The sequence below is a fragment of the Delphinapterus leucas genome, chromosome 5 (genome assembly GCF_059928025.1).
Source record: "Delphinapterus leucas isolate spDelLeu-1000000601 "Yukka" chromosome 5, BTC_Dleu_Yukka2, whole genome shotgun sequence".
Taxonomy (NCBI): Eukaryota; Metazoa; Chordata; class Mammalia; order Artiodactyla; family Monodontidae; genus Delphinapterus; species Delphinapterus leucas.
Window position 1 is genome coordinate 82,057,357 of NC_143133.1, and position 72,089 is coordinate 82,129,445.

Consider the following 72,089-nt stretch of genomic DNA (forward strand, 5'->3'; position numbering starts at 1 on the left):
TTGGCAGCCACTGGAGTTATAAGAAGCTAGAATATGTGCCACCAAGTCACCCCTAAACTAATATTGGTCTCTGTTTTCCAAGCGTTCTTTACCTTAACTATTTCCTTCCATCCACACACAAAAAAATGCTCTGTATACAGTAAGACACTGTTGATAAGTCAGGAATGGAGAAGGTGATTTGACACAATGGGTATCTTGAGTGTTAAGATAATTTTTTGTCCCTCTATAACAGAAGCAGTTGCAACTAAATCCCAATAACAAACTAGCAATTGCCTTTTAAATACTGTATAACTTGAAACTGCACAGTAAGTTTGTCCAAAATCAGGATGATCTCTGCTGGGTGGCAGTAACAGGTTTTCATGTCTGATCATTATGGACGTAAGTTTCAGACACTTCCAAAATCATTTGAGCATGGGGTCTATACATGCTGGATTGTACCATGTGTTTTTTTAAGCTGAAAGAAAGCTTGCTCTTGCGAGAAAAGAATCTAATTTCATTGTTTTTCTGGTAACTTTGTGAACAGGTGCTAATAATATTCCCAAATTTGTCATGAGATATCTTTAGAAACTGAACAACCCAATAAATCTCTATACCTCTTGACTGACTATGGAGACAGCAGAGTTAATAACTTAGTTTTGATTGTCTGAGCAATGCCTCTATTGCCCCCCCTATTTAAGTAATACCAAGGAATTTTATCATTTGCTTTGAGCTCTGTACTTTATGGATGTTAATTAGCCATCCTCCAATGGTCATATGATTAATAAGTATTTTAAATTATTTCTTGGATTAGTCTTCAGATTGCGATATCAACATTTTATGATTAATATAATGAATAACAGTACTTTCTGACTAAATCCTATCTATATCTCTTATCACCAAGCTGTGGCAATCAGCAAGAGAAATTAGATATTCTTGTGATTACACAGTAAATGCACATTTCAGCCAACACAGGTGAATGCAAATAAGCTTTAACTTTCTTCTAAACACAGAGTTGGAAAAGAAGGTAAGAGCCAACCAAGCTATGTCCTTCAGTTCGTGGCATATTTTGAATTTTTGAACTGCTGATACCATATTAGTACAGCTGATGCTTTTGAAGGCACCACTTTATGCTATCCTCTATGATCTACAGTTATCTTTCCAAACTCATTAGCTTCTTATGGGCCAGGCTGGACTATTAAAGAGTTTTGTGATGCTAATATATTTGCATCTAATAGCTCCTTTATTAAACCAGAATATTTATACCTCCCAGGTATCCTACATTGTTTTAAATGAAGCACTTGCATATATTTAGATTATTCTAAATGTTCCCATTCAGACTTTCCAATCAAAGCAGCTTGAAAAGCAGATATGCATATCATCCCTCTTTCCTGGATTTTGGATAAGGGAGAACTCCTCCATTTAGACATCACATATATTCCAATAATACATTCTGGCAATGGTGAGCCAACACCCATAAATAACTTTTGTTTATAAATTCCTGCTTTGGGCCATATTTTCCCCTGAAAACTTTCTATATTTGTATCACCATATCCCATACCATTTATTATCTTCTTAATTTTCATTAGCAAGTTTATAAAGGATAGTATACTAACACCAGTGTCTATCAATTCTAAGAAATTTCCTCACCAGGAAATTGTTCCCATCTCAGTGCAAATGACCTTGGTCCCCTACTAGGGACTGTGCCAAGACCCTGGCCCTCTTGTCAGTCAGAATCCTGATTCTCTGCTGTTTTAATTGGCACTGACTCTGAAAGGACGGAAGACTTCAGTTTTCTATAATCATCAGATTTTAAAAAGTGTATCAAGGCCAAGATAAAGTAAGTGAATTTGTCATAGTCCTTTTACAACCTGAGTAGCTGGTAGGGCTGGATGACCTGGTCTCCTATAGGCATCCATTAAAATTTTAGTAGCTACTCCATCTGTTTCTTCCTTTTTTTCATGTCATTTTTAATTGAGCCTCTGAAGAATTCCACATAGTTTAATTCCACATGTAAGGTTTTCTCATACTTTTTCTTTCTTATTGTTCCATTTCTTTTGCGTAATCCTGAATAATTTCCTGCCATTTAGCTCCATTTTGGGGCTTAAAATCCCTAACAGCTTTCTGCCATTTTTTTTTCTCCTCAACAATAAAGTAAATAGTGGTCACAAAAAATTAGAGACCCTTTTATCAGAGCATCAGTCATCACTTGGTGAGGGGTATGGAGACAGTAGAAACCTTAATATCATACTGGAAGTAAAGGTCATAGTTTTGTAGCTCTAGCAGCCTCCAGCTGCTTCTTTGTTAACTTCAGTTTTACTAGAACATAATAAAAAAACTACAGCACATTCTTGGCTGATTTATCTTTTCAAAAAATTTATTTTGTAATACATTTAGCTGTCCACCTAGCCCTGGATCCATGAACTTCAAGTCTAATTTACAATTTTCCTCCTGTCAGTGGACATAGTGCTTGTGAAGCCTCAACCCAGCAATGCCCAGGAAGTCAACCTTTAAACAACAATTATTCCCCAATCCCCTTGGCTTTATATCTCCCAAACATTGTCTTAGTCATTGTTATTTAAATTGCATTGTCAGAGATGGTTTCAAATATACCATTCTCATTGCCAACTGCAAAGATTCCATACCTATTGATCTTTAAAAGGTGTCAAAACTTGTACAGAGCATCCTCATGTTAAAGCTTATTTTAAAGCAACCAAAAAAGTACAGGAAAGCAATGGGATTCAAGAGACATCCAGGTGCAAGCTCTGAGGATCCTTATTCACACACATGTTCTTTGTCCCTAAATTGAACCACCAATAATTGTACAATGAATCCTGACTTCAGAAAAATTCAGCGCGGAATGAATTTCCCTGTGGGGTTTTTATGTCCCTCTGATCGCATATTCAAGCCAAGCTGCCTAACCAGTTACACCAGCTGAAAACCATCAGTGAAAAAACTAGTTCTACAGTTCCTCGTGTCCCAGGGCAATGGCTAGGGAGGTGTGCAACTGTGATCTCTGAGCAACTGGAGTACAGCCCAGTCTTGAAGAGGGGCCCTGGGGAGACACTACAGTATTCACTACAAGTAATCAATATTTCTAGGGTATGTCCTGTGATCAATATGTATTCCACCTCATTATAAAGTGAGAAAAAGAAGATATTTGTTCAGTGCTTCCTATGTAGCAGATGATATTATACTAAGGGCTTTACACTCATCATCCCTAATCTTAGCAAAGTAATTATTATTAGTTCCATTTTACAGATGAGGATACTAAGCCTCATAAACTCGACTGGTAACTACATGTCTGAGTCCACCCAGCTGGTTAAGTGGTGGAGCCAATTTTGATATCAAAACTAGCCCATTTAACCCCCAGTTCACCACACAGCATGTGCAGCACACTCTCAGAATGCTTACAAAAGAACTAATGTTCACAAACGTCAATTTAATATTGTAAGATTCTTAGTCCTCAAAGAAAGATAAGATTATATTCAGTAAACTGAGCTTCTTAAATAGGTAAAAAATTCCCAAGACCAATTGACAAAATATTAAACAAGGACTGAAATGAATAAAAACCTCTGGTAGCCCAGAAGTGGCTGAGCAGATCAAGGTTTTCACTGTGCATTACAAATCAAAGATAATTACATTTTTACTCTATATTTTTTAAACAAACAAGCAAAACAAAAACTAGGCTTGGGAAGTTGTGAAGTCATCAGGGATGTTTGAGGTTCAAATGCCACATCATAAATGACCCTGCCCTTATCATGGCCAAGAGTTAAAAGCTAGACATTCCGTCTTCTCCAGAGAGAAAGATAGTTTTCCCAGTCCCCCTGTGAATTCACTTTCTCTTAAATAGGAAGATTAAAAATTGTCTATATTAAAACCAAAGATATTCTGTTTATCCAAATAGAGCATAAAGGAAGTGAATATCCACCTTGAAATAGAAATAATATTGGACATAAAACTGAGAAATAGTTTCCAATATATAATTTAGATGCCTACAAATAAGTAAGAATAAGGTAAACAAATCAATTTATATAAAATAAAGAAATCTTAGAGTATTCATTCAAGAGGAAACTTGAATAGCTAATAGGCATATAAAAAGATGCTTATCATCACTTGAAGTAAACAGAATGAAAATCAAAATAACTAATAACATTTTCCCTGTCTCCATTTGATAAAATTGTTAAGTCTGAGAGTATCAATCATTGCCAAGAATTTGAAGCAATCAGAACTTTATATCCCTGGTATAAATGTAAACTTATACTGAATGGTGTAAACAATTTATGCCAATATTTTAGATGACAATGTGGCCTTTTACAGTAAATTTAGAAATGCTTATATTCTGTTACTCAGCAATTCCACTTCTGGGCATATGCACTAGAGCAGTTTTTTTTTCAAAATTTAATAGGGACTTATAGTAAGTAATGTATTTAATATTGTAACATTGTAAACACATGCATGCTTACAAGAATTTGTGTCCATGTATATGAAAACAAAAGGAAAATATATCCCACACTATTTGTATGTGTATAAAAAAAGCTCAATGAGCAATATTTGCCACAAAAATATGAGATGAACAATGAAACTAATGTATTCTGTTTACTTCTTTCTGTTCCTTTCTAATCCACCCCATTACATTCACGAATATAGGACACAATCCTCTATATCACCTTTATGACCCTGTGAAGTGCTGTGACTCAGACTGAAAAACACTACTCTGTACATGTGTATAGGATATAATACCCTTGCACATGTGTACTAGATGACATATATAATAATTTTTAATTAGCAATGTTATAGTAAAAATGGGAAAGAATCTTTCAAAAGAGATGAATTCTTATGCATCCTGTAGTATACTATGCAGTAATGAAAATAAAAGACCTGGATCTAAACTACATATAACAATAGATATGAATTTCACATATATACTGTAGAGCAAAAAATAAAGTTGCCAAAGTATGTAAAAATATAATTCCATTTATGATTTTTTAAATAAATAAAACCAATCAGTATTTGTGTGTGTGCATGTGTGTGTGTGCGTGAGAGAGAGAGAGAGAGAGAGAGAGAGAGAGAGAGAGAGAGAGAGAGAGAGAGAGATCTGGAAAAAACAAAGGAGTGGTAAATAGCATAGTTAATACATTGGTTGCTTTCTGGCAAGAGCACACAGGTGGTTTCAAAGGCATGTATTCCAATCTTAAATTTTGATGTGTTTATCTGTGTAACTGGTACATTGGTGTTAATTTTAACCTTAATTTTAACATATGATTTACATTTATCACCTTTTGAATTCCGTTATTAATAATTTTATGAAGGTATGATTTTAAACATATATATATGATTTTAAACATATATATATGATTTTAAAGTAAATTGAAACATATAAGAAATAAGAGATCTAAAAGGGGATGTGTCTACTACAAAGAATATCATTGGCCAAGGACAAAAGTTTTCTCATTCTGACTATTAAAAGCATTCTGGCCTCAACATTAGTCTTTTAGCTTCTTTCTATTTTTTCATCAAAAGACACTATGCTCCTTTATATATTCCTGAAAGAATGGAAATCGGTTTTAAATATATATTCTAGTACTATGGTAAAATGGAGATAAATAAGGCTAATAGAAAATATTTTTTTCTTTTTCTTATATGTATGCAACAATAACAACAACAAACATCCCTATTCAACACTTGCCATATGTCTGAAGTACGTTCACTCATTTGATCCTCAAGAACTCTGAGACAGAGTTTATCTCCACTACACAAAGAAGAAAATTGAGGCACAGAACAGTTAAGTAACCTATGCAAGTACACACAGCAAGTAAATTGAGGAACGATGGCTTAAATGACTCCAAATTTCAGTTTATGGAAAGAAAAATCATAGTACACAAGTCTCACCAGGACTTTAACTATATGTTGCTAATAAAAAGTTAGAAACAACTGTAATTAAATTGATTGGTTTTTGTGACCAATTTATATATTTGTAGTGGTTAAATATGCTCTATTATTAAATATTCCAATATAATATCCTTAAACTATCCTTATGCAAATTCTTCTTATTTGACACTAACCATGTACATGAGCATCTCTATTTCTTTAGATATAATATTTAAATATATATATTTTTTTCTATCAATATATATGTATATGTATATATGTTGGTTTTCCTAATAAATGAAATGATAAATTGTTTCATATTATATCAATTTATAGTGTGTCTTCCTGATGTATTTCACATAGTTAATATTTGGTTTTAAAAATATCTTTATTTTTTTAATGTCAAATGTCCAAACTAAATAAATTTGTTCCACAACAAAGATTTATCAATGGCTCAGCCTGTAGCATGGGAAGTCACAAATACCATTTAAGCACATATTTTATAATACAAAGTTACCACAAAACTATAAACTTGCAGTCAGACTGTGGAAATATAAGGTTAAAATTAAGGATTTTAAGAGGAAAAAATGCCCTGTGAAAACACAAGTGAAAAAAGAAATACCAGTGTTTCTTCCTGAATATTTGGATGCGAAAATGAAACCACAGATTTCGCCCCAAGAATTTCCTGTCATCTCAAGCTTAAATGAAGGTGAAATATACTTGGGGCATGTGTATATGAGTTTGTGATTCAAATTAGCATCAATATTATTTTTTGTCAGTTGTGTTTTGTGTTTGCTTGAATGGCTATTGGTGGCATCTGTTGAGGGACCAATGAGAATAGGGACCTGGTGAGTCAAGGTTTTGACTTTTGTTGTTCTGAAAGTGTGTGCTTATGATCTGTCATTCCACAGAAAAAGTTTCTTTTAAACAGAACAGACCCTACTGCTTTGGGAGTTTTGCTGTCTTAACATATTATTTTTAAAGTCATTTCAAGAAAAGATCCCTTTACCTTAAAAAACTAAAAATAGAACTATCATATGACCCAGAAATCCCACAACTGGGCATATACCCTGAGAAAACCATAACTCAAAAAGAGTCATGTACCACAATGTTCATTGCAGCTCTATTTACAATAGCCAGGACATAGAAGCAACCTAAGTGTCCATTGACAGTTGAATGGATAAAGAAGATGTGGCACATATATATAAAATGGAATACTACTCAGCCATAAAAAGTAATGAAATTGAGTTATTTGTAGTGAGGTGGATGGACCTAGAGTCTGTCATACAGAGTGAAGTAAGTCAGAAAGAGAAAAACAAATACCATATGCTAACACATGTACATGGAATCTAAAAAAAAAAAAAAAAGGTTATGAAGAACCTAGAGGCAGGACAGGAATAAAGACCCAGATGTAGAGAATGGACTTGAGGACATGGGGAGGGGGAAGGGTAAGCTGGGACGAAGTGAGAGAGTGGCATGGACTTATATATACTACCAACTGTAAAATAGATAGCTAAAGGGAAGCAGTAGCATAGCACAGGGAGATCAGCTCAGTGTTTTGTGACCACCTAGAGGGGTGGGATAGGGAGGGTGGGAGGGAGACACAAAGAGGGAGGAGATATAGGGATATATGTACACGTTTAGCTGATTCACTTTGTTATACAGCAGAAAGTAACACACCATTGTAAAGCAATTATACTCCAATAAAGATGTTAAAAAAAAAATCAAGGAAGAAAAACAAAAAGAAAAGATCCCTTTGAAGAGAAAAAATTTAATAGATACCATGTTGAGTAAAAGAAGCGGTTCTTTTTATTTTATTTTATTTTATTTTTAACATCTTTATTGGAGTATAATTGCTTTACAATGGTGTGTTAGTTTCTGCTTTATAACAAAGTGAATCAGTTATACATATACATATATCCCCATATCTCTTGCGTCTCCCTCCCTCCCACCCTCCCTATCCCACCTCTCTAGGTGGTCACAAAGCACCAAGCTGATCCACTTGTGCTATGCATCTGCTTCCCACTAGCTAAAAGAAGTGGTGCTTAATGTAACTTAGTTTTTGAATAATTGTGAACAAACCAAATTTCCACCACCTAAAATACTTTAAATATGAAATAAAAGATCTCTCTCACTCTCACTCACTACAACATGAATATACTGTAAAAATTAAGTTAATTTCCATCACTACTACCTACTGTCCTTTCGTTAAGCTTTCTTTCTTCTTAAGTGTTAAAGCACAAGAAACAGTAAATTATCTAGAAGAAAACTCTGGAATGCAAAATAATTCTATAAATTAATACATTACTTGTACATTTAATAAAAGAGTTTAAGGAATCCATAAACTGAATATTCTACCCTTTATTTTGGTCTTTAGTTTGTCAGATTCTGGCAGTCTTTCTTTACGCTCAGTGTCTCCAGATCCAGAGGCATTCCAGTTTCCTGAGTTGATAGATTGTGCTAGGTACAGCCCTATTAAGTAACCTTTCACTTCTAATTTATTCTTGTGTGGATTTACCTATGTCAGTTTGACACCTCACCCTGCTTCCTGAGATACCTAAACCCTCTAGTTCCTGATCCTGACTGGATTTCTGTAGGATAAATTGTCTTGAGTCATAAGACATTTATTTTGGCCAGCATTTAGGTTTCATCTATTTCTACTCTTCTAGGTGAGTTACTGATTCTTCTTTCTAATTTCACTCTATCTCTCATCACCTACTGTCTCTTTCATTCTCTTTGTCCTTTAAAGTGAAATTCAGAAGAAAGCATGTATTAATTTTTCATGTTTAATTAGAAGTCTGTGCATGTTACTCCATGTTACTAGCACCCACTAGCCCTAAATTAAAAACCTTCAAAAGGGTTGTTAAAATTTCTATTACTATATAGAATAATAAAACATAACAAATTTTAACCTTTCTATGTTGGTACAAGAGTTATAAGAGAATGAAGAATGAAGATCTACTGAATAGCAATGTGTAATCCTCACTGGCAGAAATTCGGATACACTCATATTCCTGGAACTAAAGCCTCTAACTAAAATAGATGTCTTACTTGCAATGGAAAAAACATCTTTACCTTTTTCCATATTTATTTTAAAAGGCTCTAAGGCATCCACTGATATGTCATTGCTTAGGAAAAGAACACTATACTTTGGACTTAAGTTGAATCACATTGACATATTCAAACTGCACTTACAACCAATAATATTCACATAGTTTATTCTCTAAGTATACAAAACCTTCCTGGCTGCCCTATACTCAAGCAGAAAATTAGTTATTTCAATGTCTTAAAAGAAATACACTTATGATTATTTATATTCAATACACTTATGGTTATTTATATTCATTACTCTTGAATATCCCATTACTGACTATACACATTTAAATTATGAATTCAAACTGATTCATTTAAAATCACAATATCTACTAAAGTAAACTCCGGAGACTAATCCCATGGGGAAGAAATACTTTATTTTGCATCTTTCTAAGGATAATCTGATATATAAAATTACTTTCCAGGTGAAGTTTGTCAAAAACCCTTTACTCATTAATTACTGTGATATTCTGGTTTTCACTTATATGCATTTACTACAATTGCCCTACTTTGGTACTAAATATCACAAAATAAGTAAAATTGCTTATCTGTCATTTGATCATTGATTTGTCACACGAATTCTGTGGAAACCATAATAACCTGAAAACTGCACTAAAGTAATATATTCTCTATACTTCTAAACACTCTTCCTCCTGTAAACAGAGCATACACTAGAGATGAATAATTAGATAAAGGCAGTGAGACAATATTAAGAGGAAATAATAGTGAATATAAAATACTGAATTTAAATTCAAAAGGTTTGATTCTTATTGAGAGTGTGAATTATAGTGGGGGATACTGGAAAGATAAAGTAAAAATGCAGATAAAATTATTTGTAAACTGTACAAGACAGTAAGTTACAGTGATTTTTTTAAAGTTTTTAAGATATCTCAGCTTAGAATAAGAAGAGCTCACAAGTATGTAGAATTCGTGTGTTTGAAATTATTTAGAACATGTCTTTTTGGATTTAATACATGTTTAAATCATTAAATAATATACATAAAGTTTTAAACAAAGTCAGTATATTAAGAGTACATATCATAAATGTTTAAAAAATTATATTCTGCCAAATGACTTTTTTTTTATTAAAGAGGTTTATTTGAAGGGTGAGTCATGCAATGAAATTGGTAGGTAGTTTGTCTTGGGCTCTGCTTTCCTGGAATTAGTATAATGTGTCATAAGCAAAACCCTTATTTCACACACACACATACACACACACACACAGAGTCACACTAGCACTTCCCTGGGGCAAGTAAAATGAATAACTCTTAACCTCTAGGGTACTGAATGCTTTAAGTACTCCCCATGCTGATGTTAAATATTTATTCTCACACTTACTGCAACTGAAGTCAGAAATAGTGCCTCAAACTGACAAATATTGTGTGAACCACATGTGAAACAATGAGCAAGCCTTAATAAGTACACTATAAGCTTCCTGCTGTTTCATAACCCATATTACTGGCAGAACAGTATTTTTCTAATATGAATCTTATGTCAGTGCCCTGCATAAAATCTTTCCTTCGCTTCCCTTCAAAAAGATAAGTGAAATTCAAACTCCTTAAGATGGTGGGAAGAAGGCTGCACAACTGGCTGTTTGCTGTCACCAACTATTTCAATCTCATTTGGTATACTACTACCCCTCCTTTATGTGCTCAAGGTGCACAGCTATAACTACCTAGTCCATGAAATATCCCAAGCACTTTCCTGACTGAAAATCTTAATTCTTACTATTTTCTCAGTCTAGAACACTCCTCCAATCCTCCTGCTATTTTTTAGTCACTAACTCCTATTTATACTTTAGGATTCTGTAATGATACTTCTTCAGAGAAGGGTTAACTGGTGCTTCCCCACTAAATCAGTCTGCATTGCCATTATGTCTATATTATACTTTTTTTCTTTTCCTTTATAGCACTTCTCAGAGTCTGTAATGAAATAATTTTTAGTGTGATCACTTATTTATGGTTATTTCTCCCACTGAACTATAAGTATTCAGGGGGAAGTGATCTTTGCTTATCATTGTATTACCAGTGATCTGGTCAGTGTCTGGCACTTCATAGGCACTTGACTGTATGTGAAATAATAATAGTAAAGAAACATACAAATACAACATCACTTGGATGATATAAATATCTCTGAGTAGTTACTGTGTGCCAGGCTCACATGCTAGATTCTGATGGTACAGGTAAATAAAGCAGAATTGCTCTTCTGCTAGAAAGTATAGGCTGACTATTAGAACAAACATATAATCAAACAAATGTACAAATTCATTATGTAGAGAATGAAAAATTGGGTGGCTATGCTGTCTGGTGGCATTATGGTATTTATAGGCACATGAGCTCCCTCTGGAAGAATGGATCAGTGTTTGTTAATTAAAAAGGAAGGAAGCAGCAAAGAGCTTATAACTGGCATTGTGAGAAGCGCCATGGAAAAAGAGTGAAGAAGACGTGTGCAGTTGAATTATGTTTCCCTGTAATTAACAGGAACACAATTTAAAAAAATTAAAGAAGAGACTTAACGAGCTCACTTGTGTGTGTGTTTGTGTGTACCAGAAAGACACTTCTGAAAACAGGATAAAGTCTTATTAATGAAAGCTTGGTCCACATACAGCAACATAAGCATCTTCTGGAAGTTGGATAGACAGAAGAATCTCAGGCCTACCTAGAATTACTGAATTGGAATCCACATTTTAAGAAGATGCCAGGTGACTTTTATACAGTTCTAAAGTTTGAGAGTCACTGCTATAGAGGATGGGCTACAGGGAAGAGAAGATTGGAATTGAGAAAATGGAAGAGGAGTTATTTCAAAAGCACAGAAGCTTGATAATGATATCCAAAGGAAAACAGGAGCATTCCTTTTCCAAAGGGAGGTCTAAATTTAAGTAAAATGAAACACAGTCTTTCCAAATTGAAGTCCATGTCAAGGATTCCATATTGCTCCACTCTGGTGGATTAAAATATTTATCATTCAGCATATTTTACCTTTTCTTCTCTTCCACTACCTACATGGATGAAAGGGTAGATACCATTAAAAGACTTACCTTACATCTCAAAGCTTCTGTTTTATTGTTGGTTATCATCCTCACATCTGTCCCTTCACTTTTGTCTTGATCATGCTATATTTTCAGCAATGGGATATTAGTAGACATTGAACAAGTAGAGAACTTCAATATGTTTGCATGTTGAGCATTGCTTCTTTTCCTTCTGCCATTTCCAAGAGAAGAACAGCACTGGGTGACCAGCTAGGGTGAAAGAAATGAGAGACACATAATGGTGACCTGAACTAATTCTTTTCAAACACCGCAGCTACTCTTAGATATTTCTCATTTCTTACATACTTTCAGATCATTTGCCTCAATAACAATAGCAACAACAAAAACCTGTTGAACTTCTTAATGAATAGCACTAACTGCATTAATTTGAGAATATTGGAACTTTATATTGTTTTCCCATCCAAAAACATCTAATTTTATGTCTTTTGAAGATTTTACATTTTTTAATATATGCCATATAACATTCTTATAAAGCTTATTATGGGGCTTCCCTGGTGGCGCAGTGGTTGAGAGTCCACCTGCCGATGCAGGGGACTCGGGTTCGTGCCCCGGTCCGGGAAGATCCCACATGCTGTGGAGTGGCTGGCCCCGTGAGCCATGGCCACTGAGCCTGCCTGTCCAGAGCCTGTGCTCCGCAATGGGAGAGGCCACAACAGTGAGACGCCCGTGTACCGCAAAACAACAACAACAACAAACAGCTTATTATGAATATTTTACAACTTTACTGATATCATATATGGGATATTTTGCTTTCCTAAGTGTTTTGTTTTAATACAAATAGAGAAAAAGCAATTGGTATTTAAAAACTTCCTGTATTCACCTTGCTGAATTGGTTTTGTTTCTCTAGAGAACCATGATTAATATGAGGAAGGAATTCCCTTCCTAAATTTTCTATTCCTCTAAATATAAAGTATTTTTAAAATTCTCTCTCATGATTTGTTTGGCTCAGGAATTTGGAATGGGCTTAGCTAAGCCATTCCAGCTCAGGTTGTCTCACGTGGCTGGATCTGGAATAGCGGGTACCTACTGTACACTGCGCTGTCTCTGGCTGATTGTCTCTCTCCCTTTGTGTAGTTCCAATGATTTTCCATGTGGTTGTTTCATGTGTGGTGCTTACAGAGAAGTCAGACTGTTCATACGAAAACTCAGGGCTCCAATACAAGTAATTCACAGAGACAGGCATAAGTGCATAGCCACTTAGGATCTAGATCTGGAATGCAATTGTATCACTTCCACTATACACTACTATCAATAGCCACTAAGTATAGCACAGTTGCAGATGGACTAGAAAAGTGATCAATATAATCTACAGATATATAGAGAGTAAGCACTGGGGCTCTGAATATGTTGTTGGAAGAAAGAGTGACCATGGGTTCATTTGTACACAAAAGTTACTTAAAACCTATTAGGCACATACATTGTTTTATCACTGTGGTTTGGAGTTTATAGATACCAAAAAAGAGGTATACCGTTTAATATTATCTTTTCTCAACTGTTGAATTCTCTTTTTTATACTCTCTCTATAGAGCAAGATAGAAAATTACAGTCTCTAAGATGTTTTGCAAGCAGAGTTAAAATTCTGGTTCTTCTGCCAATGAGGGATATTTGCAGAAGATTTGGAAGACAGAATAGAAATTGAAAGTATTCTTAGATGAGAGCTGAAGACAGTTGCGTGGGAACTATGTAGAATACAAGTTTGCAGTGGCTTCTGGAAAACATTCCCAAATCACTTGTGTGTTATAATGCGGGAAGAGCCAGCACTTCTGGATTTCCCAAGCTAATTCAGGACCCTTACTCTTCAGCCTACCAGTTATTGCAAAAGCATCTGATGCCCTGTATTAAACTCCTTGTTGCTAGGAATATTAAAAATTTGTAGTTTTTCTGATAGAACTTTGGTCAAAGATGGAAACAACATAGTTCAGAAAATGGTAGCATTTATCACTTATGAGGCTGTCAGTGGTATTTTCCAGTAAGACTTCTCAGAGCAACCTGAAAAGCTTATTAGGGAGTACCCATTTAACCCATAATAAAACAACAATACCAAAAACATATAAAAAATAAATTTATCTAAATCTCTCAACATTTTTGTCTATATTTTATCTATCTATCTAATAATACAACTTCCCTTACTTATATTCCTCTTACTTTTCCCCAAATGCCTCTCTTTGTCTAAATGAATATAGGTGTGAATTCTTAGTTAAGTAAATTTTAATCTAGTTTTATATAATTAAGGCATATTTATTTCTCATTATATTAGTCTTGAAATATTTACATTTAATTTCCTGAATATGAAAGACATACACACAAAATATTTTTCTGTGAGGACAAACTATGCACCGTCTATAGATTCAAAATATATAATGGAGTATTAAAGGTTCTGAGAATCTTTCATCAAATATCACATGATAACTTTGAGTGGATGTCCCTAATAGTTTTTGATAAATAAATCCTGCTAAACTCTTCATCTTAGAAAAGGCTGACATAGAATGTTTGATCAGAGCTGTCAAGCATTCTAAATAATTAGCAGAACAGATTTATTTTCAGATTTTTAACTACTTACACTGATGTCAACACTATCCAGTCATCACATAATCATTGTGCTGTGAAAATAAAGTCAAATGCATAATTAAATGTGTTGATTGGCAACCCTTAGAGTGAAAGGGGAGAAGTATTATAAGGATAAAGACCAGCTGCTTTCTCAGAAAGACAGATGAACAGAGAGAAAGAGCAAGAGGAGAGGAGGAGAGGGGGAGGGAGAGGGAGAGAGAGAGAGTGCGAGTGCGAGTGCACGTGCTCGCCAGAGAGAGAGAGAGAGAGAAGCAGGTCTGTTTATTGAACATGTGGCATTCTCAGGAGGAAACTAAAAACATATTCCAATATGCAAGTATTCTAATATGTGTAAGCATCCTAATAAAATTAACATTTATATTGTGTGTATAAAATATTAATTTTATATCAAAGATGATTCCTGAGAACTCAATGAAGTCATTAAAGTATTCAATTTCATAATCCTCTTCATAGTCTCACATTCTTAAAGACTTGCTTTTTAACTGCTCAAGATTCATTAGCTTGAAATTCTGCTACTCATTTTCATCAACGTTTGAATTCTCAATTGAGACGTGATATTTCACTCCTGCCACAATGTCAATCTGGAATCTTTTCAGAAATAAATTAAATGAAAATTTCAAAGCCTTACTGAATAAAATAATTTATGGTATATTAATTAGTCTCAAATTGATATTAAACTGTCTTTGTCTTTTGCAGATAATAATTATAACTAAGACTTCTTTGTCCAGGCTTTTAAAAATCAATATTATTTCTGTACTTCAAAACCAGAGCAAGAAGGAGGGATGTTAACAAAGTGTTACTGTATGGAATAAAATCTTATCTATGGAAGAAAAATTGTCAGTGTCCTTTGCTAATGTGATGTATCTAATAATAAATTAGTTTACTGTATTTAAATTCAGTGTTTTATCCCAAGAAATAATATTCTATGTTGGTGTTCAAAACTTTTCTCAAATGCCAATCTTACTTGGATACTTAGTCTGACGGATGTTTTGTTGTTCTTTCTCCAAACTATTTTCTTTTCCCCCTAACTATACAGAAAAACTGTAGTTTTTCTACAATGTAGCACTGTCTACACTTCAGAACTGTCAGGTAGGGCCATGTGACTGAGTTCTTGCCATTTGAAAGTGGATGCAAATTACATATACCAATTCTATGCCCTAAAATCTCTATGGAATACTCCATGCTTACCCTCTTGTTTCAGATAGATGATACCAGGCTAACCTTGAAGCCATGTACTAATAATGGCAGACTGAAGTATAAAAGACACCTTGTTCCCTGAATGACTATGTGGGGTAGAGTCTCCTTTTCCTCCTCCCCACCAACCACAATGGGCAGTGAGGCGAGTAACAAATGTTCATCATGCAGAGAACCTTGAAATTTCTTGTCTTATCGGGCAGAGTGGCTCTCATTAAATACCCTAGTACAGGTTCCTAATTAGAACACATGTAGACAGCAATTTTATATTACTATAAGTGGCAATAGCATACAGTTGATTGGCAATACTTTAAAAATAAAACATTAATAATAGTAATAGTAATAAATTTATGTGGGGCATTTACCCTTGCTTGAATTTATCAGAAGTTTATAAACAAGCAGGACACATCTTGATTTAATCAGCAGGAAAAATGAATTTTGGAGAAAATCAAAACTATTCCAAGATCACATTTTGCAATACAGAAAAAAATGTTATTAGAACTTAGTGATATATATATGCTCCTCAAAAGAGGAAGGTGAATGTTGACTATTCACCTTCAAAACAAGCACAAAACTACCTTTAACAGATAGAGATGTGAAAAATAGTTTCACAGTTCAGTTTATAAGTATATGAGGACAAAGTTTATCTATGTAGTGTGTAGCTGCAGATTCAAGACTTTAGATGAGGAAGCTCAGAAATGTCTCTTGCTGCTTTCTTGATCTGTATGCAATTAGTCCTCCCTTATTGCCCCACTGATTTACTGCAGTGGCACCTTCATTTTCCATGTGGTACCAACTCCAGTTTCTGGATTCCGTTCCAAGAATTCTTTTAAGTTTACCATTCCCTCACCCATGGCCCTGAGTTTGACATTAACAGTACAAGACACTCACTTGAATGTGAAAAGATATATCTTTTCTGAAAATATATAAATGTCAGCAAGACCTTGGACAACTCAGGGCTCTTGTAAGCAGCCTTAGTTGCCTGGAATAGGCTATCTCCACATACAAGTGTTAGGTAGTTAGTCAGACATTAGCAGCAAGGAGGTGACGGTGGTGAAAAGAGGGGAATAATCAAGTCACACCCCAACCATCTGGGAAACCTCCCCTGACTCCACCCAGAACAGGCAAAACAATGGTCAGGTGGTGGGCAACTTTTCCTAATAAAGAGGGAGCACAGTAACATGAAGGAACTTCCCCAGGCTGCTCATGCCCAAACTAGACAGGCGTATAAAACCTAGAGTAAACCCAAACTCATTATACCGTCATTATAATAAAATCTGCATGTGGTTTTGCTCCCCCCACCCCGCCCCATGGACTTTTCTTAGTGAAGCTAGGGTAAGGGCATGCACAATAATGAACTTGTTACATGACTCAGGACTGTGAATCAAATAATGATCCCCTGTCACTCACCCGTGATCACACCCCACCTCCTAGCAGAATTCTCCTTATAAACACCCTTAAACCTGTACAGAAGGGCTGGTTTCACTTTGCAGAAACAGCCCGCTCTCCCTCTGAGATTACAACTATGCTTTAATAAACTCTGCTTTGTGCTTAAGCCCAAAGTGGTAGTCTGCAATTCTTTACTTGCTATCGTAAGGACCGAGATTGCTGGCCCAGGTCTTCTGTTGACCTCCTCAGTTGAAGCTATTTGACACAATGCACACCAACCCAGTAACAGAGGTGGCAGTGAGATTTTGATAGTCTCCTTTTCACTTGTACTGATAGCTGAAAACCAGTGGGAGAATTCCACCTGAAAGCTGTGTTTTTGGTCAGTTGGCTCTGCATTTCATTACCTTTTCTTTTAGAAATGGGGGCTGAAATGCATGGATATTGGTCCCCATGTAAGAAGAGTCCCAGTAGTACTGTCCTTTCCAACTGAGAGTGTTTAGGTCTTGTGATACAAAGGCTGGTTGATGACAAACATCAGGGACACCCCTATTTGTATATCCAATTAAGACACCAATTAAGATGGTGACACACTGAAGTCCACAGGAGAAGATTCCTTGATTGGATTTAACGTCAGCAGAACCTTTTATACACTGGTAAGTTGAATCTATGGGATCCACCCAAATTTCCAAAGTGTCCTGTGGAATGTTGACTTCGACTGAATCCAGAGTTGGGTACATAAAGGTGACATCCTGATGAACAAGTTTGGCGAATGCTTCAGATACCAACTTGTTACCATTAAGGACTTTGCTAAGAAGCTCTACTGTTGTACAAAAGGTAGCAACATATGTCATTTCAAACATTTTCAAAAGCATCTAGTATTCCTAATTACAGATGAGTACTAATGAAACAAAGGCCAATTAAATAAATCAATCAAAACACAACAAATTTGACTTGAGGGAATTTAAGTTTAAATTTCAAAGTGAATAATATTCCTGTGGCATGATAAAATAAAATTTTAGACATTTAAATTGTCACTAAATAAAATTAGTGCAACTATAATTTACTTTCTCTCTAGCTAAGTATCCTAATCAAAAAACGGTTGCGCTGTACCAGCTTCCAATGTTCTTAGAAAGTTTACAAACCATGTAGGCATACATGACCAGTAGAAATTTGATGAGGAAATATGGATTATTACATTATTTAGTTATTATCCAGGTTAACAAAATTAATACATTATATATAAAACTAAGAAAAATATAGAAGTTATTTAAATATAGAAGTTATTTAAATATAGAAGTTATATAAAATGAAGTTAAAGACTTAACTTGCATTGAATTAAAAAAAAACAGCAGTAGTAGGAAACTAAAATATGACAAGGGGCGGGATCAAGATAGCAAAGTAGAAAGATCATGAGCTCACCTCCTCCCACAGACAAACAAAAACTACAACTATATATAGATCAACTTTCTCTGAGAACAATCTGAAGACTAGTAGAACAGCTCTTCTATAATTAAGATATAAAGGAAAAACCACATTGAAGGTAGGAGGGACAGAGATTCAATGTAATCAGCATCCATATCCCAGGTGTGATGACCACATGCAGCAGGGGATACAACAAACACGGCAGTCCTCCCTAAGGAACAAGGGGTTTGAGCTTCACACTGGGCAACTTAGCCCTGGGGACCCACACCAGGAAGTTGAGCCCTCATAACAGCTGGCTTCGAAAACCAGTGGGGCTTATGCCCAGGAGAGCCAGAGGGCTATAGGAAACCAAGGCTCTACTCTTAAAGGGTACACATAAAATCTTACTCACTCTGAGTCCTGGCACAGAGGCATCTGGCACTCCAGCCAGCCTGCCAAATAACTCCAGCCAGCCCCTGGCCATGCCCACTCCAGTTCCAGCCACGCCAAGGCAACTTGCCCAGTGCACCCCAGGAAAAATCTGGCCTGCACCAACTCCAGATCCAGCCATCTAGCCAAGGCAGCCCTAGTTCAGTGTACTCCAGGACCCTCCAGCCTGTGTCTGCTGCAGCCCCAGTCCACCTGCCAAGCTACCCAGCACAGGCAATCTATATACGAAAGGCTCCTACATAAGGTCATGCTTTCAAGACCAAGAGAGGTAACCGTTTTGCCTGATTTATAGAAAAAGAACACAGAAAGTCAAATAAAATAAGGAGCCAAATATATTCCAAATGAAATAAGATAAAACACCAGAAAAGAACAATAATGAAACAGAAGTAATTTATCTGATAAAGGGTTCAATGTGATGGTCATAAAAATGCTCACTGAACTCTGAAGAAGAATGAAGGAACACAGTGAGAATTTCAACAAGGAGTTAGAAAATATAAAAAAGAACCAATCAGGTCTGAATAATATAATAACTAAAATAAAAGTACATGCAGGGAATAAAAAAAGATTAGATGATACAGAAAAATGCATAAGTGATCTGGAAGACAGAACTGTGGAAATCAACCAATTGTAATAGCAAAATGAAAAAGAACTAAAAATTTATATAGTTTAAGGGACCTCTGAAAAAACATCAAGCATACTAACATTTTAATTTTAGGGGTCCTGGAAGGTGAAGAGAGAGAAAGAAATGGTCAGAAATTTATTTGAAGAAATAATGGCTGAAAACTTCACTAACCTGGGGAAGAAAACAGATATCCAGGAAGCACAGAGGCCCAAACAAGATGAATCCAAAGAGATTCACACCAAGATATATAATTAAAATGACAAAAGTTAAAATTAGGAGAGAATCTTAAAGGCAGCAAGGAAACAAGGAAACAAACACACAAAAAAGCTAGTCACATACAAGGGAACTCCCATAAGACTATCAGCTGATTTTTCAGCAGAAACTTTTCAGGCCAGAAGGGAGTGGCATAATATATTTAAAGTGCTGAAAGGACAAAACAAAACCTAACAACGAAGAATACTCTACCCAGCAAAGTTATCACTCATCACTGAAGGAGAGGTAGAGTTTCCCAGGAAAGCAAAAGCTAAAGAATTCATCATCACTAAACCACTCTTACAAGAAATGTTAAAGAAACTTATTTAAGCAGAATAGAAAAGGTCATAACTAGAAACAATACATAAAAGGAAAAAATCTCACTGGTAAAGGCAAATATATAGTAAAGGAAGTGAATCAGCCACTTAAAAAGCTAGTATGAACATTAAAAGAATAAATTTGTAAAATTAACTGTAACTACAATAAGTAGTTAAGGTACACGCAAAGTTAAAAGCTGTAAAATATGACTTCAGAAACATAAAACAAAACATGGACGGAAGGAGTAAAAGTGTAGTACTTTTACAATGCATTTGAACTTAAGTGATTATCAGCTTAAAATAAACTTCTATATATACAGGTCATATATATGAACTTCATGGTAACCAAAGCAAAAACCTATAATAGATACACAAAAAATAAAAAGAAAGGAAACCAAATATAACACTAAAGAAAATCATCAAACCACAAAGGAAGATAATAAAAGAAGAAAGGAACAGACAAGAAACACAAAACCAGAAAACAATGAACAAAATGGCAATAGGTACATACCTATCAGTAATCACTTTAAATGTAAATAGATTAAATGTGCCAATCAAAAGACACAGGATGGCTGAATGGATTTAAAAAAGAAAAAAAACAGAAGAACTATCTATATGCTGCCTACAAGAGACTGACTTCAGATCTAAAGATACACAAAGGCTGAAAGTGAAAGGATGAAAAAGTTCATGAAAATGGAAGCAGAAAGAATGCTAGGGTAGCAATACTCATAACAAACAAAATAGATTTTACAAGAAACACTGTAACAAAAATACAAAAAAGGACACTACATAATGATAAAGCAGTCAATCCGAGACTATAATATTTGTAAATATTTACGCACTCAACATAGAAGCCCCTAAGTATATAAAGCAAATACTGACAGACATAAAGGGAGAACTTGACAGTAATACAGTAATAGTAGTGTACTTTAATACCTCACTTACATCAATGGATAGATTAACAAAGCAAAAAAAAAAAAAAAAAATCAATAAGGAAACACTGGCCTTAAACAATACCTTAGAAAAGATAAAATTAATAGATATATATAGAACATTTCATTGCCAAACTGGAAAATACACATTCTTTTCAAGTGGACATAAAACATTTTCCAGGATAGATCACATGTTAGGCTACAATACAAGTCTCAAAAAATTTAAGAAAACTGAAATCACATCAAGCATCTTTTCCAACTGCAACAGTATGAAACTAGAATTAATTACACAAAACTGGAAAATACACTACTATGTTGAGATTAAACAACATGCTAAACAACCAATGGGTCAATTAAGAAATCAAAGAAATAAAAAAACCTGAGACAAATGAAAATGGAAACACAATTTCCCAAAATCTCTTGTACACAGCAAAAGCAATTATAAGACAGAAGTTCACAGCAATATAGATCTATCTCAAGAAACAAGAAAAATCTCAAATAAGCAATCTAACTTTATACCTAAAGCAACTAGAAAACAAAGAAAAGTACAAATTTAGTAGAAAGAAGGATATAATAAATATCAGAATGGAAACAATGAAACAGAGACTAAATAAATATGTATGTGTGTGTGTGTGTGCGTGTGTGTGTGTGTGTGTGTGTGTGTGTGTGTATGATTAAAGAAACTGGGAGCTGGTTCTTTGAAGATAAACAAAACTTACAAATCTTTAGCCAGACTTACCAAGAAAAAAAAGAGAAGGCCCAAATAAATGAAATCACAAATGAAAGAGGAGTACCACCAATACTACAGAAACACAATCATAAGCAATTACTACAGACAATTATCCACAAGTTGGACCACCCAGAAGAAATGAATAAATTCCTAGAGACATATAATCTTCCAAGAGTGTAACAGAAAGACATAAAAAATCTGAACAGACTGATTATTAGTAATGAAATTAAAACATTAATCAGAAAACTTCTAACAAGCAGAAGTCCAGGACCAGATGGTTTCATAGGGGATGTCTACAAAATATTTAAAGGGGAATTAATATCTACCCATCTCAAATTATTCCAAAAATAGAAGAGGAAGAAATACTACCATGAGGTTAGCATTACCCTGACACCAAAAATAGGAAAAGATACTACAAAAATTACAGTCCAATATTGCTGACGCACATAAGATGCAGAAATCCTCAACAAAATTTCAGCAAATGAAATTCAACAATACATTGAAAGGATCATACAGCCTGATTAATTGGGACTTATTCCAGGGATGCAGGGATAGCTCAATATCCACAAGTCAATCAATGGGATACACTACATTAACAAAATCAAGGATAAAAAACACACAATCATAACAATAAATGCAGAAAAAAACAGCTGACAAAACTCAATATATGTTTATGATAAAAACTCTCAACAAAGTGAGTACAGAGGGAATGTACCTCAACATAATAAAAGCCATATATGACAAACCCACAGATAACATCATACTTATTGGAGAATAGCTGAAAGCTTTTCCTCCAAGATCAGGAACAAGACAAGGATGCCCACTCTTCCCACTTTCATTCAACATAGTATTGGTGGTACCAGCCACAGCAATCAGACAAGAAAAGAAATAGAAGACATCCGAATTTCAAGGGAAGAAGAAAAACTATCACTATTTGCTGATGACATGATACTATATATAGAAAGCCCTAAAGACTTCACCAAAAAACTATTAGAACTAATATATGAATTCAGTAAAGTTGCATGACACAAGAAGAATATACAGAATTCTGTTCCTTTTCTATACACTATTAATAAACTATGAGAAAAAGAAATTAAGAAAACAATCCCATTTACAATTGCATCAAAAAAACCTGAAATGCCTAGGAATAAATCTAACCAAGCAGGTGAAACCTATACACTAAAAACTATGAAATACTGATGGAAGAAACTGAAGATGACACAAATAAATGGAACATGAATTGGAAGAGTTAATATAGTTAAAATGTCCTGAATTGGAAGAGTTAATATAGTTAAAATGTCCATACTACACAAAGCAGTCTACAGATTCCATACAATTCCTATTAAAATACCTATGACATTTTCACAAACTAGAACAAACAATCCTAAAAGCTGTAAGAAATCACAAAATACCCCCAGATAGTCAAAGCAATCTTGAGCAAGAATAGAGCTAGAGGAATCATACTCCTTGATTTCAAACTAGTCTAAAGCTATAGAATCAAAACTGTATGGTACTGGCACAGAAACAGACACATAGGTCAATGGAATAGAATAAAGAGCCCAGAAATAAACCCATGCTTAATTAATGTATGAGAAAGAAATCAAGAATATACAATGGGGAAAAGGCAGTCTCCACAATAATTCATGTTGGGAAAACTGGACAGCTACATGTAGAAGAATGAAACTAGACAATATTCTTACACCATATACAAAATAAACTCAAGTGGATTAAATACTTAATGTAAGACTTGAAACTATAAAACTCCTAGAATAAAACATAGGCTGTATGCTCTTGAACATCAGTCTTTATAACATTCTTTTGGACCTGTCTCCTCAGGCAAGGGCAACAAAAACAAAAACAAACAAATGGGCCCTAATGAAACTAAAATGCTTTTGCACAGTGAAGGAAACCATCAGCAAAATGCAAGACAACCTGCTGAATGGGAGAAGATATTTACAAATAATATATCTGATAAGGGCTCAATATCCAAAATATAAGAACTGATACAACTCATTATCAAAAAAAATCTGATTCACAAATGGGCAAAGGATCAAAATAGACATTTTTCTAAAGAAGACATACAGATGGCCAACAGACACATGACAGGATGCTCAACATCACTAATCATCAGGGAAATGCAAATCAAAACCAGTAATGAGATTTCACCTTACACCTGGTAGAATGACTATCATCAAAAAGACAAGAAATAACAGATGTTGGAAAAGATATAGAGAAAAGGTCTTGTACTGTTGGTCAATTGATACAGCCACTATGGAAAACAGTGTGGCGATTCCTCAACAAATGAAAAATAGAACTACCATACAATCCAGCAATTCAAATTCTGGGTATTTATGCAAAGAAAAGGAAAAACACTAATTCAAAAAGATACATGCACCCCAGTGTTAACTGCAGCACTATTTACAACAGCCAAGGAATGAAAACAACTTGTGTCTATCAATAGATTAATGGGTAAAGATGTGGTATATACACACAATGAAATATTACTCAGCCATAAAAGAGAATGAAATCTTGACATTTGCAACAACACGGATGGACCTACAAGGTATTATGCAACATGCAATAAGTAAGACAGAGAAAAAGAAATAGCATTTGATCTCACTTATATGTGGAATCTAAAAAAACAAAACAAATGAACAAACAAAACAGACTCAGAGATACAGAGAACAAAATGGTGGTTAGCAGAGGAGAAAGGGGTGGGGATATCAGCAAACCAGGTGAAGGGGATTAAGAGGTCAAACCCCAGTTATAATAAATAAGTCATGGGGCTGTTATGAATAGCATAGAAAATGAGTTAATAATATTGTAAGAACCTTGTATGGTGACAGATGGTAACTAGACTTATCATGGTGATCATTTCCTAATGGATAAAAATATTGAATCACTATGTTGTACACTTGAAACTAATATTGTAAGTTAAATATACTGCCATTAAAAAAAGAAACTAAAGTATGATTTTACTTCCTCATTTTTTGTTTCATTGTAGATTCAAAAGCCAGCAAAAATACATAACGCAGAAGAGAGGAAATAAAAAATTATTATGCAAAGAAGTATATAGTAACATTAATCATTAAGCCATATTATTGTAAAATTCATCAGTGTGTATACATTTAGACTTAACAGAAATGGTTAATGTCAGGTTAAGTGCTATCACTTAATAGTTATTAAGCGATACTGGGAAATAGTATTACTGTGATTAAAAGGATCATAAAACAAACTGTAATTATGAAATTTAACTTGGCAAATTAGATAAAACTATATTGTTGGAAATAGTAACTCTTACTACTATTTTGTATGAAAAACATGAATTGCCAGAGTTATTGATATATTTTAGAAAATATAAATCTTTCTAGGGCTAGGAACATAAAACAACCCAAAGCGCACTGGAAAATTATATTTTGGGAAGTTAAATTTCACTCAGATAACAAAAGGCTTTGAAAGTTAATGTGAAGAAGTTTTTACTTCCTTTTGAAGGCAATAAGGAAACAGAATCATTTCAAAGAATGTCTGAAATACTCACTTAAAAAAATGAAAAATAATTTCTGCATATGGGTGATTAATACACTGAACCTGTAAGGAAAATGGGAAGTTATGTCCTTTAAAAGAATAGTATAGTAATCTCAATCTGACTTAGGTGAAGTTAACAAATTCAGGGTAACTGAATACTAATAGTAAATAGTGTATGCATTTCTGCCACACGTGCCATTTATTAATTCATCAAATACTTGAGTAGTTACTTTGTTCCAGAAAATGTACTATGTGTTGGAGAGACAGTGAGGAGACAGCATTCCCCTGCTCCAAATATGCTTACAGAAAAGGGGAAAAATAATATCTTGAATGTCACTGTATTGACATCGGGAAATGTTCAGTAAAGTAGCTATGAATAAGTACTATACTTGAGTAGCTTTCTTGTGTGATTAATTACAATAACTAATTTGGCCAAAGATATAGAATTTTCCACGAATCATAGAGGCTATTTGAGATGTAGGCTTTTCCTAGAAATGCAAAGGACTTGGAAACTCTAGTTACCATATATCCTGTAATAGGGAAGTATTTGTACATCCTAGGAAAAAAAATGCTAACTCTCCAATGGTGCAGGAGGAGGGAAAGCATCCCTCAAATAATAATGATAACAGCAAAAACCAATATTAATACTCAATCATTAAGGATGCTATAAAATGGTCGTCCTCAAACTATTTGCTCTTGGTAACTCTTTACAATCTTGGAAAGTATTGAGAGTCTAAAGAATATTATTTATATGTTAGATCTATTAAAATCTACAATACTAGAAATTAAATTAAAAAATATTAATTCAATTAAAATAACAATAATAAATCCACTGCATAAATAGCATACTCTATTAAAAATAATTACACTTTCCAAAAACAATAGTGAAAAAGTGACATTGTTTTACATTTTAGCAAGTTTCCTTAATAACTGGCATAATGAGTAAATGGCATAGAGATTCATGTATTCTTGCAGTCTGTAAGCAATATCACTAGTCCTGAAGGCTTCTGAAAAACCCACTGTACACTCATGAGGGAATGCGAGTGAAAAAGGAATTATCGTGACAGTAGTTTCAACATCTGATGTCTCTGGAAGGTTCTTGGGAGTTCAAGTTGAGAGCCTTCTATAATAATACCATGAAAGGGAACATGAAGCTCAATAGATTGGTTAACTGTTTTGTAGCCTAGATAGAGACAGAAAAGATGACTATATTTAGAAGTAGTCAATGCCATTTGATATCTTGGACAACTCATGCTACTTGTCACTATAGTCTCAGAATTCTATGCTTAATATTGACATCTTTCCTCTATGGTCTGAAGTGAGGGCATGATTCATTATCTCATCCAGGAATTCTCTTCAAGAACCTTCCCCACATTGATGGACATGGTTAAATATCAGTTTGATTACCACACTGTAGCCTATTTTTTTCTTATAGAGATAATTAAGATTATAATGGCAGGATTTTAGGCTTGGCAAAATGACTAGCTGAACTATAACCCACCCCAAGTTTCTTACAGCTCTGGACATATAGTGAGTAAAGATTTTGTAAAAAGTATCCTCTAAAGTATCCTCCCCCAAAACATTATCTTATTAAAAATGAAATTAATTATTCTTGAAACTCTTGCCTCTCATTTTCATTGAATTATTAGTGAAAATTATGCAAACACAGTATATAATATAGTTATCTACCATTCAGTTATCTTTCAACCATGCTAATTAATGATTACCTTAATAGAGTGGATATTGTTTCAGTATTATATATTTTTATATTTGTATATGCCTACTAATGTAAGTTAACTTTGTTAAGTATACTGTTTAAGTAAGAAAAGATCAATCTGTTGATGAAGACTAAATAAATCAAGGATAAAGCAGGATTTGGTACTGTACCGATTGTAATTAAAATATTTAGCTGACCAAGTACAACTGCTGTTTACATTTCGATAAAAGTATTTTGCAATCACGTTAATCAGAGGGATGTTTGACATCTCTGGACTGGCAGAAGTTGAATATTTGAGACAAATTATTCTTAGAAACAATAATTATGAATAAAAACTTCTTACTGATATATGAGGACAATTAAGCCTATTTTAAATAATTTCATTAATAATATAAAATGACTTCTGTTCATTCCTTTCCTACTATATCATTAAATATTATTGAGTTAGGTCCTGACATTTCATTCAGAATTATGTTTCTGGCATTTAAGTATTCAGCTCTAAATGTTAAGGATGTCAATTATATAAGCATCCATCTTTTTCACTATCATTTCCCATCAAACATTAATGGTAGAAGCCTTAATTCATTTCAACTAGTCTCAAATATCTGCCCTGAAGAAGGCTGATACTCTACAAGTGCTCTGACAACCTCTGCTAAGTAATTACCCTTAAAAATATCTCAGTAAATTCAACTCACTCCCAGAGGCATTTTAAATTATATGTCATTAAAATGCAATGCTTTCTCAAATAACAAGGTCATGCCAAAAGGCAAAACTATACTCTATTTTTATCTGAGACATATCCACTCCAATAAAAATGTTACAACTTACACTTCAAACCCGGAAAAATGGGTTGTGCTTATCTGAGAGATGTAGTAATCAAGGCAAATTGTTATATACACCAACAATAAATCAGTACCATGGTCGCATTCTGTGTGATAAAATGGTCCATTTGTGGGAAGAGTAGGATACTACATGTTTTGATATAATTTGGGACAAAAACGTACTCATAAAATTGCACGTTAAGCTGTCTCTAGCTAACATTCCCTCCTGACACTTCAATAGTCTCCTTCTTCTTCTGGATAGATATTTTCTAAGTTTGAAAACTTGAAGTTACATGAAATTTCAACTCCATGTTTAAATGAATACATAAATGAAGGAAGCCTTGCAAGGCAAACTGACTGTTATATTTTTTTGCCCCTCTTAGTGCAAGAACAAATACATAAAAATTTAGAAAAAAATATAAAATCCAAAAAGAGTTATGAAGAAAAGTAACCTAATTCCATTCTTACTCTACAGAACAGAAACAATTTTCTAAATAAAACTATTTTAATAATCTGGGAATAATTATGGACTAAATATGTTTTCTAAATTATGACAGTCAGGATACTGACTAAATAGAGTCGAGTTTATTATCTCCCTCAGTTCAATCCACTAGGAAAACTAAATGATATCATGTCTATGGAAGTTGTAACTTATAAGATGATTGAAACATACTAAGCTTAATGTTTATTTCCATAAGAATTTGATTCTGAATTTTAAAAAGAAAAATATATAATATGTAAAATAAGACATTCATTTTCTGATCTGTTATAAACATGAAAATAGGTGTACACAAATGACGGTTTTAATCTAAATGAATTTTTAAATGTTTATCTACTATCAAGTCTTACTTGAGTAAACCACTTCTAATCTCTTCAGCAAATAAATATTCTTAAGAAATTTGAAATAAAGTAATAGCCATCTCACACAAACTCATCCAGAGAAAAGAAAAAGGTGGAATTCCACTTCTGAAGACATTTGAGCAAAATGAACTAGACAGCAAAACATAAAAGGGGCATCAAAAGAAAGGAAAATTAGAAATCAATCTTGCTCATGGGCCTAGATGAAAAGTCTTAAAATATTATACATCAATACAGCAAAACATAAAATACCAATCAAATGAAGATTATTACAGAAGTTGAAGTTTTTTGGGTTTTTTCCCCTAATCTGTTTCATCACATAATAAGAAATGAAAGAAAAATCATATGCTCATTTTTAGACATGCTGGAGAGTATTTTATAAAATAAAATACCAAGTCATAATAATATTAAAAAGTAGGATAAAAAAACTTTTACATATATGTTTAGAATATTAACAACAAGCTGAGAGAAGACATCCTACCCTTAATGAATTAATTATTGAAAGGTTTCTTTACCTAAAATTAGGAACAGGATAAAGGCCACTATAACCACTTCTATTTGGCATTGCACAGGAGACCACAAAAAAACAGTAAGAAAATTACAAGAAGGGAGTTGGGGGGTGGGCAAAATAGATGAAGGGGGTCAAGTGTATGGTGATGGATGGTAAGTAGACTTTTGGTGATAATCACTTTGTAATGAACACAGATGTTGAATCATAATGTTGTGCCCCTAAAACATTATAATGTTATATACCAATTTTACCTCAATAAAAAAAAAATAAGAAAGAATAGGCATCAGTATTCAGAAAGAGGAAATAAGTCCATTACTAGTCACAGATAACATGACTGTATATGAAGAAAATCTAAAATTATCTAGAGAAAACAGTAACAATAAGTGAATCTATCAAGATCATAGATACAAATCAATATAAATAACTATGTAATTTCTATATACCATTAATGAACAATTGAAAAATAAAACTAAAACATGCTTTACAGGAACACTAAAAAAACATCAAATTCTTAGGAATACATATAACAAAAGATGTACAAAACCTCCATAATGTAAAACATAAAACATTGCTTAGGAAAATGGAAAAATATTCTAAATAAATGTATAAACATGTAATTTTAATGGACTGGAAAACTAAACATTGTAAGGAAAGGTTTATGAATGTTGGCACCAATGATATTTTGGTTTGAATATTTTGATGTTGTTGCATGTGGGCTGCCTTGTACACTGTAGATATTAAGCAGCATTCTCGGCCTCAATCTCATTAGATGCAGTAGCATCCCCCAGTTGTGACAACCAAAGATGTCTCTAGACATTGACAAATATAACTTTGAGGTCAAAATCTCTTCCATATTGGAACTATTATTGTAAAGGTTTTCATTTCCTTAGATTGATTTATAGATTCAATGCAATCCCAGTCAAGATCATGTTATGTATTCACGTGTGTTTGTAAATTCATAATCTGATCATAAACTCTGTATGGCAAGACAAAGGGCCAAGAATAGCCAAGGCAAGACTGACAGAAAACAAGTTTGCACTACCAAATATCAATACATGTTATAAAGTTATAACAATTAAAGTAGTATTACTTTGTCAAAAGGTAGATCAATCAAAGGAATAGCATTTACTGTCCAGACAGATAACCCCACGTATATGGTCATCTGACTTGTGATAAAGATGACACCAACTCTGAAATTGAAAAAGAACGATCTTCCTGAAATAATGGTTTTGGACAACTGAATGCCCATAAGAAAAAAAAAATGAGTGGCAGTAACAAAATCACTTTCAGATATACTGTATATCTAAACATGGAAGGCAAATCAATTAAAATCACTGAATAAAATATAGGAGACTATTTTTATGTCCTTGGTTAGGCAAATATTTCTTAAAAAGGACATGGAGGTGGAGAACAATAAATTTGGTTATATTAAGATTAAGAAACTGTGTTCACCAAAAGACACAATTAAGAGAGTAAAAAGACCAAACAAAGAGTGCATGGGTGTATTTTCAATATCTACATCCAACAAAAATTCATATCTAGAATACAAAAGCAAATGAGAGACAACAGGAAACAAAAATAGGCACCTCAGAAATTACCCAATAAACGTGAAACAGTACTCAACTTAGTCATCAGGAAAACAGAAGTTAAAATCAAAATGCAATACCTTTACACACCATGAGAATGGCTAAAAAATTTTTTAAAGACAAAACATTCAAGTGTTGGTTATAATGTAGAACAAAGGAATTCTTATGCACATTTGGTGAAAGTGTAATTTTTATAACTAATTTGGAACACTTCTTGGCAAGGTCTATTGAGCTTAGTATATGAAAATTATGTAACCAGCAATTGGATTCCTTGTTATAATCCAAGAGACCTTTTTATAGATGTTTGCCATGATACAGGAACAAAAAATATCAATAGCTACTCTTATTGTAGGAAGCACAAAAGGGAAACAACTCAAATGTTTATCAATGGAAAAATACATGTAGTATATATTATATAATGAATCTTTACATGACAATGAAAATGAACAATTATATACACATGTAACAAGGTAGATGAAACTCATAATATGAAAAAATGGAAACTAAAGTAAAAGCTGTACATACTTTCTTTGATATAAAATTCAAAACTCAAGCAAAATCTTTGTGTTAAAAGTCAGCATAGTGGATACTCTCTTGGAACAAGTGGTGACTGGAAGGGGTACTTGGAGTACTTCTGGGATGCTATAAATTGTATTTCTTAACTTGAGTGCTGTGCAAGTAATTAATCTGTGCTCTTGTGATTTGTGCACTTCTTTATGAAGTACCTCTAAAGCCAGCTTATAAAATATGAAATACAGATTGGGAAAGAAAAAGTTAATAAATTAGTGTACACCTTTAAATTGAGAAAAGTGATAGAAATGGATCTAGTAAGAAATAAATTTATCTTACTTTGTAAGCGTTTGAAGGTAGAATTGAACAGCTGGACAGCAAGGACTATGAAACTGTTGCATTAGGTCACTTGCCAGCTCATGTCCTCAATCTATGGTGGTTCCTATATTCCAATGTTACATGCATTTTCAGCCCTTCACCTGGCTCATCCAGGAATAGCAAATATTCCCTTGAGAAAAACAGCCTCAAACACTGGCTTTCATTTCTGGATTCTGTCTTCTTTTGAATCTTGACCCAGTGATAATTAATAGTTACGTCTATATAATGTCTTCAATATGTGTGTGCTTGCATGTGCACACACTGTGACACACACACAAGGCATCGTTTGACATTTTATAACACTTCAATCAAACCAACATATGTTAGACAAAGACTATTTTAAAGGGAAATGTGTCAAATATGTCAATATATAACATACATGGTAAGTAAACCTATGTGAAAGATTTCTCTGAAGTAAAAAACAGGTAGAATTCAGGTAAAATATTATGGAGACATGAGTTATAATAATTTACTGACAAATGAACCAAGTATACTATAAAAGGAAGAAATTTACTTGTTCAGGTGTGTTGGATCTCTGGCACAACGATGCCATTTGTAAATTTAGAAGTACAGAAAGTTGAATAAAGTATTTACTTTAAATTGACTAATGTATAAATAACTTTTGAAAAGTATTAATTTTTAACTCTTTCATCCACATAATTTTGGGGATACCTTCATGGTAAAAATTCAAACAGCTATGTCCATATTTATCCTTTGTTTTAGCATAACATTTTTAATCAATTGCCTTAGCTTGTCCAACCAGACACACATACACATACACAGACACACAACTCTTATATGTTAATCTTCACTGACTTCATCTTCATGAAGGAGGGCAAGAGCTCATGAAACTAAAATTATGTTAAATCCACACACTAGTAATTTTAATTCCACATAAATTTTAAATCATTTACTGATATCATTATTGGCAAAAGAATGCAAGTAATGCATAACTACTGTAAGAGCCAGTTACAAATACATACTTATTTACATATACATGTATATATAGGCATATATAAAAGTATATTAAACTAATATGTATATATGTAAATGCACAAATATGAATATATTTTCAAATTTGTACCACACATTAAAATACTGTGTGTGTATAAGCTTTTTCAGTACTCTAAATTTTGACTGGTTTGACCTATCTTTTGAAATTCTGCTCAAAAGAGTATAACCAAGAAAAACAGAATGATCAATAAATCAATATACAGCCCATAAAAAGTCATTATTGACAGTATTATCATATTTCACAAAATACATGTATTAAAATTCACATGCTATACTTTTTACTTGAAAAACTAAACATGGATCTTCTGCCATGGGAATCAATATGATTTTTATCTATGTATGTTTTCAGGATTTTCCTTTCCTTATATAAATCCAAATACCTTAAAATCTGTAGTTAAAATACAACTGAAACAGGCATAAAGAATTGTCATATACTCTTTTTTGTTGCCATTTAATCTTTAGGATTAAATAATTAATTGATGAAAGTACGCTTACTGAAAAAGCACTAAGTATGTACCTTGTACAGGCATTTAAATCACTGACTTCTCATTAATCAACTTTTGTAAGCAAAATGATTTATGCAGAATGTTTTGAATTATAATAATGCAGACCTAGGAAATCCAGATAATGGTATGTCTCCTAATTATAACACTACTTCAACTACCTAAGGCAATGTGTTCCCCCTTTAGCTGCAAGTGGGCTTACACAGTTAAGGCATCATCTTGATAATTTTAATATAACATCTGAATAATAAGTCATAAAATGGTGGTGCTAGGACTGAGTCTCTCCCGAAGTTAATTTTGGCCTAATAGACTTGACCCATGATTATACATGGACTGAATTTGTCATATCTCATTTTAATAAACAATATTCTAGAAAAATAATATACTATATTTTAGAATAGATGCCAAAGTCTTTAAAGGCATACCAATCCAATCCATTAAAAAGTGTAGTGACTTTTGAGAAAACTTCTTACATTTTAAATAATTACAATTATTTCATCCTTAATAACTTTTCTTACCTATCTACTCCATAACCATCCTTAACTTTAATTTTATTTAATACTTCTTAAAATAGCTCCTTCAAAACCAACAATGAATTATTTTATAGAATTTAATAATAGTTTGAACACTCAATACTTATGACATAGATTTTAGAATCAGAAAAACTTGGTTTCAAATGCTTTCGTATAAACCATGTACTATTCAAGGTAAGGGTGGTAATTTCATGTCTTTGAGCTTTATGTTCTTCATCTTAAAAATGGGAATAATAATAAAATCCAATTAACATGGTTGCTAAATGAATTTGTTGAGAAACAGCTTGGTGGTTGGCAGAGAAACAGCATTCAAAAACTGATTTATTACCTTTATTAAGGATGATTATTAGCAGTGCACTCAAAAGCTAGAAGGATTATTCTGGAGAGAATACTCTTTTAAACAAGACTGTTTCCTAGTCTAATGATTTGGCTGGATTTTCAGAAAGTGTACTAAAATTCTTATATATAAAACTCTGAGCAATCTTTTATCATTCAGTTTTCAAATGTAAACTAACATTGTGTTAGCTACTAAATTTTAATAATTTTAAGGCAAAGTCACATGACAAAATTCATTCTTATTGCTTCTTCTGTAAATTAAATTACATTTTTATTATGGAAATGACAGTGCTAAAATATTTGAAAAATCTTCTTTTAGAAATATGCAAAAGACAACTGTTATATAATCCCCAAATGCCAAGTATTGCCATTCTGTTTTTTTGTTTTCTCCTTTCTTTGCACATATTCATTTACAGATTTATACAAAGACATTAGAAATGGATTTTATGAGGTATTTGAAATAAAGATTGGAGACAGACTGAATTCCTCAAAGTCAGACAGAAAAAGTTAATGACAACTAAAGGTGGGACACTGGGTGCTTTGTGGTATCACACATACAGCAACTAAGCAGTGCATACCTAGGAAGAAAAATTAGTCTTTTTTAGTCACTATGCTATACTCAGAGTTGTGAATTAAACAAAATAATTGAGAAATAAGGAAGCCAGATAATACAGAAATGCAAGTGTCTTGGGATAACAAGAGGCTCAAAATCAAATGCATAGTGTTAGAAGGAAGGAGCAGCTGAAGAAAAACAAAAATAACTTCAAATATTCAATTCTACAGGACTTGGAAACAAAAAGGATATAGGAAGAAAGAGTGAGAGAGTTTGAGTCAGAATGTTGTTTATACTACCTCAGTATAAATACCCTTATTAGAAAATTGCAGCAAGAATAATTTTTAGGTTTCTTTAAACATATTTTCGTATCATTAAATTATAATTTTAGGGGTTATTATTCTCCTCACTTCCATCTTGGTAATAACTACTGCAAAGATAGTCCAGTAAATTACCCTTCTGTATACTCTCTTCTCCCCAAGGTAATGATGATGATGATGATGATGATAATAAACAATAGTAAACAACACTTGAAGATATAAATCAAATACAACTTATATATTCCATACTTTTAGAGTTACCTCATCTCAAAAAAATATAGAAAGGGGAGGGCACTGGAGGTTGAGGAGCATGCTTCTCTGGGCCTGAGAATTTATCTAGATTCATATCCATGAATTTCATCAACATGTCAACAGCTACAGGTCCTTTAAAAATCATGGAATGTCTTTGAGTCTTGTTTGTGTCCTCTACAAAATTAAATAATAAAAACTAAAGAATATTCCAGGGAAGCATTCAATAAGATAATGTAGATAACCATTTCTACAGTGAAATATATATATGTGTGTGCGTGTGTATGTATATACACACACATAAATATATATAACAATAAATACCTAAAATAATGAGGAGAATTTTGTAAGGTTCCTATTCATTGAATTATATGACGTTAAGTTTGATAATGGTGTGTAATAACAGTCCATTATTTTTTGTTTAGTTATTTATCCACTTGTTCATCTCCTTGAGTTGAATATAAACCCCATGAGACATGGACCAATCTTGTTCACTATTTTAGTTCCAGCGTCTGGGACAATGTCATGCATCAATGGAGTATGGACAAATGAAAGAAGGATAGGAAAATGGACAAATGAAAGGATAGGAACATGGTTGTTAGATTAAAACAGCAAGATGATGGGAATCTGGATGACAGCTGTAGCACTGAGACTGAAAATAAGGTGAAAGACATTATTAATGTTTTGAAGTAAGATGATTAAATTAAAAAACTTGGTCATTGATTTGACCTACTTGGTAGTCAAGTAGAGGAATGAGACAAAAATAAATGGCTTCAGTGATGTGAAAAATAGTTGAAACACTGACAGAAAAAGGAAAGATTAAAGGTAAGCAAATTGGTATGATATAAAGATTTATTTTACATTGATTTCGGAGATAGTTAAAGGGAAGGTTACGTAAGAAATTATCAAAGAATTGAGATCAGGTCAAAATTAAGAACTGAAAGAAGGAAAATATGGGTGCCAAAAAATAATAAAATGGAAGAGTGGTAAGTATGGCTATAAAGGTAAGAAAAGACCTTACCATTTAAAATCCTGTAGGGTAGTTTAAGAATTTTGGAATATCTTCTATGAGCAACATCGAGTCCACAGGATTTTAAGCAAAGAAGTGAAAATAAAAGTTTTGCAGTTTTTAAGAGATTACTCTCAGTGCAATGATAAAGACAAGAACTGATATGGGTAGACTGGTAAGTGAATATATATTTTTGATATACACTGGGAATACTAGAAGAACAATCATAGCCAAGAGAGTGATTATAATTTCTCACTTTAAAAAAAAATTAATTATTTGGCTGCGTTGGGTCTTCGTTGCTGTGCACGGGCTTTCTCTAGTTGCAGCCAGCGGGGGCTTCCCTTTGTTCAGGTGGGTGGGCTTCTCATTGCGGTGGCTTCTCTTTGTTGTGGAGCACAGGCTCTAGGCACGCAGGCTGCAGTAGTTGTGACTCGCAGGCTGTACACTGCAGGTTCAGTCGTTGTGGCACACGGGTTTAGTTGCTCCGCGGCATGTGGGATCTTCCCGGACCAGGGCTCGAACCCCTGTCCGCTGCACTGGCAGGCGGATTCTTACTCACTGTACCACCAGGGAAGTCCCTATGATTTCTCACTCTTCTAGGCACGTTTGTTTGAAGTGTTAATAAGACATTCCCGTTGAAGAATTCAGTTACGTAGTAGTCATGTAGGTTTGAAATTCAAAAGTGTGGCCTGGCTTGGAAATAAATATGTGTGGAAATTTCAGTAGACATTAAAATTAATTTCAATTAAAAATTTCAATTTTTTACTCCATTTCCTTCACCTTCATCAAAAAGGTGAAGGAAATGGAGTAAAATGTTATGTATATGTGGGTAGACAACCCAATGATTTTATATTTTAATTTTTAAAGGTAACTTCAGATACTGACGAATACAATATATTAATATCTTCATGAACAAAACAGAGTGATATTTTCAGTCTGGTTGGTGCCTCTGGTTTTCTTGAGATTTTTATATTATGAAAGATAGAAACCAGAGTTTTAACAATACTCATTTTTCAGAAAGCATTTAAAGATGTTACATACGAGCAAAAAAGTTTAAGATGTATGTCTTGTCTTTAAAAAAATTGTTCCATTGTGCATAACTGGAGACTTTGTAGAGCAGTGACTTTGCACATTACTATTGCTCAGATTGTGACAACTTTTGAATATGAAGATAAATAACCACAACTGTTAGGACATTAATATGCATCAAATATTCCAACAATATACCTCGCTGAAACATGATTCATCTTAAATATACTGATGATGCTTAAAGCAGAAGCATTACTGAAATTAATCTTGTCCTATGGAAGAGTTCCATGAATGGTGCTGTGTTTATAATTTCAATTTCTGGATAACATATTGAAGCGTTAGCATTTGTAATTCCACATATTTTGCTAGGATACTTTATATTAATGATTCTATTTTTATAAAATTTTGTAGAATAAGGATTCATTTTAAAATGAAGGAAAGCATACTGCATTAAGAAATGGGATACTATCTTATACTAAATGATGACAAATTAATATGTTTTCTTTCTTGGTGGAGAAATTTTGGTAACTGGGGAAGCCACCTTGTAGAGTTGGAGCTCCAAAAACCTGCAGTACCACAATGTCTCCCCTCACATTAAACTGCCTGATGAGAAATCCTTTCTTTCTATCCATTTATTTTTTGTAATAGTGAATTAATCATATTTTAAAATTATTCTATGTGCATAGTGAAAAAGAAAAGTTAAAGATCTGAAAACTGCAACAAAAAAGTCCAGTTTCCCAGAGTATAAACTATGAAAAGTTTCTTTTACAATTTATAGAAGCATATGTGCATTCATTCTTTCATTTTTAGAAAATCATATTTATAAATATATATTACCCTGATACATGAATTACTGACTTTAAAATATGCTGGGTATCTTTATGCATCACTAAATATAAATCTATATTTCTGTCATTTTCATAGCTGTTCAATATTCTAATAAGTAACAGAAGTTTAATTTGACATTAGTGAAGACAGTGTGGCAAATGTAGCTTAAATAAAATTGGAGAATTACACAACAGCCAGATTAAGAGGATTTTGAGGATTTATAAGACATTTTCACTGAACATACAAAACTCAATTTAGTTTCAACCCTATCATGTAATAATCCAGCACTCCACCAACATTACTTCCCCATTTCTTATCATCCTCTTTTGAATGGTCAGAGCTTACAAAAAGTTTCTTTCATTCACACTTGCAGACATCATTTTTATTTTATGCCAATTTGTGTATTGTGTTTGTGTGAATCTTAGGTTATTTTATTTATATTACTTATGTTAGCAGGTGCTCATTTATATGATTATATTTTTGTTGATTTTGAGAAAAAGGTATGAACCGTCAGAAAGAATTGGCATTTGTTTCCAAAACTAACAGACCACTTCATTAGAAACAAAGTTTCCCTTACACAAGTGAACTTTCTGTTCCTGCCAGTTGAGACAGGGACATTAATGTGTTTGAGAAGATATATGCCAGGGTTTCTGAGAAAAATAAAACGAATGTCAGAATACTTTGTCAACTCACACCATCACACACAAAAAAAGCACTACTGCTTCTACAAAATGTTATTTTTGAAATACATATAAAATAAAGCAGTACATTTACCAATGTACATCAGATTAAAAAGTGTAAGTCAATATTTAGCCAAACTCCTTAAACAGAATTTACTCTACATAACTCTTACCAGATTGACTGTCTTAATACTTGAAATGTTCTATTTAAAATAAATAAAATAATTAAAATAACCACCTTGGAATATAATACATATGCTGAAATTTTTCTGACAAAAAATGCAATGGTTTCTTACTTTATCAAATTCAGTGGTAATAAATTCCTGGCATTTGCCAAATTAGACTTTCTGAATTCTTGCAGAGAATGACAGTCTGCCCTCTCAAGCACAAGTGAGGTGAGACAATTAAGTTCCCATCTATTTCTTGCAATAGGTACATTTTTTTTCCTGAAAAATGACAAATTATAGTTCAATATGCCCTCACTCTAAAGGTTCATTGCTCAAAGTTCAAGCTTGGTCTAACCTTTGGGAGTCAGTGATGAAATAGGCCTTCAGAATTTTTTGCAAGTTAAGTTAAATGAATAGTCTTAGAGCTGACAGGTTATTGAAACATGTTCAAAATTTAAAGACATTTCATAATCTCTGTTCTCTCTACTATGTCAGAGATAACTTAGTAGAGAAAAAAAGTTCTTTTTTACTGGAGAAAAATTGCACTACATAAGGTCAACATTTCTGTTAAAGGACAGGTGTGTTCATTTTGACAAATATCTATAAGGTAATGATATAAGCAGATCTGCAGAACTAAAAGTCAGGTATTAAACAAATGACCATTATAACTTTATGAGCCTCTATTTTCTCACCTGTAAGTCATTGTATTAGTTGATTTCTTATTTTCCTTCTACCTCTATATCATTCCTACAATTAAATCAAAACGTATAAAACACTGTCAAACAACCACCTTTTGAAAAGCAATTTGCATGCTTTTTTTAAAATTTGTAGATATTTTCTTGTCACAGATTTTCCATGAAGAAATTATTAGTAAGTAAAGTCTTGAAACGTCTTAATTTTTTGTTTCCGCACTTATTATCAAACTTGAGTTTAGGGGCTTCCCTGGTGGCGCAGTGATTGAGAGTCCGCCTGCCGATGCAGGGGACACGGGTTCGTGCCCCGGTCCAGGAAGATCCCACATGTCACGGAGCGGCTGGGCCCGTGAGCCATGGCCACTAAGCCTGCGCGTCCGGAGCCTGTGCTCCGCAACGGGAGAGGCCACAACAGTGAGAGGCCCGCGCACCGCAAAAAAAAAAAAAACAAAACACAACAAAACTTGAGTTTAAATCTGAAATAACTAAAACTAGAAAATTATTGAATATATGAGAGGGGTGAGGGAGAGGAGGAGGGGAGAACTATATTAATGGAGGGGATGAAAATCAGTAACAAACAAATGGAACAACTATCAGTCACTGGACATTTCTCTCTCCAAGTGTATGCAGAAAACAATAAAGAGTAGTTTCAATATTGTGAGTGAAAATGATGTGAAGGTAAAAGTACTCTCTCAACTGAATTATAATAAAATCGTATCGTGGTTTTCCTTGACTCTAATTGCTCTATTTGTAAAACCACTTTAATTCAGTGTTGTTTCAAAGCAATTCTTCCAAAAATCCAAGTGTGATTATGACACTTCCCAACTTAAAACCATTCAATGCCTTTTCATTTCTTTTAGAATAAAAAAAAAATTCCTAAAAATTACTATGTCATTTATGACATATTACCTAGTTCTCTTTCCAAGTTTTGTTCCAACTAGTGTTAATTTTTTCTTTCATTTTGTCAAAAGAGCTTTCCTTTGGTCTTAGTTTCTAACCTATTAAAACTCAACAATAAACATATACCCATTTAAAATATGGGCTAATGATATTAACAGATATCTTACCAAAGAAGATATACAGATGGCAAATAATCATATGAAAAGATGCTTCACATTATATGTCATCAGGGAAATGCAAATCAGAACAATGAGAAATCACTACAAACCTATTACAAAGGCCAAACTCCAGAATACTGACAACACCAAATGCTAACACAGATATAGAGCAAAGAACACTCACACATTGCTGGTGGGAATACAAAATGATACAGCCACTTTGGAACACAGTTTGGTGGTTTCTTACAAAATTAAACACACTCTTACCATACAACCCAGCAATCACATTCCTTGGTATTTAACCAAACGAGTTGAAAACATGTCCACACAAAAACCTGCACACAGATATTTCTGGCAGCTTTATTCATAACTGTCAAAACTTTGACACAACCAAAATGTCTGTCAGTAAGTTAACAGATAAACAAACTTCAGTACATCCAAACAATGGAACGTTATACAGTGCTAAAATGAAATGAACTATCAAACCAGGAAAAGACAAAGAGGAAACTTAAATGCATATTACTAAGTAAAAGAGAATAATCTGTAAAGGCTATATACTGTATGATTTCAACTATATGACATTCCAGAAAAGACCTAACTATGAAGTCAGTGAAAAGATCAGTGGTGTCCAGAATTTAGAGGGGAAGAAGAATGAATAGGCAGAGCACAGAGGATTGTTATGGTAGGAAGCTTTTCTATATGCCATTAAAATGCTGGATACATGTCATTATACATTTGTGCAAACTTAATATATGTATAGCATCAAGAAAAACCCTAATGTAAACTATGGACTCTCGGTGATAACAATGTGTCAATGTAGTTTCATTGATTGTAACAAATGTACCATTCTGGTGGGAGAATTTGATTAAGGGGGTACCTATGCCCTTGTGGGGGCAGAAGGTATTGGGAAATCTCCATATCTTTCTCTCAAATCTGCTGTGAACATAAAGCTGCTCTAAAAACTATCTAATATATCGTAGACGTTACATGTTATATATATATATATATATATATATAATATATATAAAATGTATATATAAAATGTGTCTATATATAATGTGTGTGTTGTGTATATATATATTATATATTTATATATACACAACACACTACCATACACCCACTAGAAAAGACATTTTTAAAAAGACAAAACACATACAAAGCAAGGATATGTTACTCTACCAGAACTCTCATATACTGATGAAGAGAGTAAATTGGTAAAACCATCTTGGGAGACTGTTTAGCACCATCTGTTAAAGCTGAACATATACAAACCCTATAAATCAGAATTTCCATTCCTAGTATACAGCCTACAGAACACGTACATATACCCTCAAATGACAGCAATATGAATGCTTGTATCAGCAAAATACAATGAAAAATATGGGTACCTAAACTGCAATATAATCACTTGCTGGAATATTGTAATGAAAATGAATGATATAGAACAACATGCAACAATATGTATCTCACAAACATAAAGGTGAGTTAAAGCAGCAAGATAAAAAAGAGTGTACTTTACATGAGTCTACTTATGTAAAGTACAAAACAGTCAAAGTTAATATATTCCATAAGAAGTTGAAATACTGGTTCTCTTGGAGGAGGTGGCAGTCGTAACTTGAAGGATATGAGAAGGCTACTTGTGTACTGGCAATATCTCTTTCTTAATCTGATTCCTAGTTTCACACTGCTGTTCAGTCTGTGAAAAGTCACTGAGTTAGACACTTAGGTTCAGTTTTCTATAAAATTTTTAAAAGTCTTTTTTGAGAATTAAATACTAATATTAATAATATGACCTCCTTTATATATAATACATATAATTTATATATATATATTTATATATATTTATGACACTGACACACTGCCATATATATATATATATATATATATTTATTTATTTATTTATTTAAATAAGGATATATCCAAATACTGTGGTTGCCCCTGAGATGTATTATATGACGCCTTCAATTTTTTTTCTTTTACTTGGATAATACGTGAATTTGATTGTAATGTAAAAAGAACTTTAAAATCTTAATATATTGCATTTTAACTGAATATGTTGATAGAAAGTTATAAAAAAACATAATATTTCATTCAAGGCTCATCATCTTTACCTGCGACACCTGCAAACTGAATTTCTTAATACTTTCTCCCTATGCTGCTTCTCTCATAAATTCTCTCCAATAACTGCCGTTACTATTTTACCCTTTCACATTAAAAATATGGCAAAATATAATGTAAATCTAAAACACTCAGAGTATCACCACCTAGTATAATATAACTTTCAACATGGTATATTGACTTTTGTTTGTGCTCTTAACACTCTAAAGTTGCAATTATAATCTACATGCCCATTAGATATCTTCTACTGTAAGTCTGTTCATGAAGTTCAAAAATTCATCTTAATGACTTCATATTATCTGAACTAGCAGATCTGCTGGAACATACTCAAACATTTCCCTGTATTGGTCATTTATGCCTGTTTACTTAGTTGCTTCTTCCTTCCTTCCTCTGTTCCTTTCTTCTTTCCTCCTCTTCTTCTGGCCTTCTTTTAACCCTTTCTTTACTTTTTCCATTGTTCCTTTCTTTTTTTTCTTTTATAGGTATTAAATATCTAACTCTTGTTCTAAATACACATTTCTATAATGATTTATTTCATGAGAATAAAATGTTAGCAGTAATAGCTTAAGAGTAATCAGTCAAAACATATGCACATCTATAGATATATTGATGTATTTTGGCTTTTTTATTTCATTCCAGCATTGTTTCTTAGATACCATTCTATAACACAATATCTCATACTCCTCTGATCTATTTCTTTTTAGTTTTTTTCCACTGCTGATAGAAAATTAATAGACAAATGATGTTCTTTACAATTTGAGCTTAATCAGTCTTCCAACTTATTATCATCATTATTATTACCATATCCTCTCCTCTCACCACCACCTTTAGAACATTATACTCCAGCCTCCACTCATACTGTCGTTGACCAAGTTTTCGTAATACTCCATTCATTTTCAAATTTCCTCATTTTTTTCTGAAAATATTCCCTCTTTCAGGAATAAGTTTCCTCTACTGGGTAGAATCCTCCCCATTCTCAAACATAGATTTAGTTTTAAATAATGTGAAATATTCCTATTTTCCATCAGCCAGAATAATTACTATCATCTTTCATGCTACTATATTTATATCACTCTATGATTAATTAACTTAAATGAAATTTAAAGGGTCCTTTTCACACTCTTTGGTACATAATAAATTCCCAGTGAATATTAAGTAACAGAAACAATATATCCTTATATTATTATTAAAATGACAAATAAATACAATATTGTTATAAATTATAATATGGTATTTCCGTTCCACTAGATGTTGAGCTCATTTGGAAGCACAAATAATGCTTCCTGTATTATTACATATAAATATCTATATATCGATATATAAACACATAGTTACAGAAACACATACATAGTTTTCAGATATTCTAGAATACAGGTGCTAAATTTTTATTACATCAAAATGAAATGCAAAAATTGACTCACTTCCCCTTTCCATTCTGTTGGAAAAGTATTTATTCTAAGGGCTAAGTCTTAAGGAAAAATATCTCTGTAAAGTATTTCTTGAACAACATTATGATGGTGCATCTCTTTTACTAATTATTAGCAATTTCAAATCAGAGAACTTGTCTATATTATCTCTGATGTCCTCATTCAAGCACAGAGCTCAGTTCATCTGAAGTTCTCAGTAAGTATAAACTGTCATATGAAACATAAAATAACAAATATTATGCATTTGAAAAAACCACTTTTCTTACGTTTTACCTCTCTTTATTATCAGACAATTTTATAAGTATGCTGTACAGTGTGCATAAATATGCAAATATGCATATATATGTATGTGTATATTTATGTATGCTATATGTTTAATTTCAAATAGTTTGAAAATGTGTTAAGGAAGCCATCGGCTTATATAATTATCTCAGATACAGATTAAATTTAGAAATGTAAACAACATGAGTACCTACTTCATACTTTATAATTTATTTAACTGTTTCATACTGTCTAGTAATGAGAAAAGAGTTATCCCTCCTTGGATAATTTTTTTTTTAATGCTGCTCTCTTTGTGGGTTACTCAGACCTATCTATTTTATACCCAACACACAGTTTTTCTAAATATGTATAACCTTGTCTAAGATTATAACTTATCCAAGGATTACACCCTAGATGTTTATTTTTTCCTATCAAGATTTAAAGAACAGCAAAACTTCGCTACTGATAGGTAATTTTAATAAATTATTTACCGAATCTATGATTTGTAATTTTTCATATGTAAATGATTAAGTTCCTAAGCATCCATTTATCAAATATATTCCAATACCTATATATGGATTAATTTATTTATAACTTAAATAAAGAATAACTCCCTGGTTAAGTGAGGATGTAGCTACTGAAAGACCAATGGTAGTAAAAACAATAACAATAACAATAGTGATAAAATAGTGATAATAACACTACCCATACTGATCAATTCAGAGTTAGAAACTACGGAATCTCATACTGACTATGCAACTGGCATTCTCCATTACCAATAGAAATTCTAGCATATTTCTTTCCTGACTAGCTAAGAAGAGGATTCAAGAAGAATGAGTGAAAGGAAAGATACTTGTCTGTACTTTTTTCTTTTAAAAATTTTTTTAATAATTTTTCGGTATAATTAAAGCTTTCCAAAATTTAGAAATAAGAAAAAAAAAGTGAAAACACTGTAAGTTGTACTTAACTGACATTAATTTATGTGTTGAAAGTGTTTGGCACAGGATTTCAAACATAAAAGTTAGACACACAAACACACAGATCAATCAACATACTAAATATTAGCAGGTGTTATTTTTGCAAGTATTTTGAACTGAAATTTTCAAAAAAAGATTTCAATAATTAAATCCAACTAAACACAAATATATTCACTAAATAAATCATCAAGAACAGAATACCTCTATGCTTAACAGACCCAGAGATCTACTTTCCTCATTAATATATGAGATGTGTAAGATTCTAACCTTCCAATTACCCCATTTAATTCTTGGCTTTGTAATAACTGAATTTTTGTGCCTCAGTTTAGAACAGAACATCAGTTTATACCTGAATACTTATAGTCTTGAATCTGAAAGATGTAGGGCAGGCTAATAGGCTGTAAACTAAGGCAGGGTTTCTATGTTACACTTCTGAGACAGAATTCCTTCTACTCTGAAAAATGTGATTTTCCTCTTAACACCTTTAACTGGATAAGGCCCACCCACATTAGGGAGGATAATCTCCTTTACTTAAAGTCACTGATTAAAAATGTTAGTCACATCTACAAAATAACTTCATGGCAACAATTAAACTAGTGTTTCAGCAAACAACTGGGCATGAAAACCCAGCCCAGTTGACACATAAAATCAAGTGGCCCAAGACAAAGATTTTGTAAGTAGGAACCACCTGTGGATGAACTGTATGACATTCACTGTTGTATTTTCTTTAGCATTCAGGCCTAGAGGCTTATCCAGAGATTATATAAATCACTGTGAACAGAAAACAGAACTGAAAGCTTCACAATTTGGGGGTTTTCTTCTGGAATTTGCTATCATTCTGTTTTCCAAATGGATTGGAAATGTGCTGAAAATATTAAAATATTTCTTTAAATCACACTAATCATCTTTAGATCATCAGGCCTCCTATTTTTTTATATATATTTTTTGTCCTAGTTCTGTGAAAAATGCCATTGGTAGTTTGATAGGGATTGCATTGAATCTGTAGATTGCTTTGGATAGTATAGTCATTTTCACAATGTTGATTCTTCCAATCCAAGAACATGGTATATCTCTCCATCTGTTTGATTCACCTTTACTTTCTTTCACCCAATTCTTATAGTTTTCTGCATACAAGTCTTTTGTCTCCTTAGGTAGGTTTATTCCTAGGTATTTTATTCTTTTTGTTTCAGTGGTAAATGGGAGTGTTTCCTTAATTTCTCTTTCATATTTTTTCATCATTGGTGTATAGGAATGCAAGAGATTTCTGTGCATTAATTTTGTATCCTGCTACTTTACCAAATTCATTGATTAGCTCTAGTAATTTTCTGGTAGCATCTTTAGGATTCTCTATGTATAGTTTCATGTCAGCTGCAAAGAGTAAGTTTTACCTCTTCTTTTCCAATTTGGATTCATTTTATTTCTTCTTCTGATTCCTATGGCTAAAACTTCCAAAATTATGTTTAGTAATTGTGCTGAGTGGGCAACCATGTCTTGTTCCTGATCTTAGAGGAAATGGTTTCAGTTCTTCACCATTGAGAATGACGTTGGCTGTGGGTTTGTCATATATGGCCTTTATTATGTTGAGGTTAGTTCCCTCTATGCCTACTTTCTGGAGGGTTTTTATTATAAATAAAAGCGGATAAGGACATTTTTCAACAGCGGTAGGCAGTGGGTGTCTGTCAGAGGCAACAGTCAAGCACAGTCCCAATGCCTGCTTCAAGACATTGTTTGCAACATAAAATGAATCAATGAATTCAACTAAACAGGTTATTTTCCTTCTTTGTTTTAAGTTGTTTTTCTATTGGCAGTGTGATTCTCCTCAAGCAGCTCCATAAAGTAATAATAGCTTTAAACAATTCAGGTCCAAGATTGTATTAGGATACACTGAACTTCTCTTCTTGCTTTTAAATAATGAAACTATTATGATAGTCCCCAAAGTCTACTACTTGTATCTTTGCTCTATAGAAAGCCTGTCTGTTGCATACAAGTGCAAGTATTCTATCCTCCCATAAACCTTAGGAAACTATCCAAACTTGTGGTTAGATGTAGCATAATTTTCTTTCTTAAATTTTGTGCCCTTTTAATGAGTAGCCTTTTATTCTACTTAATGATGAAGGCCTAAATTAAATATCAACATTTCAATGGCTTGTCATGTTGTTTATTTGAAAGACTCTTTCATGCAAATTATGTATAAACTAATTTGAACTTACTGTTAATTTTATAGCTAAAAAGTAATTTAATGGCCAGAGTTTTGCCAAGAGCAGTATTTTTAACGATTTTAAACCTGCAAACACTAACGTTGTGAGATAATTTTGAGTGAATGAATCTGTGAATTACACTGGAGGCTTTCTAGGCTTTTTCATATGGTCTTAGCTGTTGGAATGCTTTGAAGGCATCAATGTACTACCTAATGATATGCTTTTATTAATATAATTTAAAAACAAACAAAAATAGAAATTCTATAGGAACTGATAAATTTCTAGTGTGGTGATATGGGATCCATTTTAATAGCTCTTAATTTTACATATCATTGCCAAATAGGAAATACATTTTAATTGCATTGAGTCACAATTATTTAATGTATTTCATTAATTTATTCACTAATGAATATTCATTTAACACATTTGTGCCAGACCCTCTTCTAGTCCCTAGGGATATAGCATTGAACAAAAGAAACATATCATCTCATGGAGCTTATATTGTAGTGGGAGAGATAACACAAAAAAAGTAAAATATGTGTAATGTTAGGTAGTGATAAGTGCTCTGGAGAAAACTGATGTGGAAAGTTTTAGGCTTAACGAGTGGGAAGTATTTATTGCTAAATATGGAGGATAGAGAAGTTTTTGGTGAAAAAAATGTCAATTTTGGGTAAAGACTGGTTGGAGATGAGGGAGCATATTTTTAGATAAAGTATTCTAAGAGAGGCAAAAAGCCTAGGGAAGTAGAGTATCTGGTATGTCTAAGGAACAGCAAAGAGACCAAGATGGCTGAAGAAGAATAGTGGTGGTAGTCAAGTAACAAGAAATGAGGTCACAGAGGAAATAAGAAGGTGGTTAAGATTTGAACTATGGAGTTTGACTTTTCTCTAAGTGAAATGTGAAGAAGGCTTGCTGGGTTTAGTGCAAAAGAGTGACATATACTTTGACAGGATCACTAAAGTTGTGTTGAGGCTAGGATGAAGGTGAGCAATTCTGAAGTAGGAAGACCAGTTAGGAGGCCATTAGCACAATGCAGGTAAGAGATCATGGTGATACGGACTAGATCTATGTGGTGACAATAATAATAGTCAATTACAAATATATTTTAAAGGTAGAGCCAACCAAATTTGTTGCCAAATTGAATGGGAAATGTTTACAAAGAAAGACGTCAAAAATACTCCAAGATTTTGGACTAAACCACTGGTACACATTAATTGCTAATAATAACAATAGCTAACTAAAACTGTGAAAGTAACATATTTCACATAAGCAGGAAGGAGGTGGGATGAAGAGAGTTTAGTTCTGAACATATTAAGTTTAAGATGCTTGTTTGACATCTATATAATGATCTGAGTTAGATGGGGAACATTTTAAGTCTGAGATAATCAGACTTACATTTTATTTAACAGAATTAATCATTCTAGTTTGTTAAGAATAGAGAGAGTGGAAGGGAGCAGTCCAAGATAATGAAGTTGGAAATAAGAAATTGGCCATTATCAACATAAATATCATACATAATGAACACAACATCCACGTTCCAACTAAACTACAAAGGTCAGAAACATACTGGTTACTCTTGGGATCTGAAAAGTTAATGAAAAAGTAAATGTCTTGAACTAAAGACTTTTCAAGTTGAAGACTTTTTCTAAATCACCTCTGCAGGAAACAGGTAGCATTCAAAAAGACCAAGCCCAACTTTTACTTGTATTGTTCATAATCCTGGCTAGCATTTATAACAGTATGACCAGCACACAAATTATGATTTCGAAGTTTATTCAGAATTGTAGTATAAAGTACAAAAGATTAAAGTTATCTCAGTTTAGAAGTTAGGTTTGCCTAAGGAAGTTGAGTGTTTCATCCACTTGAATTCTCTAGTGAATTTTTAACGGGATAGAATAAAAATAAGTATCAAATTGTCTAGTGGAAATGCTTCAAATCTGATCTTGGAAGCTATTGATTTAACACTTGATTATCCTGGATAAACTAACATTTTCCAAAGATTATTCATCCATCAATAACACCAAACAATATACCAAATATGGGAATTTCTTAAGTCATCTTTAATCTCCGCAAGTTTTTACTTTACTATATGTTTACACTGTTGGGTGAGTGACTTGTGCTGGTCTAGTAATAAATTGGGTCAAAAGATTTTTTTTAAAGAGTGAATTTTATGGTATGCGAATAATATCTCAATAAAGTTATTTTTCAAAAGACCCAAGGACAGAAAATGGGGACTTTCAGTATCCACCATCTCAGGAATCAGGTCCCATACCCTCAGTCCCACTTAGGACTGGCCAGTGAACCCAAAGGTCAGCCCTGAACAAGCCCCTTGTGGCTTTACCACTGTCTCCACTCCACCCAACATCAAAGAAGCAGTAGCTTAGGAAGACATGGAGATAATATTCCAGAGACTCTCTCCATCCAACAGCAGATCATGTCTTAGCACTTAAAGAGTTATACCTCAGCCATGCAAACATCTCCCCCTACCCCAAACATCAGAAACCTCAAAGAAGCACTTTGGGCACACTAGGGAGCCCAGCAAAGCCTCCTCTTGGGGGTAAAAAAATGTCCTTGGGGGCAGCGCAAGGCCTCTACCACTCCAGAGAGCTGTAACCAGAACAAACGGCCCCATGGTCCCGAGCCCAGCTCCAACCACAACACACCTGCCTGAGTCCACCCTTCAACAAGAGGAATGGAAGGGCGCCCAACAGAGTAGCAACAGCTCCACCTGAGCTTCTTGGAAAAACAAGGGTAAAATAGTGCCCACCTTTAAAGGCAAGTTCAGATCCACCCCTAACCAGGGAGCTCTCAAACCTCCCAACACTCTCTCTTCTAATCCCACAGGCTTTCTGGTTCCTCATCATCCCCATTGGGGGGAGGGGAGAGAACACCAGATTAAGGGTCAAAAGGCCTAGGACACTAGTCTCAGCCCTCTGCTCAAGTGCCCAGACAACTAAGGAAGCCAACAGGCCACCACCCAGCCTCCCTGACTTTAAACCCAGCCAGAGGACCACACAGATTCAAAACAACCTCTCAAAAAGAGGGGCTTTCGGGCTTCCCTGGTGGTGCAGTGGTTGAGAGTACGCCTGCCGATGCAGGAGACTAGGGTTCGTGCCCTGGTCCGAGGATATCCCACATGCCGCGGAGCGGCTGGTCCCGTGAGCCATGGCCGCTGAGCCTGCGCGTCCGGAGCCTGTGCTCCGCAACGGGAGAGGCCACAGCTGTGGGAGGCCCGCGTACCGCAAAAAAAAAAAAAAAAAAAAAAACGAGGGGCTTTCGAGTGCTCCCATGTAGCCTTTGGAAGAACCTGGGACTCAGGGAGGACGGGCTGGCCCAGGTCACACTGCAGGGCTTGGCTGTCCCGGGCATCACGGAGGCCTGCTACTTCCACCGGTCGGAGAAGGGTGCACCCTCAACAAGCCCCCATTCAGCCACCCACTGCTCAGAATAACGAGACTGTGGCCAGAGAAGCCCAGCGCTGGCCTCGAGCCACACCTCCTGTCGGGCCTTACTAGCGTCTCCTCTGCTAAGGGCTGAGACTGGTTTGCTAGCGCCGGTAACCTGCAAGGGTACTTGCACGTGCAGGGTGGGGGTGGGGGTAGTTCACTAGGCGCTCCAACCCAGGGCCCTGTTGCACAGACGGTACACTGGGGCCAGGGACGACCGGCTCGGAACCCGGCGTCCAACCAGGGGCCCACTGGCCCCACAAAGAGACTCAGACACGGAGGACCACCACAAGAACTTACCGGGCACAGCGCGGTCACGGCGGGGCCAGAGATGCTCAAGGCGCTGGGAAGCCCAACAAAGCAGCCTTTACCTTTGCTGCGCGTTCAGTTTCCACGCCTCCAACCGCCGCCAATAGCAACGCGGTCGCTTCGCCGCGCCCCGCCCACCGCCAGTAAAGGAGACGCGGCGCCTTGGCTTTTTACTCCCCGACCGAAAAGAGAGCCGTTTGGCCTGTTTCATAGTCTCCGCGCGCCCAGCCGCCACCAGGACAGACAGCCCATGGACGATGCCGCCAAAGTCTTCTGTCCACCGTCACTCATTCCCCTGAGAAATTCAGAAGACTTATGTATAGATTTACTATTGCTCACTTAAAAACAGTTGATTTCAAAGTACATCCTGTTAAAGCCAAGAATACAGACCTGAAAAGAGTTTTTATATTTAGTGTGTTTAGAAATCATCCTGGCTAGATAGGTCTCCCAGGCTGCTTAAATACTGATGTGCTCCCAGCCCTGGTAAACAAACTTAGGTGTCAGGCAACTAAAATGTTCTCTACTGGAGTGTGCAAGAATTAACACCCTTCTTTGCTCATGATGCTTGCTAGAAGTTTGGCAAAGGACTTACACTGGATTTCTTTAAAAGGAACCAACATAATATGCTTCAAATAAAGTTTATTTATCCGTGTTATTGTGGCAAATAAATAACTGAGAGGCATGTAGGTGGGAAGGATCATGACCCTAATACGAGGAAGCTACACTAGCTATATAGTCGTATAACTGAGCTTTTGGTCTAGATCCATTTTCCACGCTTCCTGGGCACGCTGTTATGCAACTCATCTTGTTCACATTTTGTAGCCGTTCCTCAGCTGAGTGAATTGGCACTGTTTTCCACTGCTTCACCTTCACTTTGAAGGACTGGAATCTCCTTAAATGGACTGTTACCTGACATAAATTCTAGGAAAAAAAGTAATTGTCAAAACCTAAAGCCCCACACATCTCCCTACTCTTGCCCATGAATCCACAGGTATCCATGTATTACAAAGTTTGAGTCTTAACACACAGAAAACTTTAATTATTAAATATTGCTCTCAAATTAAAAACACATGTATCGTTAATCAGTTTCTAAGTACTTAATTGTTCCCAGCTCCCCACTCCTTTTCAGTGGAGGGGGCAATAAAGGAAGTGCGCAGGTGGAACTGAGAGTATTCAAGAGCACCCAGTCATCAGATGTGAAAGGGAACCTGCTGTGATTAGTTGGGCAAATATCTTAAATTAAATGGTAAAATTATTTTCTGTAAAAAATTATATTACATTAACTATAATATAATATTTAAATATGTATAAATATATACACTTGTATATTACAAAAGAATTTTTAAACTCTTACATTAACTGATTTTTCAAAGTGTTACACACGTTTAATAAAAATAAATTTGTCTACACCTGAAAATTTTAATACTTGATCACATTTCTATTACACTGGGCATGCATGGTATGTCAGTCTCAGTTTGGTCAGAAAAACTGACCACTACATGTGTTAGGGGAATAAAGGGAACATATGCAGGAATAAGAGTTTAGGAGTATGTAAAAAGAACTTAGGGACGATCTGAAAGATCTCAGCTGAAGCATATGAGAAACTGGCAATACTGAAAAGTCTGAGGAGCACAGCATGTCTTCCACTGTGAAACAGGAGCAAATAGAGAGGTCTGTGAAGCCACCAGCACACTTTAAAACATGAAAGCACAAATTCATAATAGAGAAGTGCTAATCTGACACCTCTCGATGTCATGATGGAGATCAGAAAGTCATGGAGAAGTCTTCAGGGCCATCTTGCCTGATCACAACAACCGCAAAAAAAAAAAGGTTTCCCATCCTGTCCACCTTCCAAATATCATGTGATCTCCTCTTATTGGCCAATTCTAACATAAAACACACAGGTAAAGAGATTCTGGGAAACCTATGCCAGGTTTCTCCTCCATGCTGGACAGAATTAGGTTGGGCAGATACTGAGCTGGCCAGATAACACAGCACAGTCCACCTCCTCACAAACTGGGGAGATACGTGTATCTCCTTATATATTTTATATGCAATAAGTATATACACATATAAAATATGTATACATATATAAGACATATATGATACAAGGGATTATACATATTATATTTGATATCTTAAGTAGACAGTAGCAACATACTTCCACCTAACATGATGTAACTATCTCATACCTCCAAAGTCATGCTTACCTCTCCCATAAAGGCAGACATACAATCCTATATGCCACGTTATTATTTGATATTTATTCCTCTTCTAGCTCATTTACAATCTCAATGAGCTATCCTGTTTAATACATATGGAATTAAATGGTGAAAAATATGGTAAATCATTACTGGAACTCTCATACAAGAGTAGGGGAAGGAGAGAAAAGTAAAGAAAAAATAGTTTCATATACTTCATATCTATTAACACACACATGCACATGCTGACATATATATGTGTGTGTATATATATGCACACATATATACATGCATACATACATAAAGCAAAGAATAAATTTGTGTGGCAATTTCTAGTGAATAATTTGGGGTAAAATGAGACATACCTATATCCACCGTTTGTTTTTCTGACCTGTGTATATTAACTGTGGAGAAATAATGCCATCTATTTGTTGCTGGTTTAGATACACTACTGCTTGGGACTAAAACTAAGCATTCAAAAAGTTATCCCGTTGTCCTTTCAGGCCATCTACTCTCTTTAGCACATAGTAAGACCAATGAATTCTTTGACCTAGATACTATTCCTTGAATTATAATTAGTTACATTTAGCAACATGCTTCATTTTAGAAGCAATGATGTGTGGAATGCATTCTGTAAATATATAGATTAGTGTTACAGCAAAAGCACTGGGGGTAGAGGAGAAAAAGTCACAATGCCTTTAAGATGTGACTTCTGAAATGGTAGAATAAGGATCTCAGCAGAACAACAATTTAAGTGCTGAATATTATAAAAGTGTTATCATTGAAAGTCTCTAAAATTGACCTAAGGTCATATAATAAATAAAGAAATGTGAACACGAAACTTGAAAACCTACTAAATCTTGGCAAGGATGGTGAAAGTCTGTGGCTTTTGAGATATGATCTGCTATCTTACCACACATCCCTCCCCCATCATTTGCATGTTATGGAAACTCTATCCCAGGCATATACAGCCACAAATACTGGACTCCCCTGCCCTCCAAGCTCCCATTCTGGGTCTACAGGTTCAGGCTATTGTTTCTTGCCCTTTGTGTTGCAGAGGCTCTCTTCCCAGAGACATGGCTGAGGGAGCAGGTCTCCTTTCTCCCAGCCAAGTCCATATTTACAGGGCAGAAATCCTACTCCAGGCACAACAGACAGAAAATACTAGGACTCCATATTTTCCTTCCTCAGCTTGCTCCCCCATTAGGCAGAAGTTCAAAGGCCAGGTTTTGCTACTCCCCAAATACCAGTACCCACTCATAGAGCAAAGGTGTCACTCCAGATAAAGCAGGTTCCTGATCTCACCTCTGGTCCAGTGGTGTAGTGATTCTGCACAGTGGAAAAGCAGGCTGTAAGGATGAGACATTTCACAGCTTTACCTGAGAAGATTGATTTTATTTGGACCAAAGAGTGGAGAAAGCCATGGTTAAGGATGATGTCAAAAACTATGAAAGTCTTGGTGAAAAGCAATTCAGAGGCTCTATCAGCTCCATGACAGAAGCAAAATAGCAGAGCAATCAGAAATTTAATAAAGAGAACCACGGAAGAGACAACAAAGAAGAGCCTTTCTGTGATCACAGTAAACATTGGGGCTCAGAAAATCTGTACACAATTGTTAGGCTGTACCCACTCAGGGACAACCAAAGCAGGATGTGAGGCAAACTTGAAACCATTTTCAAGATATACACAAATTCATCAACAAGGGACTGACACTTCACTGTCCTAAAGGGCTGAAACAAGTTCTGATCAAACATTGAACAATAAGCTATTTTGATTCAGGGGTGACTCGAAGTATGCCAGACTTAAAAATAAAATTATGGTCATCCCTGGCTGTCTAAAAGATTATGTGCTTACTCAAGGATGTACGCTCTAAGGAGTTATTAGACAGGAAACTACAAGCTACAAGTCCATGGCTGAACTTGAGGGGGGAAGAAAATTCACAGACACCCTGATCTGTGATAGCAGCCTCCAGCCACATGTACATCCAGTGATACAGAGTAAAATCAAATTAGCTAAAGAGACTTAAGCACAGAATTAAACCAATTAGTGGCTTATGCCAACCCAAGGACAAACCCTAGATAGACAGGCTAAAAGAGAAAAATGGGGAAAAATCTGAGAGGGGATATAAAAGGCTATACACTGCAGAGAAAATAGCCTTTGTAGAATTAGTTCAAGCAAGTTAACTCTAGTAAAAAAAATCATCTAAAATGTTTAGAGGTTTAAAAAATTGGAAACATACCATGTGCATGACTCAACAAATAATATTTTTAAGATTGCAATATTCCCAAACTAGTCTACAGATCCAATCCCTATCAAAATCCAGCCTGGCTTTTTTTCCCCTACCCCAGATATTTACAGCTTGACCCTAAAATCTGTATGGAAATGAAAGTAACCTAGAATAGCCAAAGCCATTTTGAAAAAAAGACAAAGTTGGAGGGCTTATACTTACTGAATTCAAAACTTACTATGAAGCTACAGTTATCCAGACTTTCTGATACTGGCTTAAGGATAGACATATAGACATAAAAATTAATGGAATAGAAATTAGAGTCCAGAAATAAACACATGTTTCTAGGGTCAACTGATTTTTTGACAAGAATGGCAAGACAATTAAATGGGGTAGATAATAGTCTTTTCAACAAATGGTGTTGACACTAGATAGCCACGTGCAAAAAAATGAAGTTGAATCCCTATTTCACACCACTTACAATAATAAAATCAAAATGGATCAAAGATGTAAATGTAAGAGCTAAGAATAAAAATATTTAAAATAAATCAGTACAAATAAAGATGACTTGGAAATTGTCACTGGTTTGTTTTTCTTTTTTTTAAATTGAGCTATAGTTGATTTATAATGCTGTGTTAGTTTCTGGTGTGCAGCAAAGTGATTCAGTTATAAATTTTTTTTTCATATTCTTTTCCATTATGGTTTATTACAGGATATTGAATATAGTTCCCTGTGCTACACAATAGGACCTTGTTCTTTATCCATTCTATATATAATAGTTTGTATCCACTAGTCCCACACTCCTAGTCCAATACTTCCCCCTCCCCTGGCAACCACAAATCTATTCTCTATGTCTGTGAGTCTGTTTCTGTTTTGTGCATAAGTTCATTTGTGCCATATTTTAGATTCCACATATTAGTGATATCATAGGGTATTTGTCTTTCTCTTTCTGACTTACTTCACTTAGTATGATAATCTCTAGGACCATCCAAGTAGCTGCAAATGACATTATTTCATTCTTTTCTATGGCTGAGTAATATTCCATTGTATACATGTACCACATCTTTTTATCCATTCATCTGTCAATGAACATTTAGGTTGTTTTCATGTCTTGGCTATTGTAAATAGCACTGCTATGAACATAGGGGTGCCATATATCTTTTCAAATTATAGTTTTGTTCAGATAATTGCCCAGGAGTGGGATTGCTGGATCATACGGCAACTCTATTTTTAGTTTTTTGACGAACCTCCATACTGTTCTCCCTAGTCGCTGCGCCAATTTACATTCCCACCAACAGTGTAGGAGAGTTCCATTTTCTCCTCACCGTCTCCAGCATTTGTTATTTGTAGACTTTTTAATGATGGCCATTCTGACTGGTCTGAGGTGGTACATCATTGTAGTTTTGATTTGCCTTTCTCTAATAATTAGCAATGTTGAACATCTTCTCATGTGGCACTGGTTTCTTTGTTATGATACCTAGAGCACAGAAAACAAAGAAAAAATATATAATTTTGACTTCATCAAGTTTTTGTGTAAAACATTTAAAAAGGATAATAGCAAGTGAAAAGACAAACCACAGGATGGAAGAAAATATTTTAAAATCATATATCTAATACAGAAAACATTGTATCCAAAATATGTAATGAACTTTTAACCCAATTTTAAAAATGGTTAAAAGATTGGAATAGACATTTTTCCAAAGAGGATACACAAATGGCCAACATGAAATGATGCTTAATGTGGTTAGTCATTAGAGAAATGCAAATCAAAATCACAGCAAAATTCCATTTCACATCCACTAGATGGCTATAGTAAAAAAGAAGGACAATAACAAGTGTTGATGAGGATGTTCAGAAGTTAGAACCATCAAACATTGCTGGTGGGAATGTGAAATATTCTAAAATAATATTGTGATTCTGGTTGCACAACCACGTGAATATACTAAAATCATTGAATGGTACACTTTAAATAGTTGAATTATAAGGTATGTTAATTACAACTCAAAAATGATGTTAAATATTAATTATAAAAAAGAAAAAAGGTAAGCATCTTCTAACAAAGGTAAAAATGTCATGATAGAAATGGTTCAATGTAACCAATTTGCTTTCATATGACTTTCTGTTTCCCTGTGGAATGGTGCCGTATCAGAAACTCATTATAGTTTCTGCTGTTAACGATGATCAGATTAGCCTTGTTGAATGCAAATGACTGTTGTTGAACTCATACACAACCTTCCTCCCTATTGTTGTCAGCACATTGTATTGAGTCTACTAAACAAAGACAAGAGCATCTGGGGAAGAAGATTATTGGCTCCCACAAAGTAGGTTATCTTGATCACCTGATAATTGAGAGCCTTCTTTTTCCTATGATTTATTTTGATGTGCACTTTTTTGGGAAAAAAACATCCTCAATTTGCCAAATTTAGGGGTCCATTCACATAATTCTTCCCCAGACTTCTTTGTCATCAAATCTCCAATCTTGCTCTTTCCAAGTCCTTGACCATTAGTCAAACTATTAAACATATTTGATGAGTTAATGTAGATTTATACTTCTGCTCAACTCTTTCTCAAAATAAAGTTAGCCACCAAACATGTAGTTTAAAGCTTTTCCTACTTAGAGGATTTCCTTGCAGTTATCCACTTTCAGGTGGTACAGCATGCTTATCAGCACCACCTGTAAACTAGATCCGATACCCTTTTCTTCTTCAATCAAGCAATCATAGGGAATGCTCTATGAAGTCTTATGGCTTGATATTCCATGAGCATCTGAGACACTTCCTTATGCAACCTAGCTATGCCTCTAGTACCTACTACCTTGTATACTCTTTTATTTACAATTTTGACTTTATGATGGAGTGCCACTAATGTACTCAAATTCATGGCTTGATGGCTCAGACACTGAGTCCAAGGTGGGCCGTTAGATTACTTGGTAGTTTGGAGGCCCATGATAAAGCACTCAGTCTCTACCTGGCACAATGTTATTGCAGAGTTTTTTTCTCCACAAAAAGAACAAATTTCTGCAACAGATAGCTTATATTTGCTCAAAAATCCTTAGTGTATGCATAATACTTTACCTATGGGGCCTTACTAAAGCATTCCTATTTGTCACAAGCACTTTGTCCCCCATCAAATCTGCTGTATCATATACCCTAGTGTCAGAGCACCTTGCCAGACAATCTGAATCTGTTGCAAAGTTTTCTCTCCTGCTGAACTCAAAACACATAGACATATGGGTTACACCATAAATGGGCTTGATGAAAGATGATGAAAAATAGTAAAATCTGCTGCTGAAACCTAGAGAAAATGTTTGAGAGAGGGAGTTATATGAATCTGAGGTCTTTCTTCCCATCATTCCTTCCTGGCAGGCTTGCCCTATTTGCTGTGTTATGTGTACTTTGGTCAAAAGGCACAACTTCTTTCAGGTGGCCAACTTTACCTACAAAACTCTTAACTCTCTCCCTCTCTCTCTAATATAAATATCCACTCAGATAAGCCTTCTCTCATCCTTCATATTACTTCTTCAAAGCTGAGTGGTAGCAGCCTCCTGCTATTATTCTCTCCAGGATTCCTCACTCATCCCTGTGCTTTTCCTAAATATTCCCCTCGCCTTGTGAATATCTTTGAAAGCAACCAAATTCAGTGTGCTTTCTCTCTCATAACAGAAACCTGAAGGATTCAACTGAATATTATCATTGCATTTCAGTAGTCTACAATGTTACTAATAAAAATACTATTTTAATTTTATTTTAATTTGCACTTACTTCACTACTAGCCTTGTTGTTTTTCATTTTATTGATACTATAAGATTACTTTCTGAATTATTCTCTTGCTTTGATATATTTGTTTCAGAGGGAGTTTAAGACATATGGATAGGAGTAATTTAGATTATGGATATTAGTACTTTTTTGTCATTTGTGTTTCAAATAACTTTTCCTCACATTTGTTTGCCTTTTCAGCTCAGGTATTTTACTTTTCGTGAATAAAAATGTTGATTATTATTTTCCCACTATTTGTTCAAGATTATTATTTGCTAATGCCTCTTGAGAATTAGATTTCCATTTTGTATATACATATCACTTATGACATAATTTTGACTACTTTGTCATTTTCTATTAAGTATCAAAAACAATCTTTTACTTGACCTCTGAAATACAGATTGCATTTTTTCTTGTCTTAAGTTTTCTTTCTATTGATTTTTAACACTGAATTCAATTCTGCTACTAAAATTTTAGACTCTGCTGGCTTTTCTTATTATTGTTTGCTCTCATTTTTTCTCAAGATTTTCTTCTGTCTTTTCAGTATGTTCTACATTATAATAAATTCTTATTTATAGGGACACAATTGACTATTATTTTACAGAGAGTAAAAAGCAGAGAACTTTCTATTGTTTTATTTGCTTTCTGATAGTAAGAAAAATTAAGAAAAAAACTTCCTTTAAAAGTCCTAAAATTAGTGTTCCTATTTTTAAAATGTTTTGACCCAAAAATGGTCTCTAGCTTTTTTCTCTTTCTGCTAACTTATCTATGAAAAAAGAGAAATTTATCCAGCCTCAGGGATGGCCCTTAGTCCCCTTCTGACCATGCCCTTTCTCTGAGAATTCTCCTCTCTTATCTAAAACTGGATCCCATATTTTTGTGTGTATCCCATAACAGGAATCCAGCAGGGGTTGCTTTATTGTGGTTAGAAACTTGGACTATGTGGGAGCATCTCCTGCTCCATTACTTGTTCTCAGATTTTGAGAAGCACTTCTAATTACTCTTCATAGACCAGGGCAGCAGAACTACTATCCAGAGTGGACAGCTTCCAGGGATCTTTTAGTCTCATTTCTTGTTATAATGTGCAATCATACATTTTCTTTTAGCCACTGACATGGTAGAAATTAGCATTTGTATTTTCTGAATAGATGTCCCGAAAGAAGAGTTTAGGTTACTAGAAATTATTCTGGTGAGTCAGAAATCCATTCTTATGAACTAAGTGGACTGGATTCAAGTAAATGTAGGCTTTGAATTTCTAAACCTAGGGTGAGAGGAATGAGATATGGAGTTTCTTCTTTTTCTTAACTTTGTTTTTCTCCTTTCTGATAATGGATGCAAAATATGTGTCTATCCTCTTTATTATTTTTCATATTCTAGTAACATTGTATTATGTATCCACTATTCCCATATTATAGAATAGCTCAGACTCCTTTTTCTATTGCTGTGGAAAAATTTTATTTGTTTTGGTTTGGCAAGTTTTCAAGGATGTTTTCATGACAACAGTTACTAGATTGCAGACTCTTCAGTCCTGAAGTCTGCCTAAGTTCCTGACAAGCTAACATTTGTGCTTGCGACAGGTATTCAAAATTTCAGCATTAAGTCCATCTGTCTGTTACCACAAAAGGTGTTGTACAGGATATCAGTACTACAAACACTAGGAACCATATGCTCCCTAGAATAAATAGCTCTAACTATCCCAAGAGCATTTTCATTTTTACAGAGTGAGCCTAATGTCATAGAGTGAATGCTAATTGTTACCTCCTACAATGGAAGGTAGGTATTTGCGGATTGTAACTTCCTACAATGTCCAATTTCTCTGCCTAAATATAAGGCTGCCACTAAATTTTCTCATCTCATAGGAAAGAATATCTTTTGACCATGATAATGAAAACTTTCTTGTACCTTTTGATAGTGCAGCAAGATGAACTGTCCAGAGAGCAGAGAACCTCAGACTGATGCGTCTTGGCTGTGCTTTTCCTTTGATAGGTAACGGGGGAAATTAACTTTATCATTACATTACCATTTCCAAAATGAGAATTTCCACTTGTGAATTTGTTTTCCAAACTAAAGTAAATCATAGACAATACTGAAATATATTTTATATATCAAGATATAGTAGCAATTCAGTGGTAGAAAAAATGTTTGTGTCAATATTAAGTACAGTAGTCATAAAATTAAAATTAGCAATTATGTTAGACCTATCTATTGTCTCAAAATATAATCTTATAGATCTGCATTTTTACTGTAAACATTATAGGCTAAGATCTCTATTATGAAATGTAGTTTCTAACATAACCAAAAGCCTCTAAATAAAATTATATTATTTGGAGATTATTTTAACATCACATATTTCCACTTATTTCTGAATTCCAAAGCGTTTAAAAGAAGTTGTGAAGAGTAGAGTCTCTGTGGCAAATAATTTGAAAAACAATAATAGATATTAAACAAGAATAATGTTTTCTATAAACTTATATTATTGTTTATGCCTTTACTAAATAAATACTTGATATGTATAAAAATTTTTTAAACTAGAATTCATGTTCTAAGTACTACTTATCCAAAAAAGTGAAAATTTCAACAACAAGGAGTAACAGATATATTTAGATAAGAATAAAAGAAGTCTCTCAGATGACAAAACAGAAAATGTTTTCTCTAAGTAAAGATATTCGAAGGTGTTTTACTGAGCGTAATTTCTTCACATAGTACATATGAGAAATTAGTTTCTAAAACAAAATAAAACACTAAAAGGCAGATAACTCATTATGTTGCTGTCACAAATACAAATTATAATTACTGTTAATATGTCACATGGCACTAAAGAAAGAAGGTGGAATCAAACACATTCAAGATTATTTTGATTTCCAGAAAGCTATTATATATGTAAGATAAATTCAAAATTTGACTTTCATTCCAGTAAAATTATTTTATAATTTGAATAACAAAGATATTCATTAATATTTTATACACAGAATATACATTAATACTTAATTATTTAGCCCAGGGATAAGCAAACTATAGCTAGTAGACTAAATCCAGAGTTCCACTGATTTTGTAAAATTTTACGGGAACACAGGAACGTCTACTCATTTAAGTACTGTTAATGGCTGCTTTCCTGTTCCAGTGGCAGGATAGAGTATATGTCAGACTGCAAGGCACATAAAATCTAAAATATCTACTATATAGCCTTTTACAAAAAAAGTTTGCCAAAACCTGATTTAGGATATTGTCTAGAGCATAGTAGAAATTCAAAATTATTTACTGTTGCCAAAAATATTTAATGAGGTAAAGTATCTGTATGTAAAGGCTGACATTCAGATTCAACAGAAAACTTTCATAAAATAATGTAGTATGGAAAAACATTTTTCAGAAAGGTAATATTACACTATACATAAACAGCAGTAGAAATGTGCAAAAATTTTGTTCTAATAATTATTCTTTTGAAAATCTATTGTGAAAAAACTTGAAATGTGTAAAAGGCACTAAGATGTTCATAACAATATTTTTATATTTATAAAAATATTAAAAAAAAATTGTATTATATTTTATTCCCTGAATGGAATAGTATATAGTCACTATGAATTACATCTATTAATAATATGTAATAATACTTAAATGTATTCATCTAAACAGCTATTATATACAATTTAACATATTCAATGATCTTTATATAACTGATAGTCTTATATAATTCAATAATTATAACTATAAAAACAAACACAATGGAATGATTATGGTACTTCTGTGGCTAGTGCTCTTATGGTTGATTTTTTTCTTCTACTTTCCAAAAGTTCTGTTATATACTTAAGATTATTCTTAAAATGACCAAGACAGTTTTAATATTTTATATGTATTACATATATTTAAATATATTGACATTTTGGCTATATTACATTTAATATCACAGAATCTTGGTGTTAGAAATAAATTTAGATTAACCGGTCTAAACTTGATACTTTTTCTGGAAAGTTACTTGTAAAGGAATTTTTCATCCTCTCCTTCATTATTTCAGTGGCAAGAGCTTATAATCAAATACCAGTATCTTAAGCTAGAAAAAAAACTCCTTTCAATATAACTATCTACTTAAACTTTATGTTGCTTATTTTCCAAAGGGATGAGCTTCTACATTATGACATGAAAAGAGTTTATATATCCTCAAGTTTTTCAGTTTCCTGTCTATGACATCCATGTATTTCAAGACCTGCTCCATGCTTTTCCTCGATGTTTATAAGCTGGTAATACTAGAGGTTTTGATGAGTGTCCACAGGCTTCAGTCATGTCTCTGGAAAACGCAGGTGATAGATGGCTTAGAGGGTCACTACTATCAATCATTTCTTCAAACTTGTTAATGTCTATAAATACTATTTATTGCTTTGGGATGCGTAGGGTATGGTTTTCTCTTCAGAAGGACTGTGTTCATGTACTGTTGTATATATCCATATTTGTTGTGTGGTTCTATAAACGAGAATGTAATTTCTCTTTTTGTTTTTTCTCCTTTGTGACACATGAAGTCATCTTAAAATACTTAATATGCAAGAGGAATGTTTGGATCCTTGTATATTATAGAAATAGGAGAGTAGCTGAAAATATCAGATATATTTACTTGTTTTATATATCTACCCTGAAAGTTCTCAAGGGTGCTTCTTTAAATCAGAGATTTTTGTAAGGGGAAAATAATTAACTGAGATGTCTAAACCCATAGTATAAAATAAAGTTACTTCAAACTACCAGCAGTTTGCCCTATCAACATAGAGCAAAAAATTAAAAACAATTTAAAAATTATTGTGGATTTGTTATTTATTCCCGTTGCTAAAATATTGAAAAAAAGCTTGCAGTTAGCCTCTGAATTTGCTTCAGTGTCGTTCTTGTCTTTTTTTTTTTAATAAGCCATTAGTAAATGCTTTCAGCTTCTGCTTCTGCAATGATATATAGCCTATTGTCTTTTTGCTATCAGACCTGTTAAGAAATTGTGAAGTGTTCGTATTTTGTTTAAAAGTACTTAATGTTCAGCCTTTAAGTGTGCTTATTTTGCCTTAATTAGAAAGACTCAACTGTATCTTTGTAGTACTTGCAATGCTATTATCATTGGTGTTACTGTAGACATGCAACTAAAATAGAAATAATTAAGAGGTAAAATTATTTTGTATATGTACCGATTCTTTATTTTGCTTATGATTAAGAAAATATTTTTATTGACTTATGGAACTAGTGGGAAAAATGATCTGCACTAAAATAGTCCTATACAATTTGCTTAAGCTAAATAGATTTTAAAAAGAATCTTAATTCACTATTTGGGTAAACTTACATCTTAACAAAGCAAATAGAATTACATATATTGACTATGTGTATATTTATTATTTGTGATGCATTTTATTTACACTGACAATGAAGACATATCAGTTGTCCCCAAAATACCAAATGTGCAGTATATATCATCTACAGCATCTTTCTCCTACATAGATATTTAAATTGAGTCTAGATGTAAAGTATAGTTTTGCCAGTTTCTCAGTGCTCAAACTGTATGTGCACTGTGGAAATAAAACATCATTCTATTTAAAAATAAATATGACTGTACTAAAATGCAAAGCAAAACTTTAATTACTTCATAAGAGGAGACTCAGTTTTATAAAATCTGAATACTCTATATGTTTATTAATGTGGAGAATATGTGTCAAATAATTTTGCAAAATTAGGAAAATACAGGAAATATATATTGAAGTGGCTTTTTTTTTCACATATTTTTGCAGAGGAGATTATGTTGAGTAAATATAAACTCATTCAGCTACAGTTAAAATCCATTCAGAGTGGGGGCAGTATAAGTCAATGAATTTGCAAATCAGATTAGACACAATCATTCCAATATTAGAGATGTGCTAAATAAATAAACAAACAAGCAAAACAGCAAATGCTTAGAGTGTTAATAATTGGATTAGTTTAGAGAGACTCTTAAACAGATATTCTAATTCATTGACACTGGGCTTAATTTCATAAATCCTACATCCTCCCTATTGCAAATTTATCTTTGCAGTCACACAAACTTATAAACATTATAGAAAACATTACAGAAAAGTATAAAATTCTAAAATGGAGAATTTCTTTTCTATATAGTTCATACCTAAACATTTTATGTACTGAAATTTTTCTTTGTGTGTGAGCAAAGTTTTAATATTTTTATTATTTTCTTTCTTTCTTTAAATTTTTATTGGAGTATAATTGATTTACAATGTTGTATTGGTTTCAGGTGTACAGCTAAAAAGAGTGGATATATGTATATGTGTAACAAAGTTTTTTTTTTTTTTTTTTTTGCGGTACGCGGGCCTCTCACTGTTGTGGTCTCTCCCGTTGCAGAGCACAGGCTCCGGACGCGCAGGCTCAGCGGCCATGGCTCACGGGCCTAGCTGCTCCACGGCATGTGGGATCTTCCCGGACCGGGGCACAAACCTGTGTTCTCTGCATTGGCAGGCAGACTCTCAACCACTGCGCCACCAGGGAAGCCCTCAAAGTTTTATTTTTTTAAATCAGACATAGACCCCTTAAATCACTAGTACTTGGCTACTTTCTACCCTAAAAACATATTTTTTGGCTGAGATTTCTATAAATTTTATTGGAAATAGACATTTGTACTCTCCAAAGTTCTCTTTAAAGTTGCCTTCATTGTGAATGCTTATACATATCAATTAATAATAGTAGTAATCTCTTAGATGGGAATAATATAGAGATAAATATATCCAACTACTTGCCTTCATCATAAAAAACTCTGAACACTTTATTTCTTTGCATTTAATCTTTTTTTGTAAGATATGTCAATCTATGTCTTAAAAAGGCCATATATTTAATTGCTGAAATGTAACATAATGATAGATAACATTTACTGAGTGCTAACTGTATGTTCAGGCTCCTGGTTATATAAATATTTTTAAACTTCATTTAATAATGAATAACTCACAAACATTCAATGTAGGAGCAAATATCAGCATTAGGGTTTCCCAGGTAATGAAACTAAGAATTAAAATAAAATAGTTACTTTATTATGATTACATAGTTTGTAATTCACGGTGCTGAATTTCAAACCTAGACAAATAAACTCAGTACTCTTAAACATCATGAAGTGTTCTCGCCCACGTACATTTTGATGTCAACTGAACACTAGAAAGTACATGAAAATAGCATTTCACTGCTCCAGCACTTTGATGGAAGGAAAAAATAGTCAATGTATAAATGATACATTTATGTCACAATTTCTTTAGAAAGATATTTATTCTTATTCCTTCCTTCAACTACAACTATAAAATTTATGTATATTTATCCTTGAATTCTTGGAATAAAAACAAATTGAAAGAATAGATGCTAAGAATATATATCAATTAAACAAATATTTTTATTTTATTGCAAACCACCTAATGATTGAAAAACAAACCTCTATTATTATTATTATTAACTATGATTCTTTGTGTCCCATACGGTCAAGTACACATTTCTAAGTAGTTCTTACCTAGTTGTAAGAGTATGGTATATTCACGGATTAATTTATTTTTCTCCTAACCTGGTGTACCTAGTTATAGTGACTGATACTATTTAAATAAACTTGTAATGGGAAGTGCATAGCAGAGTTCAGCAGTATAATATGTATTCAATTAATGTTTGTAACATGATTCCCATGTATACAGAATTTCTTATAATAGTAATATCTATGTTATTGTTATGTAATAAATATTTACACATACATTTATTACCTTATTTCCTAATAAGTACATTTTTTTTAGTTGAAAAATCAAAACCTTTCTGGAATATATTACTGAAAAATAGAGTGCACTTAAGTATATCTATCTAGCATCCTCTTGGAGAAACTATACCTATATCCTGAATTAGTGGCATATTTCCTATAAAATAATACACAAAGTTGAAATGACATTTTTAAAAAATCCATATTTTTGGAAAACATATTGCTTTAATGTAAATTGTGTTGTCTATGAGATTAGACCATGCTTTAAGTAAAGCCACACTAAATAAAACTTCAATTTTTTTTAATGATCACTAAAAAATATAACTTTATTATATAATGTATAACTATAGTCAGTAACTTGAAGGGTACTATATAAAATTTTGAATAATGGTTAATTTAAGTAACTCAGTCTCAGTAAAATTATGATTTAGTAGATAATATGATTTCAATTATGTAACATCAGGTATAAAATTGGAAATATACAGATTTTTAAAAATACAAAAATGGGATGTATCATAATTTAATATTCAGGATTTCATAAAGGTTTTTCTTAGGACAAAAATCCCTTTAGCAAGGTTGAAAGTAATTGGGAATTCTCTGAAAGTCATGGTATATTTATGATAGCAGCAATGGAAATGAACAGATGCAATATCTTCAAAAAAAAAAAAAATCCAAAATAATAAGATCAAATGAGCAAATTCTCAGATGTACAAAAGAGGTAAATTTGAGTGCACCATCCAAAAAAGATCAAAGAAAAAGAACTCTCTAAAGTAAACAGAGTGTCATTTTTTTGGTTGCTAAAACTTTCCTGGTAACTTGTCAGTCTTAAAAAGAAAGTATAAAAACCTCTCTGTATGACACAGAAACATCACTCCTAAACCTGAAGTAAAGTCACACTGAGCAGAAAACGTTTTTAAAAAGAACTGAAGGAAAAATCAGAAGCTTTGGTCATATTGACTCTCTAAATTTAATGAAAAACTTGCCTATAGCAAAGTGTTCAAACTCTAAGAAACGAGCAAATATTTTTTTTTTAATTTTTTTTATTTTTTGCGGTACGCGGGCCTCTCACTGTTGTGGCCTCTCCCGTTGCGGAGCGCAGGCTCCGGGCCCGCAGGCGCTCAGCGGCTATGGCTCACGGGTCCAGCCGCTCTGTGGCATGTGGGATCTTCCCGGACCGGGGCACGAACCCATGTCCCCTGCATCGGCAGGCGGACTCTCAACCTCTGCGCCACCAGGGAAGCCCCGAGCAAATATTTTTTAAAGCTCAGAGGTACCATATTTTTCAGAACATTGATTAATTTGGTCAACTGAAAGTCTCCATAAACTAGGAGTTGGGCAACTTGCTCCTAGGAATATCTCAGTGCAAATAAATAAAATTCTACTCCAATAATTCAGAAATGCTATGCCTTGAATTAAATTCTAAGAACAAAATAATAATAATATTTTTTATCACAGTACCAATTGAACTACAAATGAATAAAAATTTAGAAAAAAAAGTCCTGCTTACGTATGTTTTCTTCTATGTTTTATAGAAAACTGATGTGAGGATAAAAAAGCCAGTTTGAAAAGCCAGTTATACTTTATTACTCCAATGTATATGGGAATAATATCTGACTCATAAATATTCTGAAGTCAGACTGTTATTAATTATAATTGTACCTAGTTTCTCAAAGATTCTACATGCGCGAGGTTTTCCTGAATTATTATATTTACCTTTCTTCTGGTCAGAATATAGACTCTAGCATTATTTACCAATAAGTCTCAAAAGCATAATACTATTAAAGATAAACATGGTTTCCCTTTTAGACTGATTTATGTATATTATACTTTTAAAAATATTTCAGAAAACCCTCATGAATTGACTGAGTAGGAACCTGCCTTTGCCATAAAATTATGCATCAATTGAGTCCAACATAATATAAATAAATTCTGGGTATGTGAAAACCATTCTCAACCATGTCACTGGCAAAATGAAAAAATAAAAAAAAACAAACAAATAAAAACCTGTGCTGATGGTAATGCTGTAAAAAGGACATTATTAAACAATGCTAGAGGAAATATGAATTGTATATCCATTCTTCAAGTGCAATTTGTCAGTACATCTGTCAGCAATATAAATTATGACAGGACATACAACTTGTGACATTCCAATATTACTGCTGGGAACAGTAAGGAAGTTGGATAAAATATAAAAATCCTCTTACTAAAGATATAAGAGAATAATGGAAGCAGTAAGAACTAGAAGGGCAAAGAGTGCACATAGTGAAGAATCAAGGAAAAGTAGGCTAAATTTATGTAACCTTTTCTTTCATGGAAATTTGCCAAATCCAAGAAATGCAAGAGATTTTTAAAAAATGTGTTCTTTGCCTGGTACAGGGCTGCTACTGAAGGACAATAAAACTGACAGAACTTTTGGTGGTAATTGGTGTCAGAGTAAAGAAATTGATGACTGCATTGGTACTAACCTCATAGCCATTTCCCCTAAAGGAATCTACCAAATTCTGAAAGTATGAGAGTTAGAAACAAATAGCTAAATCCTCTAAAAACAGTCTACATGTATTATCAGGCAGCTTGTGGGAGTGAGAAAAGGAAATGGAGCTGGAACCTGATTGAAAATCCTATTTCAGTTAAAACGTGTAATCCTAGACACAAGATCATGGTATGTAAACCAGAATTAGAAAGAGCATTACCCAAACTATAATCCAAATGACACATCTATTCCTGATTAGTTTAAGATGATAGCTGCTCAGTAAACAAAAGGGTGAATCCACTCTGAAAGAAGATACTGTCACTTAGAGTCTCCAGAAAATTTATTATACACACAATATCTGTCACTCAAACAAAAATGATTAGGCATGCAAAAAGAGAGGAAAATAAGATTAAAAAGCAAGAGGGAAAAACTCTTAAAAAATGACTACAGACTAGATTGAAAAGGCATTATGTAAACTTTTGTTATATCATAATGCTTATAAAAATGGTATGTACATCAAACAGAAAGCCAGCAATCTCACCCTCAAGTATATATGAAATTTGAGCTAAATATAAAGTCATACTGTAATTCTATTACAATGTGGGATTGAAACTTTTTTCAATGGGAGACATCAAATTACAACAACAGATCCATCCAATAATGAACACCATCTGATTTATGACAAACATGAAACCTCAATAGAGTGGGGAATTGCTTATTTTTTAATTATTATTCAATTATTTGTTGAATTTTATTTTCAATAGTCAATTGTACATTTGTATATAGAAACAATGAATATGCTTACTTGATGCATAAAAATTTCTGATTGATTAAATATCAAAATATAAATGATAAAAAAAATTTAGGTTTCTAGAAGTAAACACAGAAAATATTTTTATAAGCTTAGGGTAGCTATACATTCTTTTAGAAGGGCTCCCAGAAGTGCTAACAAACGAGGCAAATAATAATTAAGACAAAATTAATATTAAAAATTTCTACTTATCAAGAGGCACCATTAAATGAAAAAATAAATCAAAGAGTGAATCGTATTTGCAATACCGATATTTGAAAAATAATTCAAATACTAAATAATTTCTGCAAATTTGTAAGAAAATAACGCAATAAATGAGCAAAATACTTGTACACACATTTCAAAAAGAGGATATTCAATCACATATTTCATGCAAGTTAAACCACAAGACATTACTGCATAGGCTTCAGAATGGCTAAAATAAAAGCAAATGAGCAATCATAAGTGTTACTGAGGGTTTGCAGAAATTAGAAATTTCCTACAGCACTTTTTAGAGAGTAAATCAGATCAATTAGTTTTGAAAACTCTTTGACCATAGCTACAGAAATTGACCATATGCACATATGGAATTTCCCTTCTTGGTATATGCTGAATTGAAATGTGATAATATGTTAACCAAAAGACAGGAAGAAGAAAGTTCAAGATAACACCACTCTAAATAGCAAAAATTGTAAAGCCCATGTACAGTTTATGAATAAATCAATTTTGCCATAATGATATACTGGAATAATATATGCTAATGTAAATGAACATGATACAACTGCACAAGAAACATGGGTGAATGTCTCCAATAGAAATCAGACACAAAGCTCACAAACAATAACCAGACATAGATACGCATTTACTACGAGTTCACTTATAATGCTTGTAAAATATGCACAACTAAACTGGGAGGCTAGATGTCTGAAAATTGGTTAACCTTATGGAGTTTAATGATTGGTAGAGTCAGGAGGAATCGTCAGAATTGCTAGTAATTTTCTTTCTCTTGATCTGTGTGATGATTACATGAAAGTGTTTATTTTATGGAAATTTATTAAGTTATATATTTATATTATGTTTCCTTTTATCACTGTATGTTGCATTTCAATGAAGTTTTACTAAAATAATGTATATCTTTCAAATCAACAATCCAATTTCTAGAAGTCATTTGTAATTACGTCCATAAAAATCACGTGTACTTTATTTCCAACAGACACACTTGACAATATTAAAGGAAATTCTGTAGGCAGGAGGAAAGTGATACAGATGGAAATACATATCTGCACAAAGAAATAAAAGCACTGGAAATAGTAAGTACATAGACTACTATACATATTTCCTTTCTGATAATTTAAATCCCTTTAAAATATAATTGATTGTTTAAACAGAAAAAGTTGTACAGGGTAGTTCATTGCATATGTGTAAGTAAAATGCATTATAACAATAGCACAAAGATTGGGAGGTGAGGG

General features: G+C 33.6%; 1 pseudogene; it reads right to left on the reverse strand.

The window, feature by feature from the left end:
• Positions 1-17,153: 17,153 nt before the first annotated feature.
• Positions 17,154-18,055, reverse strand: LOC111171584 (inositol polyphosphate 1-phosphatase pseudogene; annotated as a pseudogene).
• Positions 18,056-72,089: the final 54,034 nt, after the last annotated feature.